The following is a 71,293-nucleotide window of genomic DNA, read 5'->3' as shown; positions in this document are numbered from 1 at the left end:
TATCAACATCTTTAAGAAAATCTGGCTCTTGCTCTTGTGTAGACTTGATAATCTATGAAAAGTAAGAGGAAAATATGAGAAACATAAATGTGGTCCCGTGGCTGGTGATAATTATTATTTTGTTTTGATTTATCGTTCACAGGAATTTTTTTATGAGAGCCTCACAGGCATAATTCTTTCTCGTGCATAGTTTATTTTTTGCCAAAACGACAAGAGGACAGGATATTTAGCAGAATATGTATGATGGGTGGGTGGAAAGCAGAGAGGATTTGGACTCGTGCCAAACATGGGGAAGGCGAAAGAATGAGAGGAACCCAGCTCATTGCAGCAGTGTGTTGCTCCTTATCTTGGCAAGGGGCATTTGCCTGCAGTGGCACTGCTCGGCCCTCCTGGGTGTGTTCCAGGTGTGGGGCTGTGCTCCTGCCCAGCTGCAGAGGGCTCTGCAGCCATCACATCACTGCAAACCCCTCAGTGAGCCAGGCGTGCACAGCAGGAGTTTAAAAATATAATCTTCCTTCTGGCATCTGAACCCTTAGGATATGTTTGGTTTGCATTTTGAGGTGTTTCCCAGTAACCATGAAGAGCAGCAAGGTGCTCTGCTGTTCAGGGTCTTGAATGCAGCAGCTGAGCCTTGGGACAGAAAGGAGCAAATACTGTGGTGGCTGCTGAAAAGTCACAGGGGTTGTCACCCAGCAGTCGAGCAGGACAGAGCTGCCAGATGTTATAAAGTAAGCACAGACGTGACCATGGTGATTTTCAAAGGGCACTGCTAGGTGCCAAGTGTTTTGGAAGGGCTGTTTCTTATTTTGAATATTAAGATGGAAGATTTAAGTTTTGGGAGTGCTTTTGAAAATATTCCACTTGCATTTTAGCAGAGTGCCAGCTGTCAAGAGCAGGAATTTGTGAATAAGTTGTCCCAATGCCAGGTGAAGACTCAGCTTTCCAACCGTATCACTGTGGCTACAACTTCTCACCTCGAAAAGGTCTTAATCCCATGTACAGGGTGCATAGGCACTTATGGCATTTGTGTATGCAAGAGAATTGTGAGGCCTGCCCTTACTTGCAAAATAAGAAGGAAAAACTTATGCTCAGCTGACCTGCTCCCTGATCCCATAGTGACCTCAAATCCCTGCAAAATGGACGTGTTCATTAGGATTACTGAGCCAGCCTTTTGAGAATGTGGCTGTTCAAGGGGTATTAATAAAATGCTCTGCAGGAAACTAATTACATTTTGAGCCTGTTAGTAGCTTCTGTAGAACATCTTCTATTGCTCCCATTGCAGACCAAGCACAGAGTTTCCAGAACTCTTGTATACCTGACCCAAAAGAGCATTCTTACCTCCACAAGAATAGTTTTGGAGTGGGAACTGTGTCCTAGGATGGCCTTGGGGTTCCACTCAGGCTCTGAAAAGGGACCAGCATGGAACAGTGAGGAGGAAATTTGGCACTGGGTTACAGTGGTGGGAGTGATACTGGGACCTGCTCCATACCCCTTTGAAAAAGGGAGGTGGGGGAAGATCAGGGTACAAGGAAGATCACAAACAGTTTTTCAAGCTGAACAGTGTGAAATATTTAAACAGCTCAGTCCATCTGGCTTACCAAAACAAAGTCTGAGAGGTGACTTGGCTACAGTTGGATGAGCAACACTTCAGAGGAAAAATACCAAGAACTAAAGGCTGTTTAATCAGAGTGGAGAGGCAGAACAAGAAATTGGCTGAAAGTTGAAGCGAAATAATTTTAATATTGGGCACTTTTTTCCCCTTTTCACCAGTGAGAATAATTAATCATTAGAACAAGGTTATGTGTATGTTTTTGTGTTTCTTGCTTCTTCACATCAAGAGGAGGTGCTTTTCTGAAAGACAAGCATTGAGTGGCCAAACACTCTGTATAAATACGAGGGTGAAATGCTGGGATAGGGAAGGGTTCTTATTGGAGTCTTTGATTCTTTCAACTGATTCTCTCTGACTCGTTGCCATCTTCTGAAACATCTCAGTGCTCCACAGCTGTATTTCAAAGGCAGTGCATGGGTTTAAGATGGAAAGAAATGCTGCTCAGCCCTCCGTGAGGGCTTGGAGCACTGAAGCCCAAGCGGGCACGACTCTGCCTCGCAGAGATGGGAAGGCACTTGCACAGCTGTCCCGCCTCAGAAATTCCTGCTGATTCTGCAGGGGTCAGTCCTTCACTCAAAAATGTGTTTCTGATTAGATTCTGCCCCCTTGCAGATAACAGTGCAGTCAGTGACAAATCTAGGGGCAGAGAGGCTCTTGGAGCAGCTACCATGCATTTGCCTTCCCCGGGCTGACACAGCTCATCTGGTTTAAGTTGGGCATGGCAGCGGGCACCGGTCCAGCCCGGTCCTTGGGGAGTGCAGGGCTCCTCTGAGCCAGGGTGGCCACTGCACCGGCGAAAGGATCCGCTCTTCTCTCAGTGATACAGCACTTACAGTGACTGATGCCCGGGCAGGGCAGAGAGGAGAACTCTTCCAAATAGCAGTGCTTTTCCTCTGCAGCCAAATCACGTACTGGACTGAGCATTACAGAAAGAAAGGGCTTTATCTCAGAGCTCTCCATCTGATATTTTATAAACCATGCCTGAGCCCTCTTAAATGGGGCAGAAAAGCTTGGCAATGACACTTATGAAAGGCAGCTGGGCCCAATGAGTCTTTTACTCTCTTTTCTGGGAGAAAAGTCTGCCTTGGACAGCTGTGGATGGAGGAATTGATGATCCTGCAATTAAGACCCTGGTTGAAGAACTGCGTGACCTGGATTCAATAGGTCAGATCTTATGTCTGGCCCTGGGCCAACTGCTGTGATTTGTTATGCCCCTGTTTTCCTGTTGAAAAATGGGAATGGCAGGATGAATTTGTCTGGCAGAGGTACAGGGGGAGAGGTGATGCAGGGTGCTGGGTTATAAAATAGAAAAACTGAAGAGTTCTCAGGAAAGCAAAGCGGCAGGCTCTGCTCCAGAAGGCTTTTGGGAATCCCAAATCCAGCTGGCACGGGGAGCAGCTCCAGGACAAGGCAGACTGGCAGGTCCCAGGCAGGCATCTCTGCAGAGCCCTGCCAGAGCCCACTCGCTCTTGCCAGCGGCCCTGGGTGGTGATCCCAGGAAGGGAGGGGGCTCAGGGGCCGGGTCTGTGCCGCAGTCGGTGGGTCTGGGGCGGGCACAGAGCCCCTGGGCTCCTGCAGGCCCTGTGGCTGCGGCACAGCGAGGCAGGACAACGGAGCCAGGAGGCCGGGGCGGCAGGAGCCGGGGCCGCGCTGCCTTCCTGCCCGCGGGTCGGAACGGGAATGCTTTGCCTGGGCACTCCCTCCAAAACGCACCGGCCAGCCCGCCACGGAGCAGCATTAGCATTCCTGCACCGCTCTTCCAGGTCCCGATCAACTCTCAGATGTATCATTCCCACTTCATAGCACTCGTTCTCTTTTATTTTTCATTCACAACCAATTTTATCTGGAGTTTAACCTCAGAAAGTTGCCAGTTTTGTTCTAATTGCAGGTGACTCTGAGCCAAAACCTCAGATATTATCATGTGTGAGCGGGTGGGAAAGTCAACAGGGAGAGCAGCACAGGGGCTGCTGGGCCTCAGCACCTCACCCTGGGCAGGCGTGGGGCTGGCAGGCAGGGCCTGGGCTCTGACCCTCCTCTGTGCCCTGAACGCCGCTGCAGAGCCAAGCTCCCCTCAGGTTTGGCCCATGGTATGAACACTGTATTTTTATGCCTGTATCTTGCCCCGCAGGAACAAAGTTCTTTGAATATAAACCCTCAGTATCAGGTGCAGAGAGAAATTAAAGGCAGGGAGGTATGGAAGAGACTGCCGAGGAAGAGAGACAGAGGGTCTCTTACAGGAGGAGTAAACTGGGAGCTGCAGTCACGTGCAGTCAGGTCACACAGGCTTTCCCTATCGATTAGCCTGAATTCCCAGTGGCTATTCTCAGTATCCTCTGTCCCTTCCCAGCTGTCTCATTTCCTGGTGGATTTTAGTTGAAGTGTTTTAATCTTTTTTAATCTCCTGTACTTCCCTGCTTGAAGATTCTTTCCTGCCTCTGGTCAGGGATGCTGACAAAGCTCTCTGAACCATCAGTTCCCCAGTCTTTCCCTGCAAGATGACAAAAGTTTGTTGAAAGCATCGGGGTGGTTGATGCTGTTTTATTTTCAGCCTTCATCATGGGAAAAAACGATCATGGAGAAGTGCATGGAGCGTGTCTGTGGTGGTGACTAATGACTATTAGGCCCTTATTGCTGTCAGGTGAACTAGTAGCTGAGCCTCAGACATGTGGTCATTGTCAAGAGGAATTTTTGACTCCCCTCTTAGGAGCACCTCCTCCTCCACTCCCCAGCCATTAATTACTTCCACCATCCTTCCAAACTGCCAAGGAGTGAGGAGCAGCAGAGCTGGAGATGAAAGGAAGCAGCGGCTGCCCTGGTTTCCAGGTCTTTCAAATAACCAGTCTGTAATAACTTCCACAGCCGAGGGAAATGGGCGAGCAGTGGGAGGAAGGTCAGCGCGGAGGGGAGGAAGGCTCTCACGTAGCAATGATGTAGTGGCTCCTAATGGAAGAAACCTGTGGAATTAATCAAGCGCCGTGCCTCATTTGTTAATGACAGCACGCCCAAAACGTGCACCAGCCCGTCTCGGTGGTGGGCAGCTGAGACCCTGGGAGCCCTGCCAGGCTGCCCCTGTGGGGATGGGGGTCTCGGCGCACCGGGCGAGCTCTGTGGCAGTGGGTGCTGAGGGTGCTGAGGGTGCTGGGTGACACCTCGTCTGCCCCGCGGGGCCGTGCTGACCTCCCATGCTTGGCTTCCAGGCTGTCATGCGTGCAGTTGGTCACGCTCGGTTTGCCCCCGATTAGCGCGGGGCTGGAGCTGACGCTGTTCTGGCTTGCTCAGAGCGGCAGCTCTGGGGAACCAGTTCAGGCGGTTTGGGCCCAGCTTCCATCTGCTCGCCCCCCACACACGCTCCAGAGTTTGGCCTTGATTTCAGGGGCCAGAGATGAGCAAGAATCAAAGTGGAATAATTACTGGTGGTGCAGGGGGCACGTCCCCAGTCCCTCAGCCCCGGGCTGCCTCCACAACTGAGTGTGCAAGGCGAGGTGTGCTGGGAGAGCGGTTCTCCTCACACCCCAGGGAGGGCTGCAGGCAGGCAGAACCCACCACACCTTCTTGGTTTGTGGGAGGAATTGCTAACAGGGTTTTGGGGAGCGTTCGGGGTTTGCACCCCCCAAACACTGTCTCTCCTTTGCACGTCCTGGGGGTAGGGAGGTCACCCAGAGCTCCTGAAGGTTCCTGGGCGTTGGTGTCCCTGTAGCCAACCAGCACAGGCGGTGTGTCTGGGCTATTTGCACCCTTGCACCCTGTACCATTGCTCCCGGCTCTGCTCTCCCCTCTGGCAGTGAATAACTGCTGGCAGTGTTGCTGAGGTTCCTGGGGGACTGCTCTGCTCCTGCCGAGGGCAGGCAGAGAAGCAGAGAGGGGTCCTGGCATCCTGACCCGCCGGTCCTACCGCGCCGCTCCCTGCCCTTGGACACGGACGGAGCTTTGGCTCTCCGTGTGTCTGAGGCAGCTAACGGATCAGGCCTGTGTGACTCCACAGAGGATTGCAGATATGAATGGTTAGCAAGTAATGACTCTTCTCAGATATTATAGTCTTCCTATGTGTATAAAAAATAATGTACAGTCTTGTTATAGGAAACATATGCGTCCTTTCTCCAGAGGCTGGGCAGATTTCTGTTTGAAGAAATGACAGTCTGACCACAATGCCAAGCCCCACGTAGGATCACATTACACCCAGGAGAAGGGCTGAGTTTTCTGAACCTAAGGCTCTTTTTAAGCTCCAGTCCCCTTCAAAGGAGTGCAGCTGCACACTGCCTGATGGGGAAGTGTCTTCAAAATATCTGTGAGGTCACTGTCTGATCTTGGATCAGTCATTTGCTGCCCCATTCGTACCTCAGCTTCTCTGCTGGTAAAATCACAATGATACCTATTGACCTTTCAGACACTTTTCAAGATCAATTGCAGAAAATGCTACGGGGCAAAACCGCAATGTAAAAAAAATGCAAAAGGGTAGGTTTTCTGTGCTTGTCGGTACTCCTGATTCCTCTTTAGGTAACTATTAATTGATGCACTGGACTATGAGCTTTGAAAAGTCACATGATTGGAAATGATTCCTCTGCAAGACCAGTGCATGTGGGGATTCTTTCAGAAGCACCTTAAAGCTCACTTATTTGTGGTACAAACATGACTGTGTAATGCTGTCACACTTGAAAAGCTGAAAGTGAGATGCAGTGGCTTGGGTTCATATTTCCCAGGCATGAGAAATATCAAGAAGTAGACAAACATCCCATCTGAGGAGGAGGGGAGGTGCTGAGCTCTGAGCTCCATGAAAACTTGGCCTTTAAGAGCCAGCCAAAAGCCTGGTAGCATCCCTGGCACTGTGATAACCCTGGGCAGGACTGTCGAGTCCTTGGAGCTGGGCCACATGCCAGCAATGGGGCATCTCCAGTCACAGCCTGCCCTGGACCAGCAGCTCATGGGCCCAGAGCCTGGGCATTTGAGGGGCACCAGGACCCCTCCAGACTCAGCCTGGGCTGGTGCTGCAGCATGCAGGGCTGCACCCACTCAGAGAGGAGTCTTCAGAGAGAGACAAAGGTACCACGTACCTTTTACTGCGATGATCTCAAGTTGTGCTCTAGGCAGGTAACGTGAAAATGTGGACAGCCACGGATTCCCCTTGTGCACAGCCTGCTCTGATTGACGAACCTGACACCCCGGGATTCTTTCATAATTGGCTGGTGCACGTATGTGCATCTCAGAGTGAGCCCTTGTGCTTTTTTTCTTTTTCAACCCATGATAAATTAAAGTCTTTAGTCCCATTAAAGTATTAAATTTTAGCTAAGTCCTTAATTAAGCCCTTCTTGCTTTAATTAAGGCATTAAGGTTTAATTAAAAAGTTAACACATTGGCAAAATCTCCTTTCTCTTCTGCCTTAACTGCACTGGAACAAGTTGTGGCCCCAGATGTGATCTGATGCTATAAAATCAGGAGAAGCCTCCTGATGCTTTCCCCATGCACGTGAGCAGGCTGCAGTGCACGCCAGTGCTTACCAGCGGAGCCCTGTGAGCAGCTGCTGTGCCCAGGGTGGGTGTCCCAGCAGAGCCCTGTGAGCAGCTGCTGTGCCCAGGGTGGGTGTCCCAGCAGAGCCCTGTGAGCAGCTGCTGTGCCCAGGGTGGGTGTCCCAGCACACTGGGATGGGGCAGTGCTCCCAGCCTCTCCTCCAGCTCCCTTGCCCTGCTCTGTGAGGCAGAGCCCGCCCGAACCCCCACGCTGGGCACGCTCCCCAAAGCACTGCAGGGACAATCCACACAGACCATGGGACAGCCACTGAGTCACGTGTGCATTGCTGGGTCTTGTCTTTAGGTGTGTTTTGGTCCCTGGACTGGTGAGTCAGATAAGTTCCAAGAAAGACATTCCCAAACCCAAACCCTTGTCCCCTTCAAAACTGTTTGTTGCTATTTGCCTGGGTGCACCCAAGAGCTTGACTTTGCTTCAAGCCCTGGAATTATCAGGCACAATTTTGTGTTATAAGTGGCATATTGGAACTAGGCTCTTGGCTGTGACAAAGACCTACACTTGGAGCAGGGAATGAGGGCCTTCCAGCTGGCCCTGGACAGCTTTGTGCAGCTCCCATGGAGGTATGTGTGGGAGTCACCCTTGGAGGAAAATCCCACCCTCAGTGTAAAATTAAAAGCAGAAGAATTTTTAGCAGCTAAAAAATCCATTCTAGAAAGTGGCAAGTAGGTGTGAGAATCTGCCTTGTAATTGTTCACTACCTGAAAACTAGAGCAAGTTGCAAGAGCTGAGATGATCCACCAGGACATGGCTGGCTCAGTTCCAGGCTGTCCAGCAAGAAGCCCAGTGAGAGAATACACTGGAGAACTTGTCTGAGCAAATGTACTTTTCTGGACTTGCTGGTACCTTGCTGAAATCAAGTATGGACTCTTGTCACCTCAGTGCCCATTGCCTTGATTGTTTCAAGGGAAGGTGAAGCGCTTGGGCACAGAAGGCAAAAGCACTGTACACCATGTAGTCTTTCAGTCATGTTTCACTTAAAGCTTCCATCAAAACCTGCATACTCTGACTTGTCAAAACCAGCTCATCCCAGCTGTCATTGCAAAAGCGCCTTTCCTCGAAGCAGAATAGAATTGGCAAGGAGAAAACTGCATTTTTAATAGGTTGCATTTCTCCAGAAGTTCTCTTCCAGGGACCTCCAAGATCTCTGCTATGATAATGACACCCTTGCAGGTCATATGGTAGTACCGTGTTTTCAAGTCAAGGAAACCAAAGCTCCCACATAGAGCAAGCTACCAGCAGGGCCTCCCTCAGTCTCACAAGTCTCAGCTCCCAGCATGTCATTGTCACAGGGACACAGGGACACAGGGACACAGGGACACAGGGACACAGGGACACAGGGACAGGGCTGCTGTGTGCAGGGTGGGCAGCAGGGGGGTTCTCCCCATCGTGGGTGATCACCTCACCCTTCAGGGACAGGAATTGCAGGGTCGAGGAGGTTCTGGTCAGATGTTTACTGACAAAGTACAAATCTGTGTGGCCTCTTCTCCACAGGAGAACTCCTCAGCTGTGGTGCAGTGTCTTGTGTCATCTCTGTTCTCAGTGTGTGTGAGAACCACTTTTACACCCTCTCTGCATAGAACAGAAGGCTGACAGAAGGGCACCCGTGCTCTGCCCTCCTACAGCACAGGCAGCTGCTTGAACAGCGGCCCTACAGCCCCTGCTTTGGCCAGCGGGCCGAGCATCTCCCTGCCCTCGGCTCTGCCCGGTTCGCTGTGCCCGGCTGGGCTCCGGGCCCCGCGGGACGCGCACACCCGCTGCCCACCGGCACGGAGCAGCGGCTTTGCCTCTGGCGGGCACGGAGCGGGGCACGGAGCGGGAACAATAGAGCGGGCACGGAGCGGACTAGAGCGGGGCACGGAGCGGGGCTACGGAGCGGGGCCACGGAGCGGACATAGACGCGCGGCACGGAGCGGGAACATAGAGCGGGGCAGCGGCAGCGGAGGCATCGGAGCGGGGCAGCGGAGCGGGCCATAGAGCGGGGCACGGAAGAGGGGCACGGAGCGGGGCTCGAGCGGGGGACATAGAGCGGGGCACGGAGACGGGCACGGAGCTGGGCACGGAGACGGGACATAGAGCCGGGGCACCGGAGGGGGGCACGGAGCGGGGAGCGGAGTCGGGACATAGAAGCTGGGCACGGACTGGGCACAGAGCGGGGCACGGGCGGGGACGGAGTCGGGGCCGCGCACGCCGCGCGCGGGGCTTGGCGGCGGCTCTGGGGCCGGGGGATCTCACACCCCGTGTAGTCACAGCGCTCGCCGCGAGGTGTCCCCGTGCGCTGCGCCACGGCCACGGCGGGGATGGACGGGATGGACGGGATGGAGCGGGCATGGAGCGGGCATGGAGCGGGCATGGAGCGGGGATGGGGACGAAGCGCGGCCGTGCCAGGGGCTGCCGGGCTGTAGCTGCTTGAACACGCACGGGCACCCCGTGCAGGCAGAAATATTTCTGTAGCTTGGTAGAACAGGAGTTAAGCCGAGCCCCCATCACTTTAATGCCAGGCCTCTCAGCACTAGGAAGCAAGTTTGTTTCTTTCCTAAATAACTAGAATTCATACGGAAATGTGTTTAAGTGCTAGCAGCAGCCCTGGGAGCCCAGCGGTGGACAGCAAATGAGAGAACAGGTAGCTAAGAGCATTTGGAGGCAGAAATGAAACTGTGCAGCCCATCAGCTGGTGATCCGTGATAACCAGCCCAGCAGCTCATGGTGAGCTTTTATCCACCTTTGTGCATCTGTGCTGGAAAAAATGCCTGGAAAAAAATCCTGTTGCTTGCAGGCTGCCTCTGGCTCATTAAGAGAGTGATGGCTAGAGCCACAACAGGAGGGTATTTCACAGGTCTCAGCTCTCTGGGGAGAGGAGAGGGGCTGCCTGAGTGTGCAGGCTGCAGTGCAGTGCTGGGCACTCAGGGGAGGTGCAAGGGCTGCTGCTCTGCACTGCACAGCTGGGCACTAAGGGAGAAGGCAACATGACACACAGCTTGGTGAATTCAGCCCAGGTAAATCTTGGTTACTGTTCTGGAGAGGAGCTGAATGTTCAGGCACTCTACCTGAGTGTGAGCTAGAAAGATGCTCAGACTGTGCTGTCCTCTGCAGCAGCAGTTCCTGTGTGTGACTGCCTCGGCTTTCTCAGTGCCAGGAACTGCTGGGAGTTGGTCTCTGCCTGGAGCATCTCCCGGCACACCACAGAGTTTAACCTGTCCCATCTGAAAGGCTCAGGCAGAGCTCCCCAGGGCCCCCAGCAGCCCTCCAGGGGTGTCCCAGGTTGGAGGCAGGGACCGCACACCCTGCAGGCACCTGCCTGTCATGCTGAGGTGTCCGGGCACTGCGAACAGCCGAGAGGAACCTGCGCCTCTCTGCTCCCTCTTTGCACGGGACACATGTGATGACAGCAAGTGGGACACTTGCCAGGGTATGAAAACCTCTCATCCTTAAGGAAATAAGTCCCTGCGGGGAGCCATTCCTGAGGAGTGGGCAAGGCAGCTTGGGAAGTGAGTCCAGGAATGCGGGAGCCTGCTTGCCAAGGAAGGCCTCTCTGCCTGCTCAAAAGGGAGGAATTACTGGAATGTTTGGGGGATCCAAGCTATGTCATTGTGAGATGGGAACCAACAGGCTTGGGAATAAACCCTTAATGGAGAAAGGTTACAAACTACCCTGTCCCTTCAGTGATCATGGCTCTGGAGGAGAAGAGCCAAGATTTACAAGTGATTTGGGGTAGTTCAGTGAGTCGGGCACTCAACATCGAGGCTGCTTTAGAGACCTGAGTTACGTGATGGCACTCGTTAAATCACACATTTTATAGCATTTCTGTCAGCTCTTCTGCCCTGGCTCACTGGAGCAGCTCTCCCAGGTGGAGGGGCTGTCGTGCCCAGGCCAAGGCACTGGATGATGGACAGCACAGAGGCCAAAGAGCCTTTTTCTGACACTTTGGCTACACTGAAAAGTCTTTTGCCAGCATGTCTGTGTGACCTGAATTGTTTTTCGCATCCAAAACTAGTTCCTTGGTTCTAGTGCAATGTCCCATGGTAGGCAAAGTGTGGGACAGCACCTTACAGCAGTGTTTGGGAAACATCTCCAGCTCCACAGCCAAAAGAAAGACACGGTGTCTGTGTTCACATCCCCACTGCCTGACACAGTTTCAGCACTGGCTGTTCAGCAGTTCCTGGCCTTACGACAATACTGGTGCCAAAGGATGCAGAAAAGGATCACCAATATATGTGACTCCCCAAAATACCCAGAATCCTAGTATTAACTTTAAAAAAAAACCAAAACAAAGCAAAGTTTCCAAGCCTTCCTGGTCCAGATCCCACATGCAGCTCTCAGGGAGCAGTGAAAAAGGCAGTTTAGCCCCCAGCTGTCTGCTGAGGGCGTGTGGGTGGGTTGTTGGGCTGCAGCAGATTCATTTCCACAGGCCATTTCTTGATCCAGTTATTGAGAACGTCCAACCCTGCCGGGGCCCTGTAGGTGGGTGCTGAACACCTGAGCCCCACTCAGCTGTGCAGCCTCGTCCTGACAGCCCCTGTGACCAGCAGGAAGATGTGATGCAAAGGCACATTGGCACATCATGCCACTTTTGGGGACATCTGACTCCTGAGGGTTCCCATGAGCTCTGAGAATCTCTTTGGCTGCTGGGAGGCACAGACATGGCTTTGCTGCTGGGGCACAGGACTGTGCTGTCAGGGAGCAGTTGTGTAGCAAGATTGGTATTTTGCTTTGAAAGTACACCTTGAACCTTGGTTTGAAGAGTGCAAAAATGAGGTGGAAGGATTAACAGGATGAGGGAGAAGAGCTTTTCAGTCAGTAGAAGTGGGAGTTGGCTGGGTCAGAGTTGCATGTCACATCTGAGACAGCAGCTGAGAGCAGGTCCCACAGAGTTACTGATATGAGCATATTTAGCAAAGGTGGCTTTGTGCCTTTTTTCCTGTAGAATTAGTGGGATTGAGCTCTGATTTTCCCCCAGGGTAGGATCTGTTTCAGGCAATACTCTTGAGTGTGTCTCAAGAGAAAGCCTGAACAGCCTGATGGTGGAGATGGCTAAGGAAGAGCCTCTGTTGCTTTTGACAAGTTTGAAGATACTTTTGCAAATGGTAGCTCAGCCATGGAACAGTGGGGATTTCCTTTGTTATGAGTTAATGTATCTGTCCTGGCTTCTTCCACCCAGACACCTTGGATGGAGTCGTTGTCTCACAGAACAAATTCCAAAGGTGTCTGGGGATTAGTGTGATGCCCACAACCTAAAACCAATATTGAGGTGAAAGTTGGTTTTAAAGAATATAAAACCCAAATGTTTTGGAGGGCTTAATATATGACCAAACACTAGGACAGCCTTATGGTGAATTTTCTTGGGTCTGGAGTTCAGTTCTTAGAGCCTGTTTTTGATGGAATTGTGGAGACTGCCTTACCAGCAACCTGTTGCACAGGGGGGATTTGAGCCGAAAGACTTCATAAGATTTTGCATCACAGGGCACCAGATGTTAGGGAACCACAGATAACAGCTTATAACACACCTGCATCTCCAGAGCAATTCCTGTTCTTTGGCTTTTGAACTTGTTTGTGCTCAGTGCAAAGACTGCCTGTGGAAACTGGGAGGGACAGTGCCCTGGGAGCAGAGAGGGAGAGAGAGGGTGACAAGGGTGGGCACTGAGAACAGAGAAGAGAGACAGATACTCTCTTCTTCCCTCAGAGCTGGGAGCAGGAGAGAGCCTGGGAGGCACTTGGAGCACGAGGAGCCAGTCAGATTTTCAGTGAGCTGTGCATGCCAGGCTGCAAATATCCATGGGGGAAAGCAGTCATAGGGAATTAACTTCCAATGGCCAGCTTTGTACTACAAATTCCTCACTACAAGGGCTGTAATTGCCTCCAGTCCATAACTCACCCAACTTCTGCACTACCTGACGTCATCCTAGAGCTCTTTACCAGGAGATAGCAAAATTCCCAGACCTAAAGCAAACAGAGAAACAAAGTGATTCATTAATGTTTCATCAGGGATTCCCTGGCAGGTGACGTGGGATGTGAATTCAGATTCACAAATACAGTGATTTTATTACTTATATTAATTCGGTGCATTACCATAATTCTACATAGAGATTCTATGGACTAATGACTGTAGAGATATACCCCAAATTATTTATCTTCTTGAGGTATTCCAAGAAGACTGTCTAACAAATGTAAAGTCTAGGCAAAAGGATGTGACCTCTACTTAGGAAAGGTTCACTCAAAGACTAAAATTCTTCAAGTCATGGCCGTCTTGAAGCTTGTAGGGAAGGGATAAGAGAATGGAGTTTGAAAGAAAAAAAAGCTCCTGTTTGTTAGTTTTATTAGGAAGGCATTTTAATGATAATTTTCTCCTCTGTTCTTTCACAGAGTGATAAGAATCTCTTTTCTTCTTGTTTCTTGGAGGGCACTGGAAGGCATCATGGGTCAGCTAGACTGCCCTTTATCCTCTCCCATCCATCACAGTTCTGGCTGGTGATGGGTTCAAGGTGTTGCAGGTCTGAGATCCTAAGCAGTTCCTAATGCCTCCTCCACACTCTGAAGCTTGCCTTGTTTTTTCAGTAATCCAACCTTTCCCCTTCACCCACGAGAGAGTTTAAGACATCTGCTACCACAGGTTTCTGAAGAGAACAGGGAAACTGATAAAGAGTGTTCGTTGTGCTTTGATTTCCAGGGGAAAATTTCACCCTAGTAGTAGTGACACTGGTACATTTTTCTTAAAGGGTAAAAAGGAAGCATGAGAAATTCCACGAAAATAACTTACAGCTGTCTTCAGTGCTGTTATACTGTTATAAAGGACAAACAGGGTACAATCATAAATATGCCCAAAGATTTTCTTTTTCGGGATCACAGATGAGACATGAATATTAAATTCTACCTGGTGCAGCCTGAGAACTTTGACTTGTGAATTGTCATGTCTTGCTATAAACCAGGACTGCCTACCGATTTAGCTCAAGGTATTTAGCTCGGTCTAAAGGGACTGAGAAGCAGCTGAGGAGGACAGTGTCAGCACGTGAGCACGGGGTTGTGCAGCAAACCCCAGGGCTTCCCAGCTCCGTCAGGACAGCTCTGCCTTCGCTGCGGCACTGCTGTGACAGCACGGGCAGCCCGGGGGAGGACAGGGGGAGGAGAGCTCCCACGGGGGCACCTGGCAGCTCAGGAGAGGATATCAGCCCTCATTTGTTCAACGTTAAGCATCACACCCTTGCCATTATTTAACTTTACCTGATCTTTAGTGGGATAATTGGTGTTTAACATCTGTATTATACATCCTTCTTGAGAACGGTGTTGACAGTGCAGCCCTGACACAGCCTGAATGGCAAACACGCTGTGGGGTGCCCTGCCCAAGATAGAAATCTCTGATCTTTCCTCCAGCCAGACTTGCCTGTTTCCTCTCTGACTGAGGTGTAACTTCTGAGTGAGTTGAGAAACTAAGGGGTTGCTGTTGTAAATGTGATCAGACAGAAACATGTGTTAAGCAGGGAGAGCTTGCCAAATAGATCCTTATGCCACTGCCTTGAACTTAATGACAGTAAGATTATAAACTTTAATCCCCCAGACTGCAGGGTGACTCTTTTGGGACCAAGCATGCTACATCTGGATCCACCTGGTCCAAGGTGTCAGTGGGTGTCTGCAAAAGCACAGTTGAAGATTTTAAATGCAAACCATCATAGGGACAGAGATGTCAGAACTCCTCCCTGTTCCTTGAAACAATCCCTAGACACCGGGCTGCCGACAGTCGGATCTGGCAGGGTCTGAGCCGTGTGCTTGGAAAAGCTCCATAAATCTTGCCCGCACCTTTGGAGCACTCCTGGTCTCAGGCTGCAAAGGGAGCTTTCTGCAGGATCCCTTTGTACAGAGTTCGCAGACAATGACATTTTTGTCTTGGTTTTCATTTCATATTATTGCACCAGTTGTCCTGGATAAGATCATAAACTTGTCCTCACTGGTAATGTGCTTTCACAATGTCTGGAGGAGGCGAGAGGAGGTTAAAATTAATGCGACTCCTAGCGTGAAATTATTCATGGCTCAACACTTGTAATTACCAGGGCCAGTTTTAGGAAGCCCATGGTTATGAGGAATTTGATATTTTAAGACTTAAAACAAATGTTTTACAAGCTTTATCCTTTGCCCACTGCAGAAGACATTATGGTGTGGTAAGATCGCCGTGCATGTGCCCCATCCCAGCCATTCCATCAGCTGATCCCACCTGTCAGTCGTTCATCACCCACACTGCCCTTGGATAAGAACACTGCTGGGGGGGTCAGCCCAGCCACTGTGCTAATTCCCCACCAGAGCAGGGCTGCTGCAGCCAGGCCAGAGGCATCCTGGGCAAGGTTCAAAGCTTTTGGAAAAAGTCATCAGATCAGACCAATTAGGGCCTGTCTGCCCACACTGACAACTGTGTCAGGAGCCCCGTGCAGCCCATCCCTCCTGGGCATGCCCTGACCACTGCTGCCCTGGCTCCAGGCTCCTCTCGCCATCTCAGGCGTGTTCTGACAGAACTCCACAGCAATTCCCCCTCATTCCCAGCAAAGCAGGAGCAGAATTTGGCCCCGGTGCCATTTTACACCAAAGGGACTGGCTGTGGGCTGAATGGGGAGTGGGGCTTAATTCAATATTTAATCCATGTTCTTAGGCCATGTATCATATTACCACCTTTTAATTCCCTTTGTTACTCCATGATTTGTTATGTGTTCTGGGGGACTCCCACACAATCCTAAGTGCTTCTGCAGCTGAGTCAAAGCAGTTCTGCTTTCACTGGAGCCCAAAATACCAGGGGCTCACAGGGCTCGTGTGGGTGCATTTTCACAGCAGGACTCCCGGCTCCTCTGGCCCACAGAGGGCAGCTGGGCTGGCCATGCCCCACACCCACCACTGCCAGGTCCTTCTTCCACCACGCTGTGCCACTCTGTTTCCCTCTGCCACTGTTTTGTCCAGGGAAAAGAGATCTGTAGTTCAGTTTGTGTTAAGAAACTGGTTGCGTCACTATCAGGTAAATAAATATTTATGACAGGTACTGGACATGTGTTTCCCTTCACATGTCCCCTTCACAGTCTTCTTACTCTTTCAAACCAGGAAATGTGTGATTGTCTCAGACCTGTCTGTAAGTGTTGGTTGGTTTTGACATCCGTGTTCCAGGTTACCTGGATTCTTGACAGTCTAAAAAGGCCCCCAAACTGCTTGGTGTGTCGGACTTCATTTGCTTCATGGTTGTGATTTGGGCTGTGAGAAGGAAACAGGTCAGAGCTGCTGTTCCTACTTTTGTGTCTTGGGGTCTTAGAGAGGATCCAGCAAGTTAGAGTAGAGAATTCCTCAGTCTGCAATATTATCACATGAAAGAAAATCCAGTTATATTTTGTATTTTCCACTTATACATGCAAAGTAAGTTGTTACTAAATGACAAAAATAGGGCAGTTGATCATTAGCGATTGCAGTAGTGTTCAAGAAGTCCTCCAAACCATTATGTGGCAACTTCCTCTCATCTGGTCATACCCATTCATAATATACCCTATTTATAGGTATCAAATGCATGGGTTTAAGCATTTACACTCTCTTTAGAAGTCATTCATAAATGAGCCCTTCATATGAAACACGGCCAGAATGATTCAGTGTTACAGCATCCCAGAGCAAGCCAGCATTTATGGAGAAACCACATCCACTGACAAAGTCAAGCCTTTGAGGGCTGCCTGGCTTTTCTGGCACGAAGAAGGAAGCAGGCTGGAGTGCAGAGAGCAGGAGCTGGGCACTGCAGCCAGTGCAGAACAGCCCAGCTCTGCCCTGCAGGGCCCGGCCCGTTCTGGTTTGGAAATGAGAAAGTCAGTTGACCTGGAAAAAAACTCTTGCTGTGTGTTTTTCAGTTAGTGCTCAGTTTGCCCCAGTGCAGGGCTCACACGTGCCCTGTGGTGTGTCTGGGCATCGCAGGAAGGCAACAGAGAGCACAGACTGATGGAACTGGAGGAGAAGCCAGCGCTGTGCCAGGTGTTCATTCCCCAGGGAGCACCACAGCCCAGCCCCTCCCCAGGCCCCGGGGCAGAGGCTCTGCCAGGCAGGGGCACGGGGCATCAGACACTCTGCAAGGCAGGGAATTAGAAACTATTTCAGAAAACGTGCCCCGCTCCATGAGGTGCTCCTGGGGCAGCCAAACAGCATCACTCAGAGATTTATGTTATTCTAGGAAGGACAACTCCTGGAAAGTTGAGAATATGAGAATATGAGCATATGAGAACCACAGGAGCAGACAAACGTGGTCCCATCCAGACAGGCTGAATTAATGCCATGGCCAAGTGTTTGGATTTTAAAATGCCTCTCCCAGTTTCAGACTACCAGATGCCAACTCCCAGCTTTCCAGGAGCAGGACTTGACCCTTTGTAGGAGGACCTGTCAAGATCTCTGCTTTAATCATCACAAATGGCCAAAAGAAAAATTAATCTGTCATACTCAGAAAAAAACTTTTGAGATCACCCCTCAAGGAGGATTGCGAGTAATCCCTGTGCAAAGGCCCTGTAAAGTGATCTCTTTCAAAATCATATGTATGAAATTAGTTATAATCTGCATGGTAACAACCCGAATTTTCAGCTTGACTGTGCAGGGCACAATAAGGAGAATCCAGATGGTTCTGAAGGGGGTTTGTGCTCAGCCTTTCAGTTGGCCATGGTGAGGCCTTTGCTGCACCTCAAAGGCTGTCCCATGGAAATGTGCACAATAAATCCAGGGTGACTGTGTTTTCCTGGTAGAGCCTGACCCTGTGCCCTCTGAAACTTGTGACTAATCTCTCACTAATTGTAGTGGTATAGGATCAGCACTTCATAATTTAGAGCCTAATTTTTGTCTGCATGTAGGTGCTTTTACATTCTCAAAGTTATGAACCTAAATGTCAAAAAAAATGAGCCTACAGCAGGGACTGTTCAAGGAGCTTGCCTTTACAAGCAAGTCACCAGGGAGCTCTTTGATGCTCGCTGATCCTTTCAATTTTATGTAATCTAATAAAAGCAAACTTTTACTTAACATTCAGGGTACTGCAGAAGGACAAAGTGCAGTGTGAAGGTGGATTTTTCTTACATAGGGCACCTTGTGTGGAGGAATCATATTGCAGTGCCCCAGGGAGCAAACAGCACAGCTCTGAGCTGGGGTGGGCATCCAGGGACATTCAGTAACAGAGATGCTGATGAGGAAGAAGGAATTTGGGGGCTATTCCATATGCACAAGACCAATGGATCTCTGGACAGAGATCATGTGTCTGGGTTTGCACAGCCCTGGGCTCCAGGCCCTGCTCTCTGCCAGCTCCTTCTCACTGCACACAGAAGTGGCAAGGAAAGGAGAGCTCTGTGTGACCCTGTACTGCAGAGCAGAGCACACCCTTCTGTCCTCGGGAATCATCCCATGGATGCACAGCTGAATCATGACATTGCTCTTCCCCAAGTACACAAAAGGACTATTATCTATGGTAAATAAGTGCTTATCAGACATAGAATGGAGTTTTGGATGAAGTGCAAATCATCCCATTTACTTCTGTCACTGTCAAAAACCTATCCCCTAGACCAGCATCTGTGTTGAAAGAGAGACAAGAGAAGGCAAAGGATTGTAAAAAAAATGCAATCACAACAACCTGAAACTGGGATAAAGGGGATCTAAAGGAGACAAAATGGAGCAGCCAAACTGAGGACTTCAGAGGGCAAATCCACTTACTGGGGGAGGAGAAAAGACAACCTGTTAAGAAAAGGGCAAGTGAAAAGAACCTGTCCAGGAAAAATAAAATGCTATCAAATTTGTATGTAATATTATCAGTCAATTATAATAACATCGAGGGAGACTTCATAAAAGAGCTGATAAGATAGGTGCTCTGTGTGCTCTGCTGTCTGACTGGAGCACCAGCATTAAGTTTTTGCTAATGACCTTATCTCCTGTGGCCTAACGTCTCTGATAAGAGGCAAAGCAAATGCTGTGTTTTCTCCTCTTGTTTGCAGAGGGCAGGCAGCTTGCTAAGCTTGTTCCCTGTTCTTCCACAGTCCTCAAAAGTGGGCATCTTCCCAAGTGGAATGGAGAGAGGTGAGTGGCCAGCTCAGGATGGTCAGGTCACAGGTCTTGGGCCTGTCCCTGCCTCTGTCCCAGACTTGCTGGGAGACTTCAGCCAAGTCTGTCCATCCCCTTGCTCCTGTCAGTCCCTTTAGCCCCCAGCAGGGACAGTTTCTGCAGTACCTGATGGCAGCACTGGGGTCTTGCAAATAATACATCAGAGGAGCGCTTGGGTATCAGAGCAGATCTTGTCCCCCCACTCTGAGAGCCATGGGATAGCCTGGCAAGGCTGCTGCAGTCCTGTCTGCCATCACCTGCTCAGCAACTGGAGGGAGAACCCAGGAGTTCTGCTCCCAACTTCCTCACTCTTGCATCACTGGAAATATTTTGTGTACAACCCTGTTAATTAAAACTTTACTAGTAGACACTTGAAGTAATGAAAACCAATACACACCTGCCAGGTCTAAAGACATTTTCTTCAGTGAAACTATTAGATCAACATACACTAAAACCTGGCCTGTAAATGTTTTGGCCCCAGGGCTTTTCTCATAGTACATTACAAAAATGTCAACCCAAGTTAATCCCCTCTAACAGTTGGTAGATATGGTTTATCTGATTGAAACAACAGGACAAAGGGATTTTACTGACTTTATTTTCATTATCATTAAAGTAAATGTTTTTGCATCACTGAAAAAAAAAGTTGTTGGAAAGTTATCTTGTGCTGTGGAATAGAAATTGTCCCATGCAAATCTTGATTCAATATTATTATACACTACTGTAAACAGCATGGTGTTGATTCAGAGAGATCAGGGGAAGGTGTATTTTGGGTAGTCTGTTCATTTGTTTCCAGTTCCTGCTGGGGCAGTTGAGTTCCAGCTGCTGGCTCTGCTGGTTACGCTCCCCTTTCCCTGAGCCTGCAGGCTCTCAGGTCAGGCAGCACTGCTGACATTCCGTGTTCCATGATGGTTTTCTCCTGCTCCTTGGTTTGTAATCCCACCCCCTCCCACAGGAAAATACAAGTAATGAGAGAGCGAAACTTATCTACCTTATTTATAGTGGGCTGACCATTGAGTTCATCCTGAGCATAAATTTAAAGAGGTACATTCAGCCCTGTGCAGACAGGAAAATGTCACAGGTAGATGAAGCAAAGCACACAAACAAACTGGTCCTCAAGAGCTCTTTTAGGCAAGGCAAGTCCTGCACAGCACAAATCTTGCTAAACAGTTACCCCTTCTCACTTGACCTCATTTAGATAAAGGTATGTTACTAATGAATGAAAAATCCCACTCATTCCCAAAATGGGACGACAAGGCCATGGGCAGCTCTCTCAGGAGGAGCCTGTTCAATCTGCTCTTGTATTTCCTTCCACCTTGGGGTAGTTACCCACTCCTTGGCTTTGCTGCTGGCACAGCTGCACCAGGGATTAAGATGTTAATCCTCTCTTCCCATTAGCACTGGCCAGTGCTGAACTGTCTTCCAAGGCCTGACACATGGGTGTTCCATACACCCCAGGGCAAGAGCCTGGCTTCCTCCCCAGTGAGCAGCACAGGCAGGTAAAACACAAAACATGTTTGCAGAAATCTCTGCAAAGCACAGGCACAGAGGGGAGAAATGGCCCCAGACCTCCTTTTCATGGCACTGCTTCTTGGCCCCATAAAAAGGGATCATTAACTAAAATCCCTTGGCCTCCTAGGCTTATCTCTCTCTATAGAGCTGTATTTAGGAACAGAAATGGGATCTGGCAATTTTTAAAGATTCAGATTCCTTAATCATTCATGGTGGGAGAATGTCACTGAGTGGGGATCCGCACATAAGCCCCCAAGATGGGAAAATACAGGGAGCTTTTGGTTGCTAAGGAATAAATGAGGTTAAACAGAGCACATACCCTTTCCTCATGCAATGCCTGTCTGGTGGGAATGAGAAGCCCTGGGTTTGGTATGCAGTGGTTTGGTGTCTCTAGAAACATCTGGATGGCAAGACAGGACTGTGACTTTGAATATTGTTCTGCACATTTCTGGCTGTTTCCTCCCATCCTCTCCCCATGAAAATACCTCTCCCCATGATATGATGGGGGAATCCACCTTCCAGTGGGTTAAGAGATTTATTTCACAGCAGCTGTGACAGGATGTAGGTAGAAAGTACATGTGCCATTACAGGGCAAGGGAGCCCAGAGAGCAGCTGCTCTGTGCACACCTGCCCTGGGGACAGAGGGAGGGCAGTGATTTATCTGCCATGTCTGTGGAAAAAAGCATGGGCCAACCAGGCACAGGCAGCCTCTCTTATTTCCCAGCTCTTCTAGGAAGGCTGTTCCCTTCTCCCAGGCTCCTCCTTGCTTTGAGCCCATTGCAGTTGGGTTGTGCAAGATGTGAAGCCACAGTCAGTTCTCCATGACAGAGGGCAAGATGTTTAAATCCACTAGAGGCATCCAGATCCCTACTGTGGAAGGCAGCCTCCTTCCCATGCCCATTTGGATACCAAACACGTTCCAAAGCAGGAACTTGTCCCATTTTGAACCCAAATGTGCAGATCAGATTTCTGCTTAAAAATCCTCAGACACAGAGGGAGAAGGCGCAAGTGGCCGTGTGGGAACAGGAGCAGCAGTGCTCCAGCACAGCCGTGTGTGGGCCCTCCGTTGTCCCTGGTGGGTTTGTGTGGCTGTTCCCTGTGTGAGCCCGGCGGGCTCAGGGGGTGCCCATGCCCTGGTCAGTGGGCTCAGCTGCCCCGTGGGCTCAGCTGCCCCGGAGCAGTGCCACACCCGGGTGGCACCAGCTGCAGCTCCAGCTGTGGGAACGTGCAGGGAGGCTCCGGCTGCCTCGGCCCGGGGAGGTGCAGAGGGACTCAGGACAGCAGCTCTGTGGGGCTGGTCTCTCTGAGAGCCTTCCTATCCCCCTTCCACAGTTCAGTGGTTTGGACCTCCCTTGGTACAGCACCAGTGGATATGGAGCTCCTGAGGGAATCTGAGCTGTTTGCCAGGCTGAGGAAGGGGCAGGGCGAGGTGCACGTGGAATCCAAATGCAGGGTGAAATGAAAGGCAGTTTCTGGGAAATAGCTTGAGGCTGTGGCAGACACTCACCCAGACTTTCACAAACTGGGGTTTGCTCTTCACCAAAGAGGTGTGTTTTGCAGCATCACACACATCTCTCTGAACACAGAATATTCTCCACGCAGACTGAGGATAAAGAAGTCAGCCCAAGTCAGCAGAACTAAGTACACACAGGGGCCTTACCCAGTAGAAGGAGTCAAATAGGAGAATGGAAAGTAAGTTTTATTATAGATGGAATTAAATGAGCTAGAACTAAGCTTTCCAGAGACAGCAGGATCTGGCCTCCTCTCTTATCAGACATGCGTGCACGGAACAGGAGACAAAACCAAATTGGCACATGCGTGTAGATGGAGAGCAACATCAGTGCTCAAAATACATGAAACCAAAAAAATCAAATAGCAATAGTCTTTTAGTGACTGCAGAAGGGTTATATCAGGAACCCTGTCATTTAAAGTACTACAAAAAATAATTAGAGAGGAGCAAAGAGGCTCATTAAAAACCTGATTCTGTTTCTACATGTTTTAAGTGTTTGTTCTTATTTGCAAAACTGGAATACTAGCATTTTCAAAGGTTTATGAGAGTGGGATTTATATCAAGAGCAAAGGGATTTTTCCACGTGCCAACCACTTACAGAATCTTAAAAATAACTGGGAAGAACTAAAGAGATGCAAATATTCCAGATAAGTTTTCATATCAATGGTCACTTTACCTTAGTGAGGCCACATTTATAAGGCCAGGTAGGATTATTTTGTAACCTAAGACCAAAGTTATGGAAGGGTGATGGTTGGAGGTTTTTATTCCTGCCTTCTCCTTGCAGTTCAGCTGACAAGCACTCAGGCAGCTGATAGAGAACAGAGCTGGCTGCTCACAGCACGTTCCAGAGTATGAACTGCAACCAAAGCCTGAAGGGTGGATGTTGAAGTGTTTATTTCAGTGACCTTAAGCTTTAGACTTTACATATAACCTTTGGTACACGTGTAATGGTGCACATGGAGGAGGTTTTCTCCCTGATTATGATTTTCAGACTGGGAGCTCCCCCAGGCCGCAGAAGGGCAGCTGGGAATGTCTGAGGACAAGCTCAGTGCCTTCGGCTCCCTGTGCTGTTGGGTGCACAGTCCCACCCAGGGGACTGGGGGGCTGCTGAGCACAGATGTGTGCACAGAGCTGAGTGGCACTGATGGTGCAAACACAGCATCAGCTGCACCAGCACAGCCTGCCCCTCTGGGGCAGTGTGTGTGCAGCAGCAGCAGTCACACCAATCCAAGAACAGGTACAAGGAAGCAAAGGATCCCCTGTGAACCCCAGTGGGAGGCAGAGTTACACTGGGTTGGAGCAGATGGGGAAGCTGGTGTCTCACCAGGGAGGAAGGAGCCATGGTATGTGGCCCAAATGGCAGTGCTTGTTTAGGGTGGGAACAGGGTGTCTGTCCTAAGAAAAGTTATAATGTGCAGAAAAGCCAGCTAATTGTCACTAAATCTTTACTGTTTAACTGTAACTCAGTTTAAAATCAGCTCCCTGCCAGCTGAGAACTAGAGATGCCTCAGTGTGCTTAGTAAAGAGAAGTTTGGATGGGAGGGTGGCAGAAACTCCCCCATCTGTTCTTGAACACAGGCTGAAGCCAGTTCAGAAGTCCACCCAGAGATGGCTCTTCCATAGCACGGCCTTCAAGGAGGCTGGTTCCAGTGTTACTTCATGGGAAGTATTTGGGGTGCTGAGTCAGCACTGCCACTCCTGGTAGCCCTGAGTTTTCCATGGATGGTTCCTGTGGGCTGAACAGGACTTGTTTATCTGCTACAGCCCAGCCCAGCATGGCAGGATCTCAGGCAACATGAAAAATAAACAGGGGATTCTGGCAGCATGATGTCACTCAGGCCAGCCCAAACACTGCAGTCATGCCAAGCTGGGGCACTTTAACAAATCCTTTGAATGGGTTTAAGAGACAGCTAGACATTTTTATGAGGAGAAAGGAGATTTGCTGATGCAAAGACAAAGCAAGGAGGTGCATTTGAGATAAACTTAAAGGGCCAGGCTCGTTGGGCCAAGTGGCCATTTCCTGCCTCGCAGTCCTTTGCTTCCTCACATCTCTTCCCAGAGGAGCCCCCGGACCAGTGCACAGCCACTGCTTTGGATGCACCTGTGGCAGACCTGGCACGGGGCACCACTGGCAAGAGAAACACTTGCCATGGAGGAGATGGCTCAGAGGGGTCAAGGTTGCTCCTGACATTAGATTGGACTCTCTCGTGAGTCACTGAAAAATTCCTCACTTTCTGCCCTAGAGCAAACAGGGACAAGATGGCAGGTGGGAACAAGTCACCACACTAGTGAGCCCCGAGGAGTCATCCTCCTGGGATGTACCCAGCTGGCACCACAGAGACAGCATTTCCTGGCATGGGGGAGAAAGAAATCATGGTGATATCCCATTTTCCAGAGTTTGAGTTTAGATCTGTCCCTAAATACTTCAGAACTATTTAAAGAAAGGGAGCAAAGAAAAAGGAAATAACTGTGCTATATTTTTAGGAAACAAGCAGGACTGACTTACATGACAGTGCTGTGATGAAATTCTCTGACTGCAATACTTGGGTAGAGGTAAATTATTATTGACACAGAGCAAAAGGCTGGAAATAATTGAAATAAATTCTAAACTTATCTGACCCATCCCCTTTCCCTGTGTCTCTGGGGTCTTCAAACTGGGTTAGAAGTCTCAGGAGGACTGTGAGTTTCTGTTACCCCTTGCTTTGATGGAGCTACAAATACCTCAAGATGAAGTGTGTCGCTCTGTTCATTTCTGTTCATGTTCTGTTGAAAAAACAGAAAAGGTGCTTAGAAATAAAAAGGGAAAGGAGAGAGCTGCCTGGCCTTTTCTGGCTTAGCAGCAGAGTTTGGTTCCCGTTGATCAGAGCTCAGAGGATGGGTGTGTTTGACTGTGATCATGAACACGTTAGAAACAGAACTAACAGTGCAGAGGTGAGAACGTACAGCCCTGCTGTCCTTTGCTCTTGACAGCTGTCAGGTTTACAGCCCTTAGCCCAGGGCTGGTCTTCATCCCTTCTGCCTGAGACTGTAGATAAAGCATCACGTTTTACTCTGGTGCTCCATCAGTTCCTTCACGGCAAAGGTGCAGAGGTCTGGTAGGTTATAGAGGGAGATCTCCGTGCTTCCCAGCCAGTGGAGGCCATGAGGGCATATTCTTGGGAACAAGAGAGGAAGTGGAGTTTTCTAGGATGAAAGTTGTTTGTGCTATTTCCTCTCTGCTGTCCAGCTTTGTGTCAGTGTGTGAGATGAAGCTAATGCACCTTGCATCCTGCAGCACTGCACCGTGTGCCAGAAAATCCTGGGGTACCTGACCTTAGATTTTGAGGGAGATGTTAATTGTTCCAAAGGTACAAAGACAAGATCAGTTTTGATCAGTTCCCCCTGCAAGGGACATTCAGTCCTTCCCAAGTTACAGTTCTACAGGTTCATTGCATTAGGGATAAAACATGAAAAAGTGAGGCATTTTCAAACAGTGAATACAGGGAAGAAAATTGTGATCTAGTCCTGACATTCCATAGCAACAACAACAAAAAAACCACTAACAAATTATTGTATGAGTAGCAGAACTAAGGAACCAGAACTTGCTTCAGATTTGTGGGTTTGTACAAGTGCAGTATAGGAACTGCAGCTTCCCTGTGGCCTCCCTGAGCCTCGGTGGGGCAAGGTCAGCCCGTGCTGCCACCAGCCTGGGCACTGTGCCTATGGCTGCCCGCTGGTGAACCACAGCCCAGTGCTTCCTGCCTTCCCCTGGGGGGCAGGAAGGGAGTCTCTTACCCCAAATCCCTATTTTCACAAAACTTGTGGAAGTTCTGTTTTCTTTATGTCATTCATCATGTTTTTAGAATTTTGCTTGTGATGGACCAGGAAATAAAATCATGTTCCAATGCCAGATAATAATATTTTGAACCAAATGTTCAAAGTCCATAATGTAATTAATGTTATGAATTAGAGAAGCTGTGCTTAAGAAAGCCCTAGTTTGGAATCAGTGTATAAAGAAACCAGTTGGGCAGGGGGTGGTTTGTGAAGTCAGACGGTCGCCGAGTGTCCCTTGCGTGCCAGGAACGTCCCTCCCTGCTGCAGAGGGGCACTGCAGGTGGCTGATGGAAAGGAGGAAGGATTTGGTGTGTTACTGCCATTAAACTAGGATAATGCTCTAAAGCTGGGGTGTGACTGCAGTCATCTTTCTCTTCTTCATAAAGAGAAAGACACTTAAAACAAGGGAAAACTTCCTCTAAGCACAGTGGATATAAACTTTATGTATTGTAACTACCTGTTTAACCTCTGCACCCTCACCTGTCTGGAGACCAGTTCACACAGCAGCCATGACATGAAGGCCTCAGGCAAACAGTGTGTGGAGTGTCTGTGCAGGCTCTCAGCTGTCCACAGAACACCATGAGACACACAGAAATGGATTTGTGGAACAGGACAAATCTGCCAAGCCCCTGTCCTGGGACCTCTAGTGACCATCATTTTCTTTTGTAAGAATTTCTGATTACCTTTACCCACAAAAATTTGATGGGGAGGTAAAGGCAGATGTTTGAATTTTCATAGTTTTTCTTTCTCCCAAATGTTCTTTCCTGGGCTTTTCTAACCATCACAAATCCTCCTTTGTAGATCTGAGGAAGCCAGGTCACCCATTAGCTGAAATCCAAAGAGGGTTTTTGATCGTGGAGACTGGGTTTTGTTCCTTGCAGAAGAAAAGTGATCTGCATCTCTTGTTCACATTTCAGTAATGTGGAGGACTGAAACAATATCCCCTCTTTCACCTGACTTTGCAAGCCACTGGTGCTGGTGGTAGTGGTTTCACAGGGCAACAACGAGGAACTTACTGGTGTTATTGGGAATGATGTGAAAAGGGGAATCTGCTGCAAACTGAGGTGCAGTTAGTGATGGTGTGCAACTGCTTCTGCTGCAGGCTGGGTGCAGAGGCACCTTTGCAGCAGGGACTGCAGTCCCAGAGCCTTTTGCTGCTGTTTGAGCCCACAGAGTCTCCCCAAGAAGCTGTAGGCAGATGTAGCTGGGGGAATTGCATCCCTCAGGAGTCCCTTTGTGTGTGCTCTCAGGTGTTGTGGCTCAGCCTCTGGGGTCTCTGAGCAGAGCTGCTGGGCTGTGCAGCCTGGCTGCCCTCTGGGTTGCAGGAGGACCTTTGCTTGGAGAGATCTCTTCCCCTCCCCTGGCCCAGTGCCATACCAGCAGGCTGGCAGGGGTTTTGGCACAGGCTGGCAGTGTGCTCATCCCTGCTCTTTGCTTTCATTTGGACTGACTTTTGCTGAAAGATCTGTGTTCAGCCCAGATCTGTCCTACAGACACTGAGTTGGCTGGAGTTGGAAGGAGGGAGCTTCCTTCCAGTTGCCAGCAAGCCTCTCTCAAGGAATAACATTTAATGGGCCACTGTTATTGGTGGCCACTTCCCCCATCAGTGATGGGGAGCCACCAGTGAGAGCATCAGCTCCACAGGGGAGCATGGCAGGAACCCCAGTCAGCCAAACCTGACAAGCATTTAAACCAGATCCCTTTACAAATGGGAAGAAGTCATAAAATCTGCTGTGAAACCTTAGTCCTGGCTTCAGCTGTCAGTGCCTTTAGTGGCAAAAGTGCCCTGTCTTCATTATAGGAGCCTTTTACTCCATTGTCTAATTCCCCAAGGGACTGGGAGAAGACTGACCCCACAGTAGCACTTCAACTAGTAGCAGAGCAATAAAAAAGGGGAAAGGAATAAGAAAGAAATCCCATGTGCTAAACACCAACCATTCTGCTGCTGGCTTTCAGCACAGGCAGGTGCTTATGGGGCTTTCATATCCTTTTTATGGGAGCAGTGCAGTAATGCTCCTCTCGGGATGTACAGAGCCCTCAGCCAAGGAGGACCTGCCTGTACCTGTAGAGAGGAAAATAATTCCTACTCCTCAGTGACAAGCCAAAATTCTTCACAAGTATGTGCTAGGAATTAGAGACCCAGCCCTATTAAGAGCAATAAATTTGTACCAGGGATGCATTTGGCCCAATAGCAAGAGTAAGTTGACACTCTGGTGCTGCAGCCTCCTGCCAAAGGGGGAGAAAAAGTAACCCAAGTAATAGTAAAGTGATCTCAGAGGGGTTTTTCTGTAGCCTGGCTTTCGGAATGAAAGCCAAATTCTAGCCTTGCCTGAGCCTCTCCAAAGATTCTTGAAGCTGAAATACTGTGCTTCATTCATCACAGCTGATCAGAAGCGTTTCTTGGTGCAACACTCTGGGAAAGGAGCGGACAGAAGGAGGGAGAGGGACGGAGCAGGCACAGCCTGGCACGGGTGCAGCCCCAGCTCTGCGGGGAGAGCCGGGCAGGAAGGGCCCTTCCCTCTCATCTGAACCTGCACCAGCTCTCCAGTGGCACCTGAGACACACCCTGACCACGGGGGCCTGGAAGAGCAGAGGCACCTCCTGGCAGTGTGGTGGGACTGGCTGCACCTTCCTCATGTCCCTGTGCTGGGAGAGACATCTCCCCACACTGCTCGTGCCTTGCATGAACCTCCTGGCAGGGAGCATCAGCATCCTCCTTTGGAGTAGGGGGTAGGGAGGAGGCACTCCTCCAGCCTGTGTCTTCTCCAAATGAGAAGTATTTAGGCTCCCTTTTCCAGAGGGCTGAAGATTCCTGGAGCCATGGCAGCTGAGACCAGGCCCAGGCTCTGGCCCCAAAAGCTTTGCAGCTCCAGGGTGCTGCAGAGGAGCCTTTGGCTCTGCAGAGGAGGTGGCTGGAAGGGGTGGAGAGAGGCCTCGAGCCTGGGGCAGCTCCCTCCCTGTGCCCCAGTGTGTCCCACACTGCCAGCCCCCACCCCGGAGCAGTGCAGGGGCTGTGCTGGGTGTGCTGCCTCCTGGGGAGGGCTCACCCAAAGGTGCTGCTGCAGGGCACGGCAGGGAGGGGAAGCAAGCTGCAGCTGCTCCTTGGCCTCAGGGTCAGCCAGAGCTGGGGCTGTAGGTACTGCCTTCCTGGTGACCCCAGTCCTGCCGTCCAGGATGGTGTTTCTGGCATCTCCCTTTGGGGTACCACAGAGTTGGTGGCTTTGTTCTCACTCCCATTTTGCTGTTTGGGGCCAGGTGTAGTGTCAGCTTCTCCCAGCCATCCTCAGTGGGTTCCTTTGCTCAGAGCTGAGAGCAGTACAAACCTTTTCCATGCATGGAAAATCATTTCACGGCTCGTGAAAAAACAATTTTAATGAGATAAAAGTGCCCTGGGAAAATCCCATGGACAGGAGCCAGCAGTTCCTGAGGATAGAGGTGCCTCTTCTACATCTCGGTCTGCCCATGTGCTTGCTTTTAAAATTTTTTGTAAACAAGTTCCTGAACTGTTGGAATCACTTCTCATGCACAGCACATAACATTATGGATAGTGTCTGAGGTCATAATAGGATCGATCTCCTGTGCAGGTGGAGATGGAGGGTGAAGATCATTTCAAAAGGAGCTGCTCAAAGGCTTGAGCAGCTCAGACCTCACGTACAGAGCCAGGACAAATGATGCCTGGAGGAGAAGCCGTGCCTTTGTCACCAGTGTCATAGCGGAGCACAGTTGATTTATTGCTTCCTGAGCCCCTGTCCCGTCGCAGGGCTGCCCAGGCCGGCTGTGGGGTGTGCTCTGGGGCAGGGTGACTGAAACCAGGCCCAGGTCCTGTCGCCTGCGTCAAGAGGAAGGAGATCAGGTTTTATTAGGAACAGCATGTGGACACTGAGCAAAAGCAGTGCTATGGGTGTGGCTCTGCCGCTGCAGGCAGGGAGGGTGAGGCACAAGGGCCCAGGCTCTGGCCGAGCTGGGCAGGACACAGCCAGGCTGGGCTTACACTGTGCTCAGCATCCTGAGGGAGTGGGCAAGGAGAGGCAGCCAAACATGGAATGGATCAAACATCTTACCTTCGTGTGCCTTCAGTGGAAAAGAGACTTTTTTGCCTCTACCTGGAAATCCTCAGAGGCAATACCCTTTTTTTTAACTTTTCCCTTAAAAGTATCTGCTCTTCTCCCACCACTGAAAAAAAATTCATTTTTTAAAAAATCAAAGTTAAAAGAAAAGTATTTTTTCCTGGGTAGCTAATCAAATTGCCAACATTCTAAACCAGACACTTTATAAAGCCACATTTTTCCTCACAGTGTGGAATACACATGACACAATATGTACCTGTGCAACAGCACCATGTCTTGTTCACGTGTGGGTGACATTCAGTGCGAGTGCAAGTAGAAAGCTCATCTCCAGCAGAAGAGCTGACAGCTTGATAAGTATTGATCTCACTCTCACTAGCATTTGTCTTTGTATTTATTTCTTTTGTCAGAGCAGACGGGTTTTCCTGATGGAGTGTGGAATGTGTGTTTATTGGTCCCACTGCCCTAGGGATTTTATTTTGGCAAGGAACGCAAAGACGACGCCAGTAGGCAAGAGGGGTCTGAAAACACTCCTGGTAGGTTTGAAGGGATGAGCAGCACAGTCAGCAAAGCGAAATGGTTTTATATGACACGGTTGTCTGCGATCACAGAGGACTAGACTCAACATGCAGAAGATCCTTCCATGCCAACTTGGGCATGTCATTGGGTTTGGCTGTAAATGCAGCCTGGAGAGCCCCTTTCTCCCCCCTGCCACCAACCTGCTTGGGCAAGTCACTTCTTTGCTCAGAGATGCTCCAAGAGGAAATAAGGTTGGCTTCAGTTGAACTTTCTTCTTACAAGCTCGTGCGAGCTGCCACAGTGACAGCTCCGTGTCAGCCTGGGTCAGTGTGACCTGTCTGGGGACATCCACGTGAGGGGCTGGGCCACGGGGACCTCGGGCATGAAGTGGCACCTTGGGTTGAAGTGGTGATGGTGGAGACAAACTCTTCAAAGTCAAATCTTCCTCACCTACGTGCCATCTGCTGAGCTGAGCACTTGTGCATGGGGCAACTCCCAGTGAGGCTTTGCCAGGCTTAGGCTTTCTCTTAACAGCTATTTTTAGGGCTGGTACTATAAATCCCAGTCTCTCCCTCTTGCTGCTGCTTATCTCCTTAAATCATGCGTAGTAGCAGTTGTTTGGCTCTACCTCTGACTTCTCCCTCCAAAGGGAAGGAAAACTATTTTGAAATGTAATCCTTTTCCTCTTTTTTTGGCTGGGAAAGACCTGACCTGCAAAATGTAGGCCACTGAGTAACACCCCTGTTGTTGTAGCTCTCAGTGCAGCCCTGGGGGGGTCAGGGGAGGGATGGAGGGTTGTGCCCTCCCCGAGCTCTGTGGCTGTGGGCCCTGAGCACGCCGTGCCAGGGCAATGGCAGGAGGAGCTGCTCCCCAGCTCCTCACATGTGCTGAAGGCAAGCAGGCTTCTCAGCTGGGCCCTGCTGTCCCAACACCTTACCCTGAGGAGCTGGCTGCACCCCAGGGCTGCGCTCTGCTCCCCGGCCTCGATTTCCTCCCCTCTGCCTTGGGCCCTCCCTGAGGCCCAGGAGCAGCACAGGCTCTCAGCACCGGCACTGTCGGGCCAAGGCTGGGAAGGTCTGGTTTGGGAATGTTGAGGTTTGGAGGAGTTCTGGGGTTTTTGAGGATTCACAGCACGCGTCAGAGCTTGGCCCTCCGCGTCACTGCCAATGTTGAGGCGGCTGCTCAGGTGTTGGGCCACCATGGCTTGTTCCTTTTGGCGTCAAATTATTTATGATTCATGTGTTGCCATAACATCACTTGCATGAAAAGCCTGGGATGGTGACCCAGCTCATCTTCCGCCAAAGCACTGGCAGAAGGCCCGGCTGCGTCTCCCCTTCCCAGTGACCTGCACCGGCAGTGCAGCTCGGCCCCGGCCCTTTCCTCACACTCGGGGTCCTGACCCGGGGCTGGTGGCTTGCTAAGGGTGGCTCATGTGGCTTAAAGTGCCTGGTAGAGTGGGAGAAGGGAGCAGAGCTGTTTGGGAGGGGTGTTTGTGCCTGCTGTGAGCACGTGCAGGTTGGTGTGTGGGTGCAGGTTGGTGTGTGGGCATGGCCAGGGCTGGGAGTGTGGGTGCGTTTCTGCAGCTCCCTCTGCTACTGTTTGTTCAGCTAACACACTTGCTTTCATTCAAGAGCTAAATCACAAGGGGATAATTTGCAAATAGCAACTGTATGTTAAATACTAATTTGTATGTACATGTTTGGGTTGCTTTCCAAAGTCCATTTATCATCTTGGTCCCCTTGCATCTGCTGCTATGAGGCTTTCTGCCAACTCAGCAGAATGGGAGCTCCAGCTAACCCTGCTCTCACTTGTCTTGCTCCCAGCACCTCCGGGTGAGAACTGAACCTGGCTGGCTGTGCCATGAGCCATGGTAGTCTGGGAGCACAGTAGGGTTTCTGTCCCACACAAAATGCTAAACGTGTAAAGTTTATCTGTGCTTGCTGAAGTCTGTACCCATCTCCTGTTGTCACTCTTCTAAACATGGAAAACAGCCCTGAAAGAGTCGCTGGTATGAATTCCTCAGGACCCCTAAGCTTGGTACAAATTCTGGATGTCCAGAGCAGGCTGATATGAGACCCTCAGTCTGTGCCGGTGTATCAGCCTGTGGATTTGCAGTTCTGTTTCTGTCCACTGGAGCTCCCACCAAAAAGCACAACTCCAGGTCATGCTCAGCATGAGGCCAGAGCCAGCCCCTTGCCTGCAGAGCTGAGGTGCTAAGTTATATCTGGACCAGTATCTAATCTGGGCAGGTCTAAAACTAACCATGAGAAACAACAACCCTGCTATAAAACAGGTGGAGGCGAGTTTACTACTGTTTCCTAAAAGCCGTTTAGGATCAAATCCAAACAGTCTCTGCTGCCTGGGAGCATGCAGATGGTGTGATTGCCAGCACCACCAGTTGCACAAAGCAGATCAATACAGCTGAGCCCAGAGCCCGTTTGCTGAGGAGACTGGCATTGTATGTGAACTGGAATTTCCTGTAAACCAAGTGGCCCTGCAATAGAAAGAAATGTCCAGGAAACAGCTGCACACATGCAAAGCACTTTTACTACTTGCCTGATGTTTTCCTCAGCATCACGTTTTCATAATTTTTTTTAAAATGCTTAAATCCTGTGCAAACAACCTTTTTCTCACCAGCTTCCTGTATGACAGTAGCCAAGAGAAACAGCTTCATTTAGGGTGATCCATTTAAGCCACACACTGTATTGTCTGGGAATATGGGGACCAGGGATTATTCAGTGGAGGCTGAAAAATGTTAATATTTTATCAGCCACAGAATAAACAGATAAAGCGGAAACCACTTTATATTTTTCTGAAATGTTAATAATGGGCTGATAATCTCCAAAGCCTACATACTTCCTGTGATTCAAAAGGCACTGCATGTACTCCATACTCATGGTGCAGGCCTGGCACAAGAGACACACCCCCTTCAGAAAAGGGTACCGTTGGTCTGGATGGGAACATGGCAAAGAAACCAAAAAACTGCTTTCTACAGTTTCCTCATGGAAATTGGAGAGCCATAGGGAAAAGCAGACAAGGGGACCAGCAACCTCCACACCTGCCTGGAGCCTGACCCACGCATCACCTTAGACCTGGGGCCCAGCAGCACCATTTGAGTCCTACAGAGCCCTGTAAGCTGCCTGGCACCTCTGGAAAGATTACCTTGAACTGTCCTTATTGCTGAGCTGTGGAAGGACTGAAAGGTTTGGAGCAAGCCTGAGTTAGAGTGAGATTCACAGTGAGGCCATGTCTGCTGCAGGACAGTTCTGAGCTCCCCTCCGTGCTCCAGAGCCCTGCCTGTGTGCTGAGCCAGCAGCCCAGCTCTGGGCTCACTGGGCTCTGCTCTCTCTGAGCCAGCCCTGCCCACGGGAGGGGGCACACACAGCACAAATGGATCGTGGGGCTGGAGAGCACTGGCATGGGCAGGACAACACTGCAGGGCACCTTTTGCTTTGTACTTAATGACGTTGGTCTCCAGTTCCAAGATTCTGGCTCCTGAGAGGTCACATTAGACTTTTCCCAAATATCAGTGATTATAAGTCAGTGTAGCTTTTAGATATATCTCCTGAAGAGACTTATGTTGGATCTCGTGTGCTGCAGGCTGATCTGAGTGCAGAAAGGGGAGCTGTGAATCTCCATACCAAGGATTATTTCCATTTTAGGTTATATTAAGTCTCTGCAAACCTATTCAGCAGTTATATCAGAGTGACTGTACCAAAATCAAAATCAGATTTTTGTATTTGAGGTAGATATATCACTTCACTGGCCTTATATGTGGGAATCCTGATGCTTTTCTGGCAGAAGTTGAAAGTTTCTGCCGTTTACAAACCTGTGCAAAAACTGACAGGAATAGAATTCCTTTCTTGTGCCAACTGAATGCCGTTTTTCTTTTGCAATCAAGGATCTAAACACACACATTTTCTATAACTATTGCCAAAGCCTGGGGGGTGTTGCAGTCTCCCCTTTCTCCAGGGTTTCACTGAGACTTGGCATTTTTTGACAACAGGTAATGTCATAGTGAAAAACTCGAGCCTGAGAGAACAAACCCTGCAGCCCTAACTGGCAGCACCAGCTGACCTTCCGTGCAGGTTGGACCTTTCCTCAGGTTCTCACATGCACATCCCTGTATCTTTGTTCAGGGTGTTCCCGTTGCCAAGTGCAACAGTAACTGGTGTGCACTGTATTGATGGCACTTCCTCCAAATCACAACCACACATCCCTCTGCCATTTCCAAAACAGAAACAAAAGAGGCTTCCCCTAATTTGTTGGTATATACGAAACAAACAATACTCCTCAGAGATCACAATCACTGCATTTTCCTCATTTTATTTTGAAACTGAATATGATGAAATAAAAAACGTATAGAGTTTTCCTATGTCCTTTCTTGTAACTAAAATCCAGTATTTTCCCAATATCATTGTGGTTTTATTATGCAGCAGGTTTCAGCAGCAATTTAAATGAAGTTTTTAAAATGCTGGTCAGTTTGTTATATTACTTACTGAAACCTCCTTTGTAATTAGTGTTTCGTAAGCTGATCAACAAAAGTCTTTTGAGTATTATCTTTTTGTTGTTACTGCTTTTTCAATGCAAATTGCACTGAAGGGGAAGGTCAGGAGTCCCAGAGCTCCAGTGCCTCTGTGCTGCTGCTGGATGGATGGATGGATGGGTGGGTGGATGGATGGATGGGTGGATGGATGGACAGATGGATGGATAGATGGATGGGTGGATGGATGCTCTGTCTCTGATCCCTGTTTGCCCACCTTCAGCTCCTCTCCAGCCTGCCCAGTGTCCCAGAGTCAGGAAGGGAACTGCACCAAGAGCTCGGGTCCCCTGCAGGTCTGAAGAGAGGAGGAGGCTGTAAACACAGCAGCTCTGTTGCAGCACTGACCCCAGGCAGTGATTCCAGGGAGCTGTGCACGCACAGAGGATGCCTGATGGGATTCCCAGACGTTCTGGCTCCCACTCTTGCCCACAGTTTGAAGTAAACAGTTTGATACACTTCCCTTTTCAATTCCTGTTTCCCTTTGCAGGCACATGGGCAACACGAACTCACATTCCTGAGTCAAATGGGCAAAACTAGCCAAATTGGTTGTGCCTTAAAATAATGTTTTCTATTCTTTCCCTCCTTTTTTTTTCGTTTCCCTTTGCACGTGTGTTGCTGTTTCTACAGCAGTGACTAAATATTGACGTGTGACATTCACCAAACAAGAAAAACGAGCACATGAATAAATATGAACTGAAACCCAGGGCTTTCCAGTGGCAGGGCTCGCTGGCCTGCTCCAAACCAGCTGGGAGCAGGAAAGTGCCTGCCACCCACCAGCCCTGCCTGGGGCAGGGGGGCTTTCCAGGCTGCCAGTCCACAGAACTCAGATGTGGCTGCTGGCAGAGCTGGGAGTTTGATGCTGGGGATGCTACTGGAACAGACTGATCATCAGGGAATGGCCTCTCCCCCTTTATCCCTGAGTATCCGTGTGAATAGTGTGAATTTACAGTATTGCAACAGTCTCCATCCATCCACTTGCCCACATTCCCAAGCAGGTCTTTTAATTGAGTTCTTTTTAGAAATAAATCTTAGCTGAGATGCAACATCTGTTTTTCAGCAAGATCTTTATTTTTGCCCAGTTCTACAGCTGGACTGGAGGCTGAGGGGGTTAAATGACTCGCTCGGGTTCCAAATGTTGGGCAGGGGCTTAGGTGGGATTAGAGCCCAGGATGCTTACAGCTTAGTCCTTGCCTTCACCAGCCACTTCTCAGCCACATGGGCTCTTTGGGTGCAAGGAGAACTTGTTCATGGCATCAGGGTGTGTAATTCTGTAGCTGCACACACCAGCAAATGATTCGTCTAGAAAGAAATGTAATCAATCTGCAGTTAAAACTCAGCTTTGTGTTACCCTTGGCATAGGATTCATTAGAGTTTAGGATCACTGTGACGAGAACAGCCCCAAGAGCAGGAGATCCATTTCATGAAAGATGTCAGGTTTTAAAATTTGGTTTCACTCCAAGGAAAAATGAACACAGAAAAAGTTGCAGCTTTCCTCAAAGTCTCTTCTCGGCTTCTCCTCAGTGAATTACACAGATTACGTTCCACAAGCCCTTTATTATCTGGGGTAGCTTCCAAACCTTGTCTCATGTAGATACAAATTTTCGAGTGCATCCCAATTTTTTTTCCACATTCCTAAGAAGGGTAGATCCAAGAACAGGACAGAATATTCTTGAAGTGGTCTCACTAATTCCTGAGGCAAGGATAATATAATTTTCATCTCCCCTGATAGTCTCTTCTTTTGGAGTTCAAACGCTCTTAGCCATAGTTTTGCACTGATGTTTTTGTGCTCCCCAGGTCCCTTCTAATGTTTTTAAGACTCCACATCCTGGAAGTGGGACCTCCTGTTTTCACATGGTCTGTTTGGGGTTTTTTATTTGGTCAAATTCAAGTGCATGTTGATCAAACAAGCAATCTCTAGAGCTGCTCCTCATCCTTGTTACCAACTGCTGCATTCATTGTTGAACTGGTTCTGGGGGATATCCCCACTGAAATCTGCATTTGGTCCAATATCCTTAAGAAAGAAACCGGCTGGTGTTTGGTCATGAGCAGGATGCCCCCAGAAACAGCCCCATTTCATCCCAGTTTCTCTTTACAACTCCTTTGTGTTCTGTCAGGTCCCCAGTTGTCCAGCTGAGGAAATGCTGCCCTGCCTTTGGAGCACTTGCTCCTTTCATCAGTGTCATGCAGACAAACCTTGTGCCTTACAGGAAACTCTGCATTATATCAGCAGAAACATTTTTATTAATGAAGCTTGTAATTCATCAGCAAAGGTTAGTTTGGCAGAACCTATTTTCCACACAACTGTGCTGACTGGCACAAAATATGCTGCCTTTAAGTTCTTCGATGCTTGTATCCAGTATCAGTCTTTTCACAGCTGAGCTCAGAATCGGTATCTAATTAACTGAGTTAATACCTCCTGGGGTTTTCCATCCACCCCCTTCAAATGTTGGCACAATTTGCAATTCTCTTCAGTCTTATGGAATTTCCCTCATGTTCCAAAATTTCCTTCAATCTAACAGTAGCAGGTTATATAGCTCCACTTCTGCTGATGTTTAAGCAGTTGCCTGCTTCCTATGGGAAATTCTCCCTGATTTCTGATGGACCAGAGAGGGTGTCATTATCCCTGAAAGACACAAATGTGCCACTGTCTTGCTTTTCAAAATCAGAACAGAAATAGGTATTTATGAGTGCTTCCTGACTCAGGGACTCGTCAAACTTGGCTGTAATGGAGTTCATTGGTTCTGGATATGTTTCTTAGTTTTCCATTGCTATTCTGACTTGAAAGGCAGTTCTTAGTTTCCCTCTCACCCAGGGTAAGAGTGGTAGTATTAATAACCCCAGTTAACTGCCCTCTTAAGCACCATTGTACTTGAGGGGCTTGGTTTCCATTGCAGGTTGTTCTTGAATAGGTTTAATTAAGCATGTGTTTAAGTACTTGGTATTGGAATGACCTCTTAACTCCAAGCAGGACACTGGCAAGTGGTGAACTTTCCTACAGAATGACCGAGTCCTTTCTGCAGAGCCTAATATCCATTCTCTGTGCACAGCATGATGTTGCATTATCTGATCTCCCCTGGATTTCATGCTTCAGCTGTGTTTATTGAAACAGATCTTACTTTATGTAGTAAATACTTGCTTCGTATGTGCCACTTTGCACTCTTCATTTCAGGTACAGACGCTTGTGCATAAACAGTTTGTCCCACTGCCAGATCTGTGGGTTTAGACAAGTATGGGGAGGTGTGAGTAGGATCCGGCTGACTCACAGAAACATGTATTTTCATCCAGTAACCAACATGGAAACCCAGTATTCAAAATTTGTTTCTGTTGAGTACAGAGGGTGGTTTTCTGTAACCGGAAGTTTTAGGTGTGACAAGCCAAGCAATCTGTCTGAAGCTTATCTCATCTGTCTGATCATACTTCTCACTGCAGAAGGCATGATTGTCTTTTGTCAGCTCATGTCATGGCACAGACATCCACAGAGACTCTGAGAGATGCCCTTCAGAATGAATGGAGAGAGGGATGGCTGCATGCAGCTGTTTGGGTGGGACACTGCTGCGGGTGGTGCCTTGAAAGCTTACCCAGGCTTTGCAGAAGTGGGTAAGCCCTTTTTGCTTAGTCTGTTCCTGAGCAGACCCTTTGCCTCTTGCTGATGTTACCCAGGCAAATCTCTGACTGTGGGTTACTTGCAGATGATGGTGTGTGATTTGCCACCTTAGGCCCACGTGGGTGTTTTGCTCTGCTTGGCCAGTGGCACTGTTTCAAAAGGGAGGATATGCAGAATTGTTTGCTCATAAAAGTCATCGATAATCATATGTGTAAAGTTCATGAATTTCCTGACACTTGCCAGTGTTTTCACGTTAAGCCAGGGGCTGTCCAAATTCTTGTAAGTCATAAATCACATGCCTCACCCTCCACACAGCAGCAGAGCCAAGTTTATTGAGTGAAATCTTCACACGGTGCCAATTCATGTGCTCCTGGTTGGGACCATTGAGGTGAGCACAGGCACATGCAGTGAGGAGCTCAGGGCAGCCAGCATGGCATTCCCACTCCTCACCCCCATGTGCAGTGAGGAGCTCAGGGCAGCCAGCCTGCCATTCCTGCTCCTCACCCCCATGTGCAGTGAGGATCTCAGGGCAGCCAGCCTGGCATTCCTGCTCCTCACCCCTCCCGTGCCCGAGTGCCAACAGTGCCCTTGGTGCCTTTGAGAGTGGAGTTTGCACAGGGCAGAAAGAAGCCAACAACCCACCTAAGGCTGCTTTCTGTGCCTGACAGAGGTGGATTTGGTGCACTCCTCTGCTTGCAAAGATGCCACCACCAGCCTGTCCGTGTCAGGCTGGGAGTGCTCCAGCCCTTTGTGCCACTGCAGTCACACCAGGCAGGTCTGTGTCCGTAAAGCAGACTGCCACAGTAAAGATCTAACAAGAATATTATTGCCATTGGCTGGAAAGAAAGATGCTGTCTGAACAACTGTTTTCCTTGAGTATTTTAACAGAAGTTTTAGTTCAGCATGAAGAGCAGCTTTGCCTCCTTTTATAAGAATTGGCAGGGGGAGGTAATATTTTAGCTGACGCGTAATCTATCTTGACTCTATTGCTTTTTTATTGTTTGTCAGAAAGGCCCTGGGGGTAAACATTATTTCTTTGTCTGTTTGGGCTCTGGCTTTGTGCCACGGACACATTTCTCACACCAAGCATGTTTCTGCATACCAGTGGGGAATAGACTGGGTGAGGACAAATTACCAGCTCTGCACACAGGCCTCTCCGGTGCCATTTATGCATCTGTGGAGAGGTCATGGGAGTCAGGGAGTGTGAGAGGGAACAGGCTGCAGGGAGCTTCCCATACTCCTCTGGAAGTTGTCAGCTGGTGATTTCAGTTCAGCATCTCACACCTTGCCCCCAGCACTCGTGGCTGAAGGGCTGCAGAGCACTCAGCCTGCACTCAGGGAGGCCAGTGAGCAGACAGAGGCTCTGCTGGGTGTGGAGATGGGCCCAGGCAACGACTTTGCAATCATCTGCAGATTCAGGTGAAACAAATCCTCTCGCTTCATCTCCTGTAGCATTCATAAAGAAAGAGCTGACTTACATTTCCAGCAAAGCTCCTGAGCTTTACAGTCTGCAGAGCTCATGTCCCCAGGTGCTGTCTCTGGAGTCAGTGCTCCCGAGGCACCAAACACTCAGCAGTTGCCCAGCACACTTTTTATCATCCTCACCTCATAAAAGCTTACAGTTTTATGCCCTCCTTTGTTGCACCATCTCTCTGTCACCCCCTCTGTGAGTTGTTGAGATGTTAAGCCTCTGCTTTTTGGGCCTCTTCGGTCTTTGGAGTTTGTATAGGCAAAACTCAGTCTGAATGTGAACATCCCCCAGGGCACAAGCTTTCCCATTCAGGAGATCACTATAGCTCTGCTCCTGAAATCTAGCCCAGTTCTCATCTTTTGCTGCTCCTACCACTGGGGCAGAGACTGTTTGGCCTTGTTTGACCAATGTGAATATTTCTCCTCTGTGTAGCAAAACTGAACAAAAGTGAAGCATTCAATAGCTGGGGATTGTTAGTGAAATCCTGAGCATTCAGCAGGATCAAGGTCTTTCAGCTGGATCAGAGGCCCCAGGTATCCACAGCCTCTCGAGGTTTCTTCCCTGAGCAGTGAGAGACTTTTTATTCAATGAGCTCAATGGACTTCAAAGTAGAGCCAGCCAAGCTATAGGAAAACCTCTTGAAAAGGGAAAGGAAAATGAGGATTAAGAAGGAGAAAGGAGAAGGAAAGGAACACAAGAGAAAATAGTAACAGGTGCTGAGGTGCTCACTCAGCAGGGAGCTGTCAGGGCCAGAACCTGCAGTGTCCGTGGGATGGTGTTCTGGGTGCTTTTGGCTCCCATCAGCTGGAGCACAGCAGCCCTGCCAGCTGTTCCCTCCCTCTCGGTGTTTTAGAAAGGCTTGATCTCATCTGGCACCTTTCCATCTTCCAGCAAAAGGACTGGAGGTCTCCTCTGGGTGTATCAAACTCTCCAGCCTTGCTCCCAGAGCCCTCCTGGGCCACCAGCACACAGGGATCCCAGAATGCTGCTGCTCCACAGAGGCCCCGACAGCCCAGCCCAGTCCTGCTGGGGGACAGGTGAGAGAAGGATGTTCTCTGCCTGCTGTCCTTCTTCTGAGAGGAGCAAGATCTGGGTGTCCAAGCAGCTGAAAGAGTATCCCCTAAGAAAACCAGGGGAAAGAGCTGATCTGTCTGTAGGATTGGTATTTCTTCACCCAAAAACCCCATGTTCAAAACTGGCTGCTGACTGTGGACTGCTGGAAGCACTGGACACCTCACCTGGCACACTCTACCAGCAGCTACAATCAAACATGTTGGTCCTGAGGGTGGGACAGTGTTGTTTGGCTTGCTCGGATGTAGAATTAAAGTGTTTTTTCATATCCCTTATCTTCTCAAATCCAACTACTCAAGATTGCTGAGGGGCAACATGTAGACAAGAACAGCAAGCACCTTTGGAAATGACTCAATCTGTTTTTTCATCCAAAGAGTTGATAGCTCCTGTGGGTGGCAGATAAGCTGAACCTTCTCTCCAAACACAAGGACAGAAAGCTCTGGGATATATTCCATAAAATGTCATCACCTAAAAACTCTACATAAATTCACAAGAGTCTCAGTCAAATAAGACATTCCCAGCATCCTTCTGAATATGTATTTAGTACCAAGAAGCGTCAGGGATAAAAAATTGTTCAGTTATTATGAAGCTCACACTCCAGTTATGAATATTCTTCATTATTTCTGTTCCCTCAGATTTCTTTCAAACCAAGTCATTTAGGGAAGTCCCTCTCTTTTCACAATAGAGGTGGCAACAGGCGTTTTATTAGAATGAAGGTGAAGAAACAGGCAAGTCTCCCATGCAGAATATGAACAGTCATCCTTCAGAGTGTGTTCAGTTCCTGGCTGTGCCACAGACTTCCTGGGTGAGTCACGGCAGCCCTGCCCTGTCCTGTGCGGGTGTGGGGGCTGTTGAGGGGCAGGTCCCTGAGGAACGGAGCTTACCCAGCCAGCATCCAGTAACAGCTGCTCAGATCCATCCATGGTCTGGTTGGAGGTCTTGTCTCGTGGCACCCCTGCTGTCCTGCACCCTGCAGTGCTCGGGTGGGCTCAGAGCAGGCCCAGTGTGCAGCTGGCAGTGCTCTGCCAAAGCAGGCATTGCTCACTGAGAGCAGGCAGGGACGGCAGTGAGCAGGAAATGGGCCTTTGCATCAGGGGCTTTCCTTAAGTTTCTTTTACTACATCCACTAAACTTGCTTCCCCCACATCTGGCACGTTGGGGCCTTCTAATCCTTAAACCGGCTCTAACAGCAGGAATGGCAAAGGAATTGGAGTTACAAAGGAGCATGTGCTCAGAGGTTCTCCTTTTGGGGGGGGAAACAAGGAGAGTGAAGCAGGAACAGACTTCTGGAATATATTTGCTCTTTCAGGGATGGGTGCATGCACTGGGCTGTTGTTTTTGTTGAAAGCTCTGGGGGCAAAGGGGTTTTTGTCAATGTTTTACAAGTCTCTGGGTGACGGTTTGAAACTGCAGCAAGAAATGTGATTCCTGGCTTAGCAGACAGGTTCTGCAAGTCAAGCTTTCTGTTTATTTTAATATTTCAGGGATCCTTCAGTGTGTGTCACATGGACAAAAAGAAAGGGGGAAACTCCTCCTCCTGCATGAACCCAGCCATAGAATTCCCTTAAAGGTGCCGGGTGCCTGTGAGCCACATGCCAACACACACTGCCCACTCCCCAGCCGGACCATCTCAGCAGGGAATTCCTGCTAAGCCAGCTCAGATCCACGGATACACCTGGCTGTGGACTTGTCCTGACACCATGACTGTGCTCACGCTAAATAATAACCTGGAACTAAAGGACATCCAGCTGATGGGTTCTAACATCTTCCAAGAGAAGTGAGGGAATGCCCTTGTCCGTGACATTTAAAACTCTGCAGGCACCAGTTGCACACAGGACTGGGGCTGCAAGGAAGGGTTCTGTGCTGGGCCAGGGGGGACACAGGGAGCCTTCCCCATCTCTGATGGGGTGATCTGAACCAGTGAGGTCTCCAGACTGTAGGAATGTAAAACTCTGTCCCTTCTGGCTCCCTCTGCTGCCTCTCTGGCTGTTCCTGGTGGCTGTGAGTGGTGGTGCTGCCTGGGGCTGCAGTGCAGGGCGTGGGTCAGCCCTGGGCACGGCTGTGCCCAGCCCAGCTCTGCAGGGATGTTCTCACACGCAGGTTTCTAGAGATGCTCATGAAGGCTGTGACCAGAAGGCCGCTACATGTTGGCTGCATAAGCTAAACTGGCCAAGCTTTTGCTTTCCAGACTGGGAAGGCGTTTGATAGGGATTCTGCCATTTTGGTTGTGATTTCTCCATATTTGTAGTTAAGTGATTAAATGAAACAATTCCTCCGACTTTAAAATGGCTTTCAGAAGTATAAATGCCAACTGGGCCGTCAGCTGTTGAGTGTGTGTTGTTTTCAGAAGTATAGTATTTCAAAGTATATTTTCTGAGGAACTAGTTGATTTTTGTAAAGAAAGTTTTCCCCAGATCTGAACTGAAGTGACTTCTTGAGTTTATGCAGTTTCCCGCAGAGATCTGTTTTGTGTCTGTTCTTTCCTTCCACATCATGATATCCATTACATGATGCCCCATCACTGAATTGTCAGCGTATTCCTGCCAAAGTAGAGCTATCTGCTGGGGTAGGTATAGACTCCTTACAAACAACAGGAAAGGATGTGATGGCAGATTATGTGCTGTAGCTGATGACACCTGAAATATAAAGAAAGGATACGAAAGTCATGTATTGTTCTCAGAGAAAAAGGGCAAAAAATGAAGCACAGGCCTCTCAGACAGGAGAGATGAGCCAGTGAAATGATCATCTAGATTCCTTCTCCTCAGCAAGTACCTTTGCCAGCTCCGACCATCTCGTGGCAGCCCCGGGGAGGAGGTTTCCCTTTTGGGCTCTGAGCAGTGGAAGGTGCTCAGTGACTCTGAAGGGAAGGGAGGTGGATCTGAGCCAAGGAAGCACATGCATTGTCCCCGTGCCCCCCAAGCCATTCCTCCATGGCAGTGAGTGATTGAACAGCTCCACGATAAGGACAGAGGGAGCTGCAGTGTTTTGAATAGGGGCGGAAATGCCTTTAGCCTTGATTAATCTGATCGAGTTCCCAGCTTCCAACGGAACTGGAGGGCAGACCTGGGAGTTTTAGTCAAATGAGGGAAAAAAGAATCCTTGTTCCCAACAGGTAATTAATTTAATTTTACAGGAATGTTGATGCTTTGCACCTATAAGTGCTCCTTCATAGACCATAAAAACTTCCCCAGTGCACAGATGGTTTGCTCTTAGAAAAACAAGTAAAAATGTGGTCCATTTGGTTAAAATAAGCCTCCCTGTTGGGGGGAATTACAGGACAATAGAGTAGAAATCTGTTAACCACATAACCCATAATCACTGTAAAGCAAGGAGATAATAGAGCTCTTTGTCCAGTCGTCTGCTTTTCACTGTGTCACACTGTCACGTATGAACATCCTTTTTGCCTGGCTTTCACGGGGGTTTGGGTGGATTGACACAGCACTGAACAGGAGGGATTCAGCTCTGTTTTATGAACACAGACACGGCTGGGTGGGGCCTGGGTTCCCCACAGCTCAGGGGTGTGCAGCTCATCTGCAGCCTGGGGCAAACTGAGAGGCTGTTCTTTGCTGACTGTGTCTCTTAGCTGGTTTATGGAAGGACAAAGAGAAGGTAACAGAAATTAATGCTACAAGCTCCTCTCCACAGCTGAAATGGCAGAGTGGCAGCCAGGGAGATCACTGGGAGAGCTGACACAAAGCTGGCACTCCATGCCCAGACCTTTAAGACTATGAGAGACAAATGAAGTCCTGAGAGAGCCTTGAGGTATTTTCTAGCTTAAACCATGGTCTTGCTCAGTCATAAATGGACTTAAAACATGAGAAAATCCCAGTAGCCAGAGCACTCTGTGAATGGGAAAACGTGAGCCTCACGTGGCGGGGCCGTGGCTGGGGCGCTCAGAGCGTTGGGGTGTGAGCCAGACACAGACAGGCTGATGGAGCAAACACCTGACAGATCCCAGAAAACAGCTGGATGGAAAAGGACAAGTGAGATGATCCTCTCTCACACCAACTTGGCAACAACCCAAGTTCCTAGCATGATCTCAACCCAGGCACCTGCCAGGGCTGTGTGAGGCTCAGCAGACCCAGCCTGCAGCCTCCCCTCTCCTCTGCACTGCAGACAAGCCTGAGCACCAACCCATGGCCGTGGGGTCCCAGGCTCTGCAAGGCAAGGAACAAATCCTCAGATAGTCCATGCTGTCACCTCAGGACGTGGACGTTCAACCAACAAAAACCCAGGCACTTGCAGATAAGTCACAAATCAGAGAATGTTTTGATGAGAAAAATAGGGCCCAGTCAGGAAACAAAAATGTTTTTAAGCGCTGGAACAAATGCAAAGTAACTGTTCAAATGGCTCTTCAGACCTTTGTACCTGCAGTAAGGAGCACCTGCTCCTCCTCCTTTTTTCTGCACCAGAAAAATATCCAGTGGTGCCAAGTCAGTAGCTACAAAATTGCAAGAATAATTTCTTAAGGAGTTACCAAAGGACCTTCATGAGGCCTTTTAAGGACATGAGAGGTTAGTTATTTCTATTGGCAAAAGGAAGGAGAACATGATAAGAAGAAATCTTTTTTTGTTGTGGCAATTTGATCCCAGTAATAATTCCTGAAAGATACACTGGAGACCAGACTTCCATAGGATAATAAATGGTCATTTCATATCAAGAACACAAACATTTTCCTGTATGAGATAGATAATTACACTGATTGAGTTAGGGCACAGATAAGTAGACAGGACAGAAGGACGGATGCTAGAAACACTTGTGCCTCAAAGTTAACTGCTAATTGTCAAAAATGAGGGAATAATAGAAAAGCCATGGTGACAACTGCTCAAAAGAGCAAGACAGTGAAGTCGCTGGAGTCTTCTCTGCAGCTGTTTTGGGAACATCAGAGCAGTAAAGGCAAGTCAATAAACTGCATTCATGTGGAAGAAGGGAGGAGAAAGGTCTGACAGGTCCCCAAAACAAGGGGCAGGTTACCCTGGTGTTGCCCATCTCTGTCCTGTTGAGTCCCCTCAAGTTCATGTGGAAGCTGCTGAGGCTCAGCAAATCATTTGCAGGCTTCAAATGAGACAGTTTTGCACATCAGCTCGTGGAAGAGGCTGCCAAGAACAACACTCTGGCTCTGGGATTTACATACATATCAAACCATTTATAACACACCCCTGTGTATGAGTGAGTGAGTGCCAGGAGAGCAGGTATCACATCTGGTTCTCATGCCAATGTTCTTCTGATGGCACTGGGAAGAATGGGAGGTATTTTGGGCAAAACCTGGGTATTCAAATAGGAACAAGAGAGGATATTCAAGGTCAGCAGAGAGCATGAGCCCATCTATGATAGCAGATCAAGCTCAGGGGCTTTACAGCCAGCCCAGCTGTGGCTGCAGTGTGTGTCAGACCCTGAGCAGTGTCTGTGTCCTTTGAGGGCCAGGAGTGGCCAGAAGGCCACAGCCCCTTTGTGCTGCAGCTGCCCCGGCCGTGCCACCCCGGGCTCTGGGCTGAGGAGTGAGACACAGCCTGTCTAGACTGCACGTGCAGGATCAGCCTCTGCCCGGGGACTTGGATGGCAGCGCTTCTCAGAGGCAAGATTATATTCTCTGTGTTGCTCAGTAGCAGCGGCTCCATCCCAGGAGGACCCTGGTGGGGGCAGCTGAATTCCTGCGGGAAGGCTCCGGGATTCCCGCGATGTGTGGGAGCTCAGCAGGGCTGCCCAGAGCGGGATCCTGCCACCACAGCCGTCAGCACATGGCCCCTGGGGTGGTTACAGGGGCTGTCACCACCCTCAGCCCCTCTGTCATGTGTTTGTAATCACCCCCATCATTCCAGAGCACAGGGCAGAAGCATCCTGTGCAAATCAGGGCTGCCGGGGTCACCTAATGAATTGGTCACACCCTTTCCCTCCAAGAGAACCCTGCCCCTTGCCATGGACCTCAGACACACTGCTTTGGGGGCCCAGCAGTGCCTGTCCAGCACGGAGAACCACCCAGCAGTGCCCATCCCTGTGCCCTGGGCTTGTCCCACAGCACCTGGACATCTCCATGGTCAGGGGACTGTCTCACTGCCCAGCCAAATCCCAGCAGGACAGTGTAGGCAGAGGTCACCCCGAGGGCAGAACAGGAGAGTGTGTGGTTCTGCTGCTGGTGCAGACAGAGCAGGTACCTGGTGACGTGTTGTCTTACCAGGAAAGGTAGGAGACACTGCTCAGGACACATTAAATACATGCTCCAGTTAATTTATGTGACCTGGCACTCTGAAAACTAATAAAACCAGTTTATACTTTAGCTTCCACATGATTAATGGCAAAGCTCTCCATCATATATCACAGACCATGCCCTAGCTGGGACAAAAATATACGGATTATGGGAGAAATTAGGAGTTAACAAAACAGCTGTTAACTGAGCTAGAAACACTCTCCCTCAGTGCCATTGTAAATCAGAATATCACCCTGTGACAGTTCTCCCTGCCTGCATGTTGGACTGTTCAGAGCAGGACAAGCAGACAAGAGCAAGAGGGTTCCTCTCTCCCAGGTCTCAGTGCGAGATGTGGTTGGACTCCTGTTATCCATGGTATCCATATCCCTGTCCTCTGAGAGCTTCTCACCTCAGCAGGGAGAAACAGTGGCACCAAGCTGGTGAGTGTCTTTCCTGTGTTCAAGGGGCAGGCTGGCTCTCTCTGGCCTGCAGTTTGGTGTGTAACTCTCAGAAGGCAGTTCACTTGCTGATTTTATGTGCTTCCAAGGATGGGAAGCTTTCTTTGGAAAGGGAGCTTCCCTCTCAGCATAGGCAGGATACAAAGTGCCAAAGTTAAATTAGAAGTGTTGTGGTAAAGGTCACTCCAGATGCAGGTTTCCAGGAGGGAAGGGTGGGCTGGCTCAGGACAGGTTTGCATGAGCTGGTTCTCACTGGTCTCACAGTGCCCATCTCGCTGAGCACGTCCAGCTCAGGCAGCTTCACAAAAGCTGCCTTCCTGCCCCTTTCCAAATAGGCTTATTTCCTGACCCAGGCAACATCACTGGGGCAGCAAGAAAAAACACTGGCAAACAGGCACATCCTTTGCCTGATCCTCAGAGGGACAGAGGCAGACCTTGCCCAGCAGGATGTGGGAGCCAGGGCACTGCGGTTGGTCACCTGCCACCAGCAGAAACAAAACAAGAACGATGCTTCACCAGGGTGAAAAATAAAATAGAGAGTAACAAGGGTATTTATGTCATTTCCTGATGGGCCATCGTAGAGCATGATAACAGGATGGGGTCCACTGTCAGTTCCTGGATAGTTCAGGCTATTTCCCATAACCCCAGTGACTGAGCAGTGCTGCCAGGGGAGCTGGAGCTGTGGTGCATCCTGCTTCCCCACACACACACCTGGTCCATGCAGGAAGTGAGGGACCATCCCAGAGGGGTTGGGTGTGCCCTATGAACCACAGGCCTTTCACTGGCTTTGCAAGAGAGTCAAGAGCAAGTAAAAACATCCAGTTTGTGAAGTATTTGCTCTTCCAAAGTGCCTGGAGACCCTGGTTCCCACCCACTGCCTTGCTGGTGAGGGAGACAGCACTAAGTTCAACCACAGCTCCACCAAAGCCTGTCTCTTGCCTCCAACAGTGGCCAATGCCTGGGGAAGAGCAGGGCAAGCTTGCACCATAAACACCCCTACTGCTCAACAGTCTGTGGCTCACATCACTCTAAATTCCTGACCCAGAGGTTATTGTTGTGTAAACTGCAGGTTTTCCACTTGAAGGGCTGCTTAGACTTTTGGGGGTTGCTGTGCCTGGGAAAGGTTTGCAGAAGGGAGCCCCATTTGCTGATCATGGGCAAAGGCAACTTTTGTGGTCTGTGGACAATGAAAACAGCTACAGAGAAAGCTGGTCCTTCACATCCACATCATCTTAGGAGCAAATGACAAGATTGTTACCACATCCCTGACCAGAAGTGGTCCAAAGAGCATCAATCAGGTGACAGGCGAGGTTTCAAATACCTGCCCATATCTAGCAGGGAACTTACAAGCTCTTATTTTCCAGACCTATTACCCTAGTTGGCTTTTTGCAGTACTTTGATGGCAGAGAGCTGCAGCCCTGTTCAGTTCAGCTACACCAGCAGCCCCGAGCTTGGCTGTGTTGGCAGCTCTGGCCCTGCAAAAGGATTTCCATCCTTTTAAGAGACAGACATTTTTTGCCTCGTATGTGATGTAAAACCAGTCTCATAATGCAAGTACAATCTGTCATAATCTCTTGGTGCTCGGTGCCTGTTTCGGAGCCAGCTGCAGCTGTCACAGCCTAATGCTCCCTGCTTAGGGCCCGTGTGTGCACAGCTGGCTCGGCCTCAGCACCTGCCCTCGGCCCTCAGGGTGAGCTGGGATCCCCCTCTGGGCTCTGGGCGCTGGGACTTGACTGCTGGTTTTATTTTGAAACCCCCCGTTAAACGCGCGCCGAGGGGAGGGTGCCCTGTTCCGAGACAGCCTGGTTGGATTATTGGGGCTTAGAGAGCAAAGTGTCAGGTTTGTGTTTAATGAATATCTCCATCAATCATCCTGGCTGCCCATGGAGTAATTACCTTGCAGAGCCCACAGTGGCAGGTAGAGCACTTGGCTGGGGACACACAGCAGGCTTTATTAGAAGCCCTACTGTTACACTTGTTATTATCACTTGCTTTTGATTCCATTCGTGCTCGGTGCTTTGCCATAGCTGGCTGGTTATTCCCTCCTGGGTTGCTGCAGCAGGTACCTTACCCTGCTGTGGTGGCACAGGGTGGCACAGGGAGGTGCTCCCCCAGCCTCTGGGGCACACAAACAACACTTGCCAGAGGTGTGAGTTGTCTCCCCAGCTGACGCTGTCTTTGATGGAGTGCAAGCCAAAAGCACTTGGTTTGTGTCCTGACTCAGCTGCACTGCCTTGGAGTCTTCTGTGCTCACACACCCCCAGCAGGGTATAGCCAGCTCTGAGAGACTCTCAGGAGCTGCAAGGGAGACAAGCTAGGCTCATTTTGTAAGGCTAATGGTTAAACTAACCCAGGTTCATTCCCTTTGTAAACTCCAGTACCTGCAGTCATCTCAGCAGTGACTTTGGCCCCTTTCACCTCTGCCATTGCTGGCCTTTATCCCTAAGCTTCAGTAGGATGAAGCTATGGGCTTTAAAGGACTTTACAAGTTCGCTTTACAAGCTCCATAAAATTACAGATTCTCCCTCCCCACTGCAGAAGTACCTTGTAAAACATGTCCTGTATTGTTTCAGTCTGACAGGTCAGGCTGCAAAAGCAAGGCAGCATCAAGCTGCAAGAGTGCATCTGGTACCCAGCAGAGTCTTTGGCTGGGAGAGGAGAAAGCAGGAGGGGGTCATGGTCAGCAGCAAGTAAAAATAATGCTCTGCCTTGTGCTGTGGGAAAGCCCAAGGGCTCATCCCACCTTCTGTTTCTCCCTCTTACTGAGCAGCTGTTTGCATGGTACATTTTGTTCAAGCTGTACCTGGGACCGTGTGGCTTGATCTCAGCTGAGCACCTGGCATGGAGAATACTGCAGTGACCCTGCACAGGAACTGCCTGGCACTAACCCGACACCAGGGCAGTAATCCACAAAGCTCCTGCTGCTCATTGTGTGCCAGAGGTCTGCAGAGGTCGTGCTCTTCATCTTGGTGTGTTTGGGCTGCCTTGAACAGCATTAGAAAACGAGCAGCAAGTTTTTTTCTTTTCGGTACAAAACTCAGCTGGCTCTGAGCAGGGACTTCTGATGGAAGGGGGACAGGGAAGGGCCCGGGGTCTGTATCTTGTTTTCAAGGCTGGATAATGTGAGGGGCTAGGGAGGATGGGGTGTCAGGGCTTGGGTTCAAGCCCAGCTTTATTCCATCCCATAGCCACACAAGCCTTTTGCAGATGGACAGCAGGTTTTCCAAAGAGCTTATCACTCTCAGCCTCCTCAGCACATTCTTGCCCTGCAGCTTCCCGACTCCAACAGCTCCTATCAGCCTCTGCCCCTTTCCTTCCCCAGAAAACCTCCTTCTGCTGGGCCCTGCCTGGCCCCAGGCTCAGGGATGAAGTTCATCCCGAGCAGAGGCAGAATGTGCCTCCAGGAGGCAGGACCCTGCAGGGCTGCATCCCACAGGGCTGCATCCCACAGGGCTGGATCCCACAGGGCTGGATCCCACAGGGCTTCATCCCACAGGGCTTCATCCCACAGAGCTTCATCCCACAGAGCTGGATCCCACAGGGTTTCATCCCACAGGGCTTCATCCCACAGGGCTGAATCCCACAGGGCTTCATCCTGCAGAGCTTCATCCTGCAGAGCTTCATCCCACAGGGCTCTATCCCACAGGGCTGGATCCTGCAGTCCCACTCCAGCCTGGCTGTGTGTCTGCAGGCTCCCTGATGGCTACTGGCCCTTCCAGCTAACTTCTTAAATCTGCAATGGCAGTGCCAATGTAGCTGTGATATTTTTTAGATGTTCAAGAGGACAAAGTTGATACATGATTCCCTTGCTCACCCTTCTGCTAACTTTGGACACAAACTGTTTACAAACAGCTGTTGTAACATCCCTGAGGTCCAAAGGAAAATTCTCTGATACAAAGAAAAAGATCTTAGCGTGGACTATGTCCAGGAATTTCATGAACAGAGCCAGGAGCTTATTCAGATGTTTCCCTTCTGGGCTCTGGGTTACTCAGGTCCGTGGAGATGAGAGGGTTTCTGGTTTGCAGTAGCTGTGGCTGGAGCAGGGTGCAGTGTGGCCTGGCGTGGGGCACTGCCCAGAGAGGGTGGCCATGGGGGGACAGCCAGGGCAGGTCCAGCCTGGCTGCAGGGGCTCCCGTGGCAGCAGCAGCACCACTGTCCAGGTGCTGTCCCAGTGACTGCTCCTTGGCCCAGCCCTGAGCTGCAGAGCTGTCTCTGCTCCTGCCATCACACCCTGGGCAGGGCCAGCGTGGCCCGTGGTCCCCAGGGTGTCACCAGGAGTCCTGTGCCCAGCTCTGCTGGCAGCACAGTTGGGCTGGCCATGTTGTGCTGCACTGAGGTGGGCACAGGGTCAGTGTGGGTGCTGCTGCCTCCCTCCTCCCCGTGGGCAGCACACTCACTCCTCAGTGCCTCCTAAGAGTGGCACATAAGGGTTTCATTCCCACTGTATTTAAAAGAGAAACCCTGTTGTTTTCTTGTCCCTTTATTTGACACATTTCCCCTCTCGGTGCCTGACTGTATTCCCTTTCCATCAGCAGGGCTGGCACGAGGAGCTGCTTTCTCGCCCTGCAGAAAACCGTTGCCCAGCCACACAACAGGGGGGAAAAATAGCTTGTGAAAAAAAGGCAATCAGATCCCTCAAGCTAAAGTTGTTTTTTTTTTAAAGAGTCCCCCCTTTCTGGAAGCAGTTTCCTGCTTTTCTAATTGGTGTTTCTGAAGGGAGAGAAAGAGGTCCCTGTTCCAGGGGTATTAAGCCCTTTAAAGATGCTTTAACTAACAAAGCAAAGATTAGAGAACACGGATCAGATGTTTTTCCTATCAAAGCCTTTTCTTTCTTTCCTTTTTTTTCCCCCACTGTGGATGTTTTGAGTCTCCTCTGGGCCGGGCTTCATTAAGGCTGTTAACTTCGTAGTGCTGATGTCTCTTTGCCCAGCTCACAGTTTGGGTGGCCTGAACTAAAATCTCCCAAAGGGCTTATTACAGGTGGTAGGCAGACAGGGCTGGAGCCTGGGCCACACCACATATCCCTGAGAGAAATGTGTTTCCCTGACCAAAAAAGCACAATATTATATTCTTAAAACATTCCAGCCCCGTCTGGGTGTTCTCTGCATGCATTCCTGTACGTGGGATTATTATTGTAGAGAATTTATAAAGTCATTCATTTCTCTGGAAGTGTATGACATGGGTTTTGGTTGAATGGGCCCAGTGCAAACTTAGAGCCATGTGGTGCTATAAAAACACAACAGTAAATAAATCAGCAGGGAGAATTTACACTTCAGCCTTCTGATTGTTTTTACATTCAGAGGCTCAGACTCAGAGCCAGAGTGTAAAATAAATACCTGTAGCACCGAAAATGCAGCGTCACACTCGCCTGCTAGAGATCACATCAGCAAAGCCAGGATACGTGCACAGCAAGGGTGTTTACAGGGAGCTTGTGGTGACCTTTTTTTCTTTGGCTGCTTCCTATTTTTCTTGGTGATACCTCAGATCTTTATTATGGCATTGTCAGTCCTGGTGCTCCTGTGAGTGAGGGTTTGCGTCAGGCCTTCGAGGGTTCAAGTGCTCGATTTTTTTTTCCTGGGGGTTATTTTTATCACTACTCCTTAGAGAAAAAAAAAAAAGAAATCACTCCAGGCTGAAGCTTGCCAGCTCCTGGATGTTACCAGGAGGAAATCATGCTTTTCATCTGTGAAAAACAGGCGTGAAAGGAGCCAGGAGATGGATGTCCAGGTTCTGTGCTTCCTGGTCCTGCCACTGCATGGGAGCTCAGGGTGCAAGAGCCAAGGCCTGGGAAGGAGCTGTGTGGGTTGAGGCCTCTCAAACCTGCCTTTGGTGGGAGCCTGAAGGGGATCTCCTCAGCACACTGACAAGGTGACCCTGCAATAGTGCTCCTCAATCAGGGGAATTTCTGCTGCACTTGTCCCTGCATAACGTGAGGGTGTCACTGAGCTGCAGTTTCACCCACGGAGAGACAAAGGGTGAAATCATCTTTGATGGCATCAAACTGTGTTTGGAAAACCAAAGCTGTTCTGTGGCAAGTGGAACTTTCCTGTACTGAAGTAAACCTTTTCTGGGCACAGAAATGGGTCACAAATCCTGTGAGGCTGTAAAACCACCCCTGGGTTAACCTTCTGCCCGGGAGCCCCCCTGCGTACCCCAGGTTGCTCCGGTTGAATTCTCTGCTGACCATTGCACAAAAACAGATTTTTGCTTTCCTACCAGAAAAGCACTGGGGTTATTTACCACCTCAGAGCTGGGGCCACTGCCAGTTCCAATGGTCCATTTCCCATCAGCAGTTGGGATCTGTGGCCCCACCTGTGTCTCCTCCAGGAGCGATCCGCGAGAACACCCGATTGTACCTGTTGGGCTGGAATCACCTCTTCCACTCAAAACACGTGCCAGGGGTGTGTGCCGGTGCCTCTGGGTGACCTGTGGCAGCTCTGTGCTTTTGTAACCCTCTGGCTGCCTCTGCCACACGAGGGGCTCCGGGCAGCCCCCCTGGGGACAGCAGCGGTGGCTCTGCTGAGCTTTCCTGCTCCAAGAGCCTGCTGTGAGTTTTGCACACTAGACAAAATACTGCTGCTGGTGAAGCTATCTGAGAGCATAAGAGAATGTGGAATTTGGCTCAGTTAAAGGAATATATTACTGGCATTTGCATTTTCCATGTTTTCTTAGTAAATCAAATCTCTGGTCTAATAAAAGGATGAGAATTAAGATAGGTGGCTCCATGCCCTTAGTAAAAAGAGGTGGTTGCACACATGCACCTCTTGACTCCCGTGAAAGCCTGAATATTCAGGCTTGGTTAAGACCTTGACAACTTCATTTTGATGGCTGAGATCAGATTTAAGTCTGCAATTCAAATGCACTTGCAAAATCATGAACCCAAACCTTGTTTGCAAGAGAGCTCGTCCCCCCATCACGGTGATACTGCGGGTTTTCGTCTCTCTGAAGGTGTAGAAACTCTGAAAACTGGAAGCACATCAATCTCAGTGAATGCATTATACAAGTTAGATTCCTGTTATCTTTAATAAGGGATTATTTTTGTTAGCCAGGCAGTAGAGTTATCGGATAGAAAAATGGAAGTATTTTCCTTTGCTGGGTCCCAGAACGCTGCCCTCCAGGAACAGCCCCCCCTCCTCCAAGCCCCATCCCCAAGATCGTCCTCTGCTGTGCATACACTTTTCATGGGTGAGGAAGATTTTGTTGAGTTTTTGGGTAATGGATCCTCTATGCTCACTTGCTCTCTGTTTGGATTGTGAAGGAGCCTTTCTAGCAAAGCAGTATTCAGTGGTGGTCTCCAGGAAAAGGCATTTCTTGCATTAAAAACAATAAAAGACCCAATGTTTTACAGACAGATGTCCATCAACAGCTGGCGCTGGAGTGGGAAGAGAACACCGGATCTTCTCCATCGTCACAGTGCTGGGGCTATGCACAGCCACTTGTTTATTTAACAAGCTGAAATTATTAAACTGGACCTTGGGTTGGGAGTGGAAGCTCAACCCCCTGAAAAGCCACACAGACGCTTTGATCGTTTATCAAGATCTACTTAAGAGACCGTGCACTTCACCAGGGCTGCAGGGAAGGAAAGGGGCCAAGTCTGTGTGTCACCAGCTTTCACCAAGCTGGGCCTTGGACTCAGCCTGGCCCTGACTCAGACGTCTCTGGACTTGGTCTCGTTTGCAGAACCAGGTCCTCGTGGCAGCGTGCCCTGCGAGGAGCACGGGCACAGACGGTGCCACCGTCCCTGTGCCAGGACAAGACTCCACTGCAGGCAGTGCCTGGGGCAGCGATGGCCCTCACCCATTCTCTCAAATCCCACGTGCACTTGGCTTTGAGCCCTTCTCTCCCTCTGCTCCCTCACCAGCCAGGCACTGGGTCAAGCTGTGCCAAAGCCCAGAAAGGCTCCCGATGTGCCAGTGACCCCTCGGCAGCGCTGCCTCCTGCAGCGGGCACCTGGGCTCAGGCAGCCGTGTGCCACCAGTGCGTCAGTGCTCTCCACACAGCAGCTGTTCCCAGGACATGGCAACAGCTCCAGCTAGGAAGGGAACATTTTATCCAGCTAAAACTGGCCAGCAGTTTAAAGGGGGAAATGTAATTACCCACACTTCAGTTTGGCCTTGACGTGGCATCTGATGTCTCTGTTTGCTGTGAGCACCCCTCGTGCCCATGGGAGGCTGTGCAAGCACTCAGTTGAAGAATCCCATGTCCAAAGATGCCCTGATAATTCCAGGCAGGAGTTGTTAAACCAAGACTTTCAAAATACACTGAACATCTATCATTGTCCCACATTGTACCTATTCTCCCATCATCTGCAGGGAGGGTCTTGTGGGGGAAGCAACATGAGGGTTGTGATGGAACCTGTCCTGGGACAGTGTCACCCCCTGCAAAACTAGCATGAGACCCCTTGTTTGGGGCCCTAAATTGCTCCCATTAAGTCTTGTTCTCTTCAGGCACAGCCAGGGTTGCTTTTGTTTGGGCATTTGTCCCCCGGATTTTCTTCCATTACAAAAGTCTCTGGGTAAAGCTGGGGTCAGCTGAGCAGCTCTTTGCTGTGCCCTCCCTGCCAGCCCCTGCTTGCAGGGCCACAGCACATCTCTTCAGGGGAAGGCAGGCTCTGCCCCTCAGCACTGCTGAGCTTTTCCTGCTGATCCCACAGTAAACCAGAGCCCTTCCCTGATGCTCTCTGCATGCTGGAGGTCACATTTGTCTGGCTCACTCCGTGGGCACTGAGAATCCCTCCAGATCCTCCCAGACTCGCTGAGCCAAAAACCTGCTCTCAGTGACAGCAGCACCCGGCCCAGGCGCCCTCACCAGAGCAGGCTGTGCCCCTGGAATCTGACACTTGGGCTGGGTGGCATCGCTCTGGCCACCTGCTACAGCTCCCCTGGCTCACGGACCGGGCGAGGCGGGCGATGCCCAGGCTGCCGTGGGGATGGAGGCGCTCTGTGGCCACCTCGTGCCTTGGACAGAAGATTTTGCAAGGAGGCAGGTTTTCAGTAAAGGAGCACAGAGCTGATTCTGTTGCCAGGCCAAAGGGGAGGTTTGGACAGGCCTTTGGTCTCGGAGTAACCGTGGAGAAAAGCTGTCCTGTGCCAAGATCTCTGCGCACAGCGAGACAGGAACGGGCACTCCCTGAGCCGAGCGTGTGGTGCTGCCTGCACTCACGGGCAGAGCCTCCTGCCTCTGCTGGCACAGCACAGCCCCTCACTCAGAGCACACAGAACTCCTGTAGGTTCATCAGAGCATGAAATAAGGAGAAATTGCCAAAGCTGGCATTGAAATACAAGTGCTCTCAGCACAGCAACACCAGGAAAGACAGTTTCTGTGGATTATTTTGCAATGACTGCATACTTTGATTGTTTCAAAGAGATTTTACATTTCATTTTTTTCTACTTAGCCAATTTATTCTTTGTCCTTGTTTTCAAGAAGTCTAAAATCACTACAGCACAACCCAGCCACTGGGCTGAAAATGTGATATTCCCAAAGCTGTTATGTAGTCTTAGGTATTTTGGACTCTACTCCTGACAGAAGTAACAAAAACAAACACTTGGAACACATATGTAATTTTAACTAGAAGCCAATCTAAGTTTTAGGACCATAAACAGCATAATCATTATTTACACTTGACTAACTTGTATTTCAGTGAAACCTAAAACTTTCTGTTGTGTGCTCACAAAGGTTATCATTTCAGGTTGGCCACAAAATGCTTCTGCTAAAGAAAGAAAATGGAAAATAGGAAATTCAGACTCTGATAGTGCACCAAGGCAGAATAATTCAGCATTGCATATGAAGCTTGTGTTTACTCACTCTGAGGCTGAAGTTAATCCTATCCCATAGATCAGCTGCTGTACTGGAAAGGTTGCACTGGACAATTCAGTTTATTGGATTAACTGTGTGTGGAGAGCCACCAGCCCCATTCTTGGGAATTTCCATTGTTCAGCTCTAGACCTGCGTCACACTTCCTTACAGCCCCGTATTTCTCTTTCTGTGGTTTTATTCTTGATTAATAACCCTCAGAATATATTTGGTCTGGTGAGCAGCAGGCACTTGGCACTGTTCACCCCTCACAGGTTCTTTCTGCTGGTGGCAGGGACTTGGAGAGCTGCTCAAAGGGACAGGCCTGTTCCCAGGACGTGCTGCAGCTCCAGGTGGGACACCCTGGGGGGAAGGGGGCTTCCCAGCAGCAGAAGGCTGAGAATGTTCATGGGATCTGACACCATCAACACACACGTTCCCTCCCATCAGCTGAGCTGCTGGAGTGGCTTTTCACAGTTGTGCTGCACCTGGAGTTAACGCACTTCAGCTGCACTCTGGAGAAATGCAGCCTCTTGGCTGATGTTTCCAGAACAGACTGAACAGCGTCAGTCCCACTGAGAGTCAGGGAGAGATACACTCTTGGTGCATATTCAAGAGAGTGCAAGCATTTTGGCAGTCTGCATCACAGCCAGAAGTGTGGAAGGGTTCCTATGAAATGCAGATAGTGCCTAGTGAAACTAATAAACTGGTCATGAGGTCAGGACCAGTATTGCTGTGATTTATTCATCTTCACTGGTCTTTGTTTTCTCTCTCTCACTGACCAGTGTCTGGATACCTTCAGGTGGCAAACCTGTGGATACTCAGCAAGCATGCACTTAAACACTTTCTCACCTTTGAAAATGGGACTCCACCTCCTACATCCCCACAGTCCTGGTGGGAAGTAACCTGTCATAAGCAGAGTCTGCATGGAAATCTGTGCAGCTCCACTGACTCCTGGCAGCTTCAGCACCTCCATCAGCTGTCCCATATCGTAAGCAATTGAATTATCATCACTTCTTCTGTAAAGCATTCAATGGCACAGCCAGACACGTGGATCTGTGAGAGTTTATCACTGCATGCTCTCTACACACTTCTTCCTCTCTGGTTTCCAAAGACCTTGCTGAGGAGCTGCACCTCAGAGAGCCCTGCAGTGCCCGGTCCTGCTGGGAGGTGTGTTTGGGGCTTTCCCCAGAGGCTGAGCTGTTAGAGGGGATATGGCCTGGGCTTGGCCTCCTGCAGACTCACATTTCCATCAGCAGACACAGGCTGCTGCAGACTCCTTGAAGCTCCAGGCAGATTTCCCGAGTGCTGCTCAGCTCTCACATAGCAGAGTGATGCCACACAGGGGTGCTAAAACTTCTTCTATAAAACATTTTCTTCCAAACCCTGTTGTTGGGCTGTGGGAACCTACTCCTCTGTCTGGAGGGCAGAGCCAGCAAAGCCACTCCAGGGAGGCTGCCCCTGACCACCCAGGGCCTGCCTTAGCCCCAGATCTGCAAAATGATCCGATACCTCTTAGACCACAAAAGTAGAAATAAGATGATTAGTGGGGCAAAGCAGGCTTAAAAGGGATGGGAGGAGATTTGCTTTTCTCATGAAGCTGTGGTTAGAAATCTCTTTGGATAAAAGAAATCTTAAGTCAGTCAAACCACTTGTGAACAAATGCAGGTCTTGTGCAGTTGTTTCAGAGGACAAACTCAAGCCAGACAGGGGATTTTCCTATCTTAGAGCACTAATAATCCAACAGCAAGTGCTGTCTGGTTGTGAATAAGCCAGTCTACAATATTGCATATACAATATGTCGAATAACTCGCACTCTGATATGGCTCAGGGGTCTATTACGTGGCTCCCTTACAGTGTAGGGCTGGACACTTCATCACCTCCTCATGGGGTGAATTCACCTCCCCATGGCTGCACCAGCTGAGGGTCTCTGTCACCCACCGTGACGCTCATGCTTGCTGCCACGGAAGGACAGATGTGTTTTTCCAGCAGCAGGGAGTGCCAGCAGGAGCACTGCAGCCCGAGGGACCCAGCCCTGGCTGTGCTGGGAGCCGGGCTGGCCCCGGAGGCACCGCAGCCGCCCAGTGCCCGCAGTAACGCGAGCCCTCGATGGCTGCAGCCACGGACAAATAGTCATAAATAAGCAGCAAAGCACTGGGGCTTGACAAGCCTTGAGCATCCCCAGGGATTTGTAATGGGATATGGAGGTTTTCACCTCCTGGTCTCTGGTTCACATTTCAAATCCAGCCCTGCTCCAAAGTGACCAAAGGTCATTGCCAGGCTCAGTCGCCCGTGTGAAGACATAAATGGCCTCATTTCTCTAATTCCTGAAGCGAGGCTGGGGGGAGGACTGGATTTGTTTGGTTTTATGATCCTGGTGGAACAGCCTGACAGCAAAGGCTCTCTGTGAGCCTCTCTGTGCAGGCCCCATCCTGGCCGTGTCTGGTGCCTGGACACCTCCCCAGCAGCTCCCAGGCACTGCCCTGCTCCCAGCCATGGGGCACAGAGGGACTGGGCTTACTCATTTTACTGCTTCCAGATAGAAAGCTAAGCAAAAGTGTGTATTTTTGGGGTATCCTCTGTACAGGGCCTGGGAGATTTGCAGAGGTTGCTACAAGTGTGAAACTCCACTGTTTAAGCACAGATCTTCAGCCCTGTCCCCAGAGCTTCGTCTTGGTCCCTGTGGCCCAGATGTCACGGGAGGGTGACAAACGGGTCCTTCTAACCAAACTTTGCATAAAAGGCAATTGCAGTGGTGCAGTTGCCAGCTGCAGCCTTAGCCCGTGGTTAGTCCTGGAGAGCCTGGGCATGGCCCATGTGGGCTTTGATTTTCTTAGTGACTTGTCTCTTCCCACAAGCTGGGAACAGAGAAGGGGCATCTGTGCCCCCTGCTCTGTCCCAGTTTCACTCTGTTGGCAGGGAGGTGGCTGGGTCTGGGCTATCCCTGCCTGGGCACCCCTGCAGGACCACCGTGCTGGTGTCCCATCCTGCCCTGGGCCTTTGCAGCAGCCCCCAAGCCCACACATTTCTCATACTAGTCAGCAGGGGATAGGGTTCATTTTCCCTCCGTGGTGATCACCAGAGCAGCTCGGGGCCAACACACGGACCTGCAGAGGTTTGGAGCTTGCTCTGGATTCCCAGGCACGGAGGTGTTGTATAAATATCCCTTATTATTACGGTGCTCTATTAATAACCACCTTGGGGAACAATGAGAGCACGCAGCAGCTTTGGTCACCCGATGCCAACCAGCCGAGCCTCCTCGGGGCCATGGGACATTCCCAGAAAAGCATCTATTTGGGGAAGCATAGCATTTGCACGCAAGCCCAGGGGATGCCCAAGGCCCTGGAGGAGGCCAGGCCATGGCCTGTGCTCCTGGAGACATGCTGTCCGGGAGCACGGGCACTCCCCACCATCCTGGGCCCTCCCCACACCAAACATGGGGAGGTGTCGGGGCCTGGCCATGGACCTCTCCTCACCCCCAGCCAGGGATGCACCAGGGCTGCAGCCCAGGAACCTGCTCTGCCTGTCCTCTTCCCCCAGCTGTGCCAGAGGGGCAGGGCAGGAAGGGAAGGAACATGGCTTGTGGGAAATTTGGTTCTGCCCAGACACTCTTTGGTTGCAGCTCTTGCAAAATTTGATGACTGTTCTTAGGGACATGTCCTGGGGATTGTCACGGCCGTCGTGGATATTGTCATCAATGTCAATGGTTCAGGATGAGACAGCCTTCGGGCAGCCTTGATGCTCAATCAGAAGGCATCTTGGGAGAGAGATGGAAATTAAAGAGGCTAATAGAATGACCAGTATGTGTCTTTCTGCAAGCCACTGCTTCCCACTTGGGACAGAGACAGAGAGCTCACTGGGGACTCCCTGCCAGCCTTCGCTGCTGCGCGTGCACCCCGCGTGTCCAGGCAGAGGGAGACACCCCTCCTCGTCCTGCTGGGGACAGGGCAGAAGGGTTCCACAGAGCATGAGGAGGAAAATGAAACAAAGGAGCCCAACACTTGTTTCTCCAGGAGAGGCATGAGGGAGCCTTGCTCCTGCTGGGTGTTGTGGTCCCTGCTTGGGATCCTGCCAGGTTCACCAGGGAAAACGGTACTGGTTTTTTTTCACATTGTTCCTGATGGCTGGGCACTTCCTGAGTCTTTCCACTGAGGTGGGGAAGGAGAACGAGAGGAAAACAGAACCTTTTTTTATTTTCCTTCCTTTTGCAGTATCTCTGTGATCACAAAAAGCCATATTGCGCTGATTTTCCTGCCTCCGTTCACACGGGCATTTTGCAAGGGCACAGGAATTCCTCTATGAGGGACACGGGCTCTTCTGATGCCCCGCTGCCAGCACGGTGCCTCCCTGGTCCCCGAGCTGCCAACTCACCGGTCCCTGCTCTCAGGAGCTTGGGATGCAGCGCTGGGCCCCACATCCCACCTGCTGCCCCGGTCTGGGGGGGCAGAGGCAGGGAGCAGAAGCAGAAGCAAGCCCAGGGCCCGCAGCCCCGGGTCTCTGCAGGGGCAGAGGTGGGAATGCAGAGGGGCTGCAGAGGCTGCACCCCAGGGCAGTGACTCACCAGGCCCACGGGGTCAGGAAGGGCTGTCCCTGTGGAGTCGGGGAACAGGACAGTGCTGAGAACCAGCAGAACTCACCAGACACCACTTGCAGCTGCTGTAGCTGCAGATCTGTTTTCATAAACTCTGCACTGATCTACCCAGCTAAGGAGAGAGGTCTAAAAATGTGAAGGGAAGTAAAGACTGCAGAGATTTGTGCTGGCTATTCATGACTGAGTCACTCAGCAGCCTTATAAAGAAGTTGCAGAGCTCAGCAGGTACCCAAGGGGACTTTCTGTGTGATGTGAAGATGAAAAATCTCTCTGTTCATCACTTCTGGAAAAACAGACGTTTTGCTTAACCTGAGTTCTTGCAGGGCCTCAGCAGGAGCACAGCCCCACCCTCGGTGCAGGCAGGATGCAGCAGGGATGGTGTCACTCACAGGACAGTGTGTGTGACCACGGTGGTTCCCTCTTGTCATGGTGCAGTTTGCCAGCGAGGGAAAGCCAGTGACCCCGGGGCTGTTTGAGCAGGTCTGGGCTAGAACAGGCCTTCTTCTTGCCCCAAGCATGATCAGCACCCTGAGCTAAGCAAGAGGACCCAGCTCCAAGCGTCCACCACCCCCTAATGCCTCTCTGGTTCAGCTTTCACTTGCTTTCCCTTAGTAAGGACATTCTTTTTCTCTTTACCAACTGCAAAGCTGGGGAAACCTAATGCCAGTATTAAGAAAAATACTTTTCAAATTATCCTTTAGTTCCAACAGCTTAATGTCCTTACACATGCTTAGTGTGGAGTTTCAGCCTCCTGTGTCTGCAGTGGGACAGCCCACCCTGGGGGAGCACAGGACCCCTTTCATGTGGATATGTGGTCCCCTGGCCGGCTGCAGGGAGGAGAGGCCACGTGGGGCATCGGGCCCTCCCAGGAGCAGTCCCCTCGGAAGGGCTGAGCACCCAGAGCTGGTTAGGGTTTCAGGCTGCATCTCCCCTTGTTGGCACAGATGTAATGGGTGCAGTGATGCCTTTCTCCACGGGTGGTGGTGAGGGTCTTGAGGGTCTCTGCAGCCCCTGTGCTCTGTGCTGGCTCTGAGGACGTGGTGCCCATGATTTCAGCAGGAGGATGGCTGTGCTCCGTGCTCTGTGTCTCTGTGTGTGTACAGCATCGAGTGCAGGAAGGGACTTTCCCATGGTACAAGCCTGGGCATTCCTTGCTTGCCTGGGTGGAGGCTCTGTCATTGTCCCCCTGAGGTGGGAATGTGACTTTGTGCCAGGTGAGCCCACAGAGAGCAGAGTGGTTGTTGCAGCAACATCCGAAGGGTTTGTGCAGCGACAGAAGGGCCTTTCAGAGAGGACAGGACAGGCAGGGGCAAGGCTGTAAGGGGGTCTGCAGCCGAGCCCTACCTCCCTACTCGTGCCACTGAAGCCTGGAGGAAAGCAGTCATAATTCCTGGGGGTGACTGGCAGCTTGTCAGGTGCCTTGGCAGCTGCAGTGGTTAGAACTGCACCCTCACACCACCCCACCTGTGTAGCTCCTCTGCATTGCCCAGCCAGCCCGCCTGCCTTAGCCAGAGTTTTCTGGGTGAAGGAATGGGTCACCCCAAAGAGGGGCTGCCCTCCACCCCCTCTCCCTGTTCTCCTGCCTGCCCCCTCTTGCTCCACAAATAAACAGGGAGGTGCTGACAGCTGCCAGCTTTGGCCAGAAGACTTTTGACAGAAAATTGAAGCCCCCACTGCGAGGAGGGCGAGCTGGGGGGGCTGTGTGTTTGCAGGGTGGCCAGGAGTGTGGGCAGGCTGAGGAGGCTCCTTTTTAAAGCAAATTCAAATACCAGTCTGATACTCACCTGAGCAGGGGAGAGCTGGGAAAGCCCAGCCCAACATTCAATTTCCTTTTCTCTCCTTCTTTTTTCCCCTGAAGTAACTCATACGTAACATCTGGCATTCATCTCTCCTTTCCTTCGCATGCACGGCAGAAACCCTGGTGTGAGTCATGTCCATTTAAATATGGAAGCACATCATAAAACCTAATGGAGAGTCCAAGAGGTGAGCTTTTATGTGGTTAAAACTCATAGAGAGGTCAAGATTGTTTGGTTTAAACATGGGGGGTCACTCTGCACATGAAGGTGGTCCTCTAAACCTTTAGGAAGCCTTGTTTGCTCAGCGCGAGCGCTCGGCCGCTGTCCCGCGGTGTCACCGCCCGGCTCCCGAGGCACGGGGGAAACAGGGGCTGCAGCCACAGCCGTGGGGAGCCACGGCCTCGTGGAGGGGTCCCAGCCAGCAGCAGGAGTGGGGACTGGGGCTGCACTGACAGGGGTTTGCAGAAGGGAGCGGTGGGGGAGCTGGGCAGGCACCCGTCGCCTGTAAAACTGGCATGTTTTATGGGACAGCAAGAGGAGGAGTGTTAACAGTTCATTTGTCCTTGTTAAACTGCTTTTTTGTTTTATGGACTCAGAAATAATTTTTGATGACCACTTATTACTACTTTATTGTCTGGTTTATTGTGACTAAGCTCACAATAAAGCAAACCTTCTGCTCAGGACTGGCATAAAGATGCAGTTTGATCTCTGAATTCTCTTGCCTGATACACGTTTGCTTGAGCCAAAACCAGGCATCTGCCTGGGGTCAGACAGTCCCTGCCCTTCTCTGGGACAGAGTCTTGTCCCAGTGACTATCCCAGCCATGGGCTTGAGTGAGTCCCAGTCTGGGGAATCAAGGACAGGATCTGCCCCTCTGCTGCTGCATTAGACCAGTTCAGAGCTTCAGGCTCCTCCTTACTGATTCCATGGACAGGGATGATTTTGAACTGTAAGGACACAAGTAATTCAGGGTTATTAACCCTGGATTATATAAATGTGGATGCTCAATATAGCCAACATGACATCCAGCTCTCTCTTCAGCTCAGTCTGGACCGTGGCAGGCACCAGAGCTGGTCTATCTCATGTCCTCAAACACCTGCTCTGACCAGTGGCTGCAGATTTAGGATGCAATTAAAATAATGACAGCCAGGGGCAAAGTCCCTGACAGCTTAGAGGCATTAAACACTTAGAGTCTGCTCTGTGGTCCTCCTACCCCGTCTTGTTTCCATTACCATAACAACATCTCTATTTACTGCTGGTGTCCCTGCTCATCTAGTGCCGGCGTGCCGACTGTCTTGACTAATATAAGCCCCTTCCTCAGCTGTCTTGTGAATTTTCCACTATTTAATCCCCAGTTGTCACGTTGGCACCGGATTGGATGATGGAGCCTGCACAGTCACCTCTGAGAGTGGAGGGGAGGTGATGGTCCCTGCTCGAGGCTCTCCTCTGCCCTGGGCTCTGCCCCTGTGCCGTGTGGCCCCGGGGGTCAGTGCAGGCGGGGTTTGGTGTGGGAGCACCCTTGGAACAGGATCAGGGAGCAGTGGTTGGTACCCAGCCAGCATATCCCACTCCTGACCCCGGAGTTTGGGATCAGCAGAAGTTGGGCACCTCCTCTTCTCCGAGGATTCTGGGGATGCTCTTCACACCTCCTGCTCCCTTCCTGCACACCCGAGGGACCAACAACACCCACATCTGACACCAACCTGCTCTGTGTCCGCTGTGCTGGGGTTTATCCATCACCTGCCAGGCTGCTCCCCTGGGGAGCAGAGCAAAGCTGGGCTGTCTGTGCTCTGGCTAATCTGTGGTTTCTCCTCTGCTGGAGACATTTAAGTGCTTTGGAGAAGGTGCAATTTCATTTAACGTTGCTCTGTCCTGTCTCTTGCTGCTTCCTGCCAAGAAACTGTCAGTTCCAGCCGAGCTTCCCGTTTGCTTGTTCTTTGCCATACCATGAAGTCTGGGCTCAGTTTGTAGCTCCTATAGCTGCAGGAAAACAAATCCATCCTGCCCTCGCAGCCCAGGGCTGTGCCTGAACTTTCCAGGGCCCTGAGTTTGCTCCTTCACTATTCCTTCTCTACCATCCTTGCCCCTACTTGCTGCCAAGAGGCAGAGAAAATGGGATCTCATGCTAATAAGTAATCCTGGTCGAGGTCTTGTTTGAACACAGTCAAAAATGTTCCCTGTCCAGCCTTTTGCCTTGCCAAACCTGAGAGAAGTAGAAAAGAGTCTGTTGAACCGGGTTGCTTTTAGACCCAGGCTTGTGCAGCAAGGAGACAGGCAGCAGGTCACTGACACCAAATCCCCATTGCTCTTCTCAGGAGGGCATTTTTCTTGTTCCCTCAGCCCTGTTCCCCTGTCACTGTCTCCCCTGCTCTTTTTTCATTTTCAGGTACAAGCTCTGCTAGTCCGTCCAAGGGGTTTCCATGCAGGTCTGGCAGAGACACTGCCATATGTTTTTCATTCTGATAACTCCCCTATGGTGTCTGTTATCACCCAAGTCTCTATTAAGATTTATTCCTGTTATTGTAGCAGTCATTTTCCCCCAGTACATGTGCATTGTATTTGGAGGGAGTCATAACCACTTTCCACATCCAACAGATGCTGTAGTCAGAGCGACTCCTGCTTCCATTTACCAGACCTTTCTACTAATATGGGATTTCACCAATAACCACAAGTGCTGTTCGCTCCCCAAGATTTCCACACTGTCATTTCTTGACTGTGTTAATGGCAAAACACCACCCAGAGCTCCAGTCCCTCGCAAAGCAAAGGTTTTACTTGGCTTGCTTTTCATCCACTTTCCCATTCAAAGCAGTGAGAGACTCCTGCTCCCAGTGGCTGGAAGGCTGAGCAAGAATGAGGGCACACAGACCTGGGGTGGGCAATGGCTGTTGTGAGAGGGGAAAAGGGCTGGTTCCCCTCGCCGTAGGATTGGTTGAGGACAGGCTGGGGAAGGGGAGGGGGGTCATCGGATCTGATATATGGATTTAAGAAGAGGTCAAGGTGCCTTGGATGGAGATGGATGCAGTCAGGAGGGGTCAGGTTTCACTGGCATGGGTTTGGTAGTGCCTCACCACAGCTCTGCCTCTTGGCAGGAGGGTATGAAAGCTATGTCCCTGCTTCCCAGGACTGGCAGCAACCGTGGCCCCAAGGCTGTTTTGCTCTGGTCCTGATCGCAGGCAGCAGCACCACTTGGGCTCCCTGAGCGAGGCAGCCTTGCCTGCAGCATCCACAGACCCTTCCAATTTACCCCTTTCATCCCGTGGCAGTTTGTTCAGCTCGTACGGAAGAAAGGAGCTCCAAATGCTTTCCGGGCCTAATAATATCCATCAAAGCATTTCCAGGGCTGAGGCGAGGATATCCACTGCGGCACGCAGAGCAGGAAATGGGCTCGGCTTTTCCAGAGCTGCCTCTTCCAACCAGAGCAAACCTCAGGATCACGGGAGGACAAGAGCGCTGCGCTCGTGGCTTTGTTTGCCCCAGAAGGAATTGATTCGATGAGAAAGGAAATTGGCTTTCTTTAATCTGTCCTTGTGCTGATTCCGCAGAGGAAGGGGTGAGCACTGGCAGTTCCTGAGCCTGCACCACCCCTCGGTGCCAGGCGGGCCCTGCTGTTGGAGGGAGGGCGCTGTTCCCAGGCCGTGGGAAGCGCCGAGGATCCCAGTGAGCCGTGCTGGTGGAGGGGGAGATCCCTCGCCCTCAGGGCCAGTGGCCCCACAGGGACAGCAGCCAGCACAGCTCAGGCCCTGGGTGGGTCCCCTTCCATGTGCCTTTCTCAAGTGACAGGGGTCCCACTGCTGGCTTCACCACGCCAGGTTTTCTCCGGCAAAAGCCACGAGGAAGGAAACAGCTGTGCTGCTTCTCACCTCTGGGGAGCCTGACTGTGCCCCTTCACACCTCCTGTCCGAGCCCTGTCTCTGAACCCAGCAGGACAAGAAGGAGGATGTTCCTCATGCCTCAGCCGTGTGTGTGAGTACAGGTTAGATTTGAACAGCCTTTTCCATTAAAAGTATTATTTGATAAAATCACAAGAAATGTAAAAATTCCTTGGGAATGTGGATTCCTGAATGGTCCCAGGCTGGCGCTTCAACTAGAAAGGGGGAAATGGAATTAATGAGTAGGAAGAACAAAAACTAACTACAAAGTCAGAGAAGAGCTAGAAATGGTGCAGTGTTACTTTGTACAACAAAGCCTACAGTAAATAACTTATACAAAACCTAAGCCAAGATTATCCTGGATCCCTTTCAATGCCAAACAGCTCTCTGAAGGTGACTAAACATCATCACTGTTGTTTGCCTGGAAGGACATTGAGATACAACCAGCAAAGGGATTTAGATATGCCAAGCAATCCTGGGCACCCCATGCTGAAGTTGTTTGAGGCATCACAGGGGCAGGACTGGGAGCCCTAAGACTTGCTCTGCTCTGCTTCGTCGTGCTTGTTTAGTGACACACCGCTGCCCTTCGCAGGGCTTGGGCAAGGATTACAGAGCCTATTATAAGGGCTTCCTGGCAGCTGGGGAGGTCCTGCCCCTTCCTTTCTGTGAGATGCCCGGTGAGGGGTGCCAGGTCTCCAGCCAGGACTCTGCAGGCAGGAGCCCAGAGGTGCAGGGCAGAGCCTGCAGGCAGGGCTGGTCACCCGTCCAGCCGGTCCTGTCCCTGCTGCAGCAGCCTTGGCTCCTGCAGAGACAATCCACCTTCTGCAGCACCCACAGCAGGATGTCTGCCTGGGCCGATGGGGGTGGGAGCAGGAGTCAGAGCAATGGCCTGAAATCCTCAGGATCCTTCTGCCTGGGGAGAGGGGTGTGCTGTCAGTACTACTGGTGTGGCTCTGCAGGGAGACAGAAAGGACTATCTGTCCTGCCTCACCTGTCCCACCAGGTCACAAAATCCCCTGAAAACAGGCACAACCACAAGGGGGTAAAGTGACAAGGAGCAAAAGGAGCAAGGGGAAGAGAAAGGACCAAAGCAGGCTGGCAGAGGTACCACTGCTTTTTCTCAGGCAGACATGGGCTCCAGGAAGGGTCTTGGGCTTATCCTCATGTCTGGTGTGTGCTCTCAGGGGCTGCACTCTCCCATATGACTGTAACATGTGCGAGCTGCCCTGGGTGACAGTGCAGAGCCATTGCCTCTCCGCTGGACACGTTCCAGAGGGTACAGCTCCAGCATTGACGCAAGAAGAAAAATCTCCGTGGTGTAGCCAGTTTTTATGCAGGATTGGATTTGAAGAAGCAGCTGACATTGGCTGAAGCATCCGTTCCTTATGGCACTTGGGTGAAGTTTGAAACGCGTCCAAAGAAACACCCAGCAATGCAGGGAGAAGATTTATGCCAGTGGGAGCCTGGTAGATTGTGCAGCCTCCCACTGGTGTGTTGAGCTCCACGGTTTGTTGTTTGTGTTCATCTGTTTGTGCTAACACACTGTGTTGTGTGAGTGATTAACATATATCATCATCCGCCACACCAACCCCATGAAAACATCTGAGCTCCACAAGTGATGTCAATCTGTTCTTTGCTGGGACAGGAGGCAAGGTGGAACAAGGAATGTCCAGAGTATTTTACTGGCCTAACAGAAAAGGGGAAAAGTTCTTGCAAGGAAAAAATTCTTACAGGACAGTCTGCAGCAACTGCAGCGTGAGAGCTCCAGGGGACACCACATCTCCTGACAGTGACTGAGCTCCACAGTGACCCCCCTGCAGGGACTGTGCTCACTGGCTGCAGCCTCTTGCTGGGTAGAACCGTCTGGGCTCCCCTGTGTGGAAGTGAACCCACACGCAGACAACCTGCACGGCCACAGCGGCTGCGCCTGCGTGGGTCAGGCCTCAGTGGCTGCATCCAAAGGAGAACCAGCTGCCTTTAGCCAAAATAAATGTCTGCTCAGGATGCTGCTGCGGCACTGAGCGAATATAAACCCTCGGTGCAACAACCACAGCCGAGTCATGCAGAATGCCTGACCTTCCCTCTAGCGACGCTGCTGCAAGTGCATGGCTTGAAATCAGCCCTCGCTCCGCAGAGAGGATCTAACGAGGAGCAGGAGGCAGCTGCTGTCCCTGTACAGCACGGCAGCAGTGTCCTCCTGTGCTCTGTGGGATTTCTCACCCCTCTTCCCCGGATTGGTGTTGCCATAAGGAAATACGCTTCAACTGAGCCATTTTTGGCACCTCAGCACTTCGGGGGGGGGCTTCTTTCAGACTAAAAGCGCCTCGTTGCCCTGTAGCTGCAGCCCCATTTCCCTGCACTCAGGGAGCACAGGCGGCCCCTCCGGAGGCGGGGTGCGCGAGGGAAGAGGGCCAGCACGAGGAGATGGGCACCGATTCGGTCATTCCTTAGTGGTAGGTTGTGTGTCAGCCCCAGGCAGCAGAGCAGCACCCCCGTACAGAGCTTTGACAGCATTAATGAACGTTAATGAGCACAGGGAGTGACAGAGTGACTGGTGCACTCATACCAGAGGAGCTGGGGTGCTCTCCTCGAGGAGCCCCAGGCAATGACCCCAACAGTGAGGTCTCCTTGCCCAGGCGACCCTGGAGCTCCCAAGGGAGCTCTGTGTTCTGGGGCTGGGCGAGGGTCCCAAAAACTTTACAGCCCCAAATCATGGGCTACGCAGAGCAGCTGTACTGCAGGAGAGCATGGATATCTCACTGGAGAAGCACGAGCAGTTGTCAGGGTGGGGGCCGCGGTGGGGGGGGGCAGGGGGAAGTAAAAGTAAAAAGAGGGCGAAAGGGAGAAACCCCGCCGGCTGTGTGCTGGGGGAGAGTGGCTGACAGTTTTATTTCTGAGAATTTCCCCGTGCGTGATCTCTGCATTGGGATCTGCAGGAAAGTGACCCCATAAAAGCAGCCCAAAATCCCCATGGCAAATAACATAGAGCCAAGGCTGGCAAGCAGGAGCCAGTGGGAGGTATGGGGAGTGCGAGGGGTGTGGGAGCCCAGCCCCATTCCCCTGGGCCCTGTGGAGCCCCGCGGGCTCCCTGCCGTGCCCATCCGCAGGGTCAGGCAGCCCACGGAACCCTGCAAGCCCCAGCTGTTAGCAAAAAAACTACTGTTGTTCATGAGGATTGAGCTGATTATAAAATAATTATTTCTTATTGGATTCTTTCATCCTTGGGATGTTTATCACCCTTCTTTTTCTTTCATTCGTTCATTCTTTCTTTCTTTGTCATTTGTTCTTTTTCTCATTCTCTCTTTTGCTC

Source organism: Manacus vitellinus, unplaced genomic scaffold, assembly GCF_001715985.3.
Source record: "Manacus vitellinus isolate BGI_N305 unplaced genomic scaffold, ASM171598v3 scaffold_31_pilon, whole genome shotgun sequence".
In the NCBI taxonomy this organism is placed as follows: domain Eukaryota; kingdom Metazoa; phylum Chordata; class Aves; order Passeriformes; family Pipridae; genus Manacus; species Manacus vitellinus.
This window is presented reverse-complemented; position numbering follows the sequence as displayed.